Here is a 72089-nt window from a genome sequence, read left to right as displayed (position 1 = left end):
TACTTAGAAGCACCATGGATTTCGTGGCCAAACGAATGGCTTTTAGTTCGGTTAGATTTTTGTGATGCTCCATGTCTGCTAGGAGGCAAACACTCCTGGCAAGGTTGAATGCCATCATGTGATCCTTCTCAGCGACCACCGAGTCAGTGTCCTGAATAGCTCGGTTCTGAAAAGTGATTTTGGGCGCCCACTTGAAGGAGCCAACCCGGTCGGAATGCTTCAATTGCGGGCTCGGTAGAGGGCTTGGTGGAAGAAGGGTTTCGTCTTTATCAACAAAGCGTTGCTTGGTTTGGGTAGTCCGGGCACGCTTGCTTGGGCGTGATGAAGAGGGTTGTTGAGATGGAAGAGCCACCACGGTCTTTTGAGTCTGGGTGGTTGGTGTTACTTCGGTTGGGTGTGTTTCGGTTAGGAGGGCCCTCATTCTGTTCCTCTTTGCCATCTCTTGTTCAGCAGTAGTATGGACCAGGTTAATTTGTGACAAGGTTGGATTCGGTTCAGGCGATGCCTCCAACAAAAAGTCTGTTACTTTAGCTTTTCGTCGACTGCTATATCTGTATGTCGGTTCAAAATGAAGCAGCTTGGCCAACTCCTTTCAGGATACCGTAGTGCGGCGCGAAGTGTGTTTAGGTTAGGGTAACTGTACAGTGACTTGAAGTGGGCTGAGTCTGCATAAAGAAGACAACTGTCAGTTCGGTTCAGGAACAGGAAACTGAAATAAAAAGAGGCATGCAATAGAGCCGAGGTAATTATACCGGTGGTCCCTTTATTCCAGTTTATTCGATCACCAGGAATCTGGGCTTCTTGGTCTTCGAAGTTCCCAGAAACCCAGAAGAAATCATCATCGTTCAAGTCTTTATCCGGTTGTAGACACCCCATTTTTGACCGTCCTCAAGACTTGGATGTCACCGTTTGAACACTCGGTGATCATCCTTGTTTGTGTTCGTCTTGAGTTCCCGGAGGCCTCGGCTGCGCGCCTTGCCTTAGAATCTCTTAACTTCTCTGTTTTGTGCTTGGTTGCACCAAGAGCTTGTGGATGTGTTCCTGAGGGAAGGGGGTAGCCTGTCGACCAAGCCTCCTGCCCATCGGCCACCTTGATTTTCAATCGGCCAAATGTGACTGCCGGTCGACCAATTTGACTTCCGGTCGACCACTTTGATAGCCGACCGGCCAAGTGTGGTTTTCAACAGATATCTCTGTAGACAGCTGGCAGCTGTCATTCTAGGCCATACCCTAGCCCATGCCTGGACGTGGGAGTTCTAAGGAGCTACAGATTGACATATTTCTATATCAATCAAGCTCTCTAACAAAAAAAAGAAGAGATATACAACTTGGAGCAAAAAAATCTCTCTATCTCTCTCTACATTTTCTGCCTCTCTCTCTAAGGTTTAGGGCTTGTTTGTGCTCAAAAGAGCATTTTCTTTGCACTTTTGCATACAAACACCTAGTTCTCTACTTTCTTTATTGAGCTGAGGTCCTTGGAGGTGATTTTTGGGGTGATTTGAAGTCCTTTTTTGGTTCAAAAGTTGCTGATTTGCTGCTGTGCTTTAAGGGTGAGCTTTTACCTCTTTTAAGCCTTGTTTTCATAGCTTGTTTTGCCATATTTGCAACTATTTTTGAGCTTAACATATAACATAGAAAAGTCTTGTTTTTATCTGCCCTAAATAGTTTCTTAAGGGTGTTTTAAGCTTTGGGGTTGTTTGACCCCTCTTAAGGCTTGTTTGGACCTTGTTTTATGCCATTTCGGTTGAGCTCCGGGACCATTGTGTTTGGGCCTCCTCACCACTGAAATCTTGAGGGATTTCAGTGATGAGGATGGTGCCTTGAGGTCCTAAGAAGGAGAGGGCCACCCCCTCTCCTTGTTGTCCTTGAAAAGGGCCATTTTTGCCTCTTGAGGGAACATCTTGTTTAAGCATATGTTGGCCATGCTTTAACTGATTTTCGTGCTTATTATGTCATAATATAGCTCTATTTTCAGTTGGTTTGGACACACCTTGCATGCCTTGGATACATGTCTTGTAATGCCACATTTTTGCCTTAACATGCTTTAGGTGTAGACACTTGTTCTAGCATGATTTAGGCTTAGCTTTGTGAAGCTTACATGCATATTTTGATGTGTTAAGGGACTGTTTTAGGTCATTTGAGTCATTCATGTCTTGCTTTGTATAGCTACCATGCAATCCCTCTTGAATGCCTTAAGCTTTGGCCTCTCTAGCATGCATTACTTGCATTGTTTCAGTGGTTTGGAACCACTTACCATGTTATTTCAGTCCTTATAACATGCTTGTATGCTTGCCTTTGATGCCTCTTTGATGCCTTATGAGGTTGTGCCTTGTGCTCCATGTTTGGTCATTGTGCATGCCCTTGAATTTAAGTCATTTGGATGCCATCTAAGTGGTCTTTAGGCTTTGTTTTAATATGTTAAAACTCTGTTTTGATCATTTAATTCATGGCATGTTTGGTTTTGCTAAGGGTAGTTCAATACCTCCTAGCTTACTTTAAGTACTTGGACCATTATTGCATGCTTTGCTTGCTTTGATTACTTGGTTTGGCACCTCTCTTTCATGCAATTTCAGAGCTTATGATACATGCCATATGCCCATGTTTGTCTTCCTTTAAGTGTGCTTAAAGGTTGCTTATTTGATGTTCAAGTGTTAGCCCATTTGTTTGCATGTGTGTGTGTGTGTATTGGTTATCATTTCCATAGCATTAGCCACTGTTTTAGGCTTGTTTAAGGGCTGCCTAATTTAGTTTAAGTCCACCATTTGGCATGTTGTTGCATGCCTAGCTTATGACATGTTGTTGCATGTTGAAATGATGTTGCATTTGGCACGTATTCTCCTCCTTGTTTTGGTTGCTTAACATGCCATATGTTTTGCATGCTTGTGTGTTAACATTGTGCCTTGTATGCTCATTTAACTTGCATGCTTGTTATATGTCTTGCATGCTTCCCATATGCTCATGTTGCATGCCTAGTTAACATACTTAGGTGGCATCGCATTTGCATGCATCTTTCACCTCTTGATCAAGCCATAATAGAGGTTGAAAGCCCCTTTGTTTGCTTATTTGCATTGCATTTCATTTAAAATCAAAGTGCATACTTGGTTTCTTGGGCCATCATGCATTGAAATGCGCGATTGATGGTCCGAGAATCGAGAACCGTGTCCCTTTGAGTCATAAACATGATAAGGGATATGTTGGTGCATACATTTGCTTGAAATACATTGCCATGCCTTGCCTGCCCTTTGTTGCTGTCAAACAGGTTTTTGCAGGAAGTTTTGGCCGGCCGGCCATATATACTGTTGACCGACCAAATATATTTGGTCGAGAGCTCAATGGATGGTCGATGACCACTTCAAAATGGCCGGTGATGATCCCACTCAGCCAGTGGTGTTCCACAATACTCAGAGAAGCAACCTTGGGAGTTGTGCAATTTTCAGAGAAGTAGAACAGTCAAAGCAGAGGCAAACTTGTGCATGGCGTTGGATTTCCGAGCAAACCCGAGCACGCACGCATTGGATCCTCTTCCCGAGGCCTTTACTGCTTTCTTAGCTTAGTTAATTTGCTTAATTAATTAGGTGGTCTGTAATAATTAATTAGCTTGTAGGTTAATTAATTTGTATTATTCTTTTGGTCCCTCTGAGCGAGGGTGAATTTGTAATAAGTGTGGGTGCGTGTGTGCATGTCTTCCAACCCCCACTTCTTTCTCCCTTTTACTTACCTGCTTTGATGGTTAGTATTAGGACATGTTTACTTTAGCATACCTTATGCTATGCATGAGTGCATCATTCATTAGTCATGCATGCACCAGGCTCGGCGCATCATACTAACTGCATAAGTATTTCAAATCTAACTTGAATACGTGTTATTTATGCATTTTCACATGTCATTTATAGACTAGCCGAGCCTACTCTAGTGACATTCCGTATGTGTTGCATTAGGCATTTAAAACATGGACTTAGATCATGCATGATTGCTAACATGTTCTTGTTTTGGCACGGAGTACTAGGTGAGCTCTTTATGCTTTAGCATCTCACATGAGTGTGAACATTAACATGATAGCATGACTACCATGAGGCTAGATGCTTATGTGATATAAACTGCTTGAATGCCTGTGGATGAAGGTTGAATTACCTAAATTGGAATAATGCATTAAAACTGTGAGTTTTAAGCCCACTAGATAATGGCAAAACCATCTTTTCTAAAAGCCCACTCGAGGGTGGAAAAACATGCATTTTAGCCTACTTGCGAGTAGTAAACCACCTTCAAAACAAACATGCAATGTTTTGTTCCAATTTAGGCGATTTGGTCTATACTTGTTTACTGCGCGCATAACATAGTAATTCTAGGCTAATAAATGGAATAAGAACACATAACGTTTTCAAAATTAGATATCATGGTTAGTAGAGGCCGATCTTTAGATCGGGCGAGAGGGGGTGCTCATAGCTGACCTTCCCCAATCGTACCCAAGCTCCCGAGCCGAGGCAACTTTGGTAATGACGGACACGTGGCCTTTGGCACCGAGTCAGGGTTTCCTAAATTCCCCCATAAAAAACATTTAGGTGGCGACTCTGTATCTGGCAAAGCAGTCCATGTTTGGCACTTCTTTTCAAAAAATCTATTTCTCAAAACGATTTGCGAGATTTGGACTCTTTGGTTCAGATTAAGAACCGTGACAATTTGAGAGTCCTGAACTGTAGTGAACCCAAAACGAACAGAACCGGGGGGGGGGGGGGGGGACTCGTCCTCCCAGGGCATTCAGGGACGTCTACACCGGTGTATCCATTATTATTTTCTCTTGACGACGGCGTATTCTTAGATAATAGACCCAGCCATCTTCTTTTAATCCTATTGAATATTGATGAAAGAGTTCGGCTAAGCTGAGGTTAATGCCAGCTCGGCGGTTTAGCTCGGCTATACCGTTTATTATGCGGTATGAGTTTGTGGAAAGCTGAGTTGGGCATATCCTAGTTTGCCTAAGGAATTCACAAAGTAAGGGCTGAACAGGGAATCTTAGGCCGGTTTCTACAATGGAAATGAGGGTGAAGGGAACAAAACCAGGGTTTTCCCAAGGTATGATATCTTGTTCGGCCAAGGTGAGATGGATGTCGTCAGGAATGTTATACTCCCTTCGGAATTCGGCCAGGCCACTAGGTGTTTCTACTAAAAACCTATATTTACCCATTTTGTCTAAAGTTATGAATAAATTAAGCGTGTGATAGCTCGGTCGGAGAAAGGTGCTGAGTAGCTCGGTTGAGTGCTCAAAGGAGTGCCTGGGCAACCTAAAGTCTGCAAAGTGGAAAAACAAAGGTGTTAAGCAGACTGTTGGACCGTGCTAAAAAGAAATAAAGGCAAGATATATCAAATCTTAGCTCGGCTATGTGAAATGCTACGTGTCTTAGGCCGTTTTGTGCAAAGGTTAGTGTACGGGGAGCAAATATTCCGGCGTGCCCGTATTCCTTTCTTCCGAGCTCCGTCGATGTCCGATCACCTGCGAGTCAATAAGGATGAGCTACCCGGCGGTGTGTGGCCGGAAAAACCCTCCGACGGTCAAGTTAGCACACACCTTAGAGGGAATAGAGAGAAGGGAGAGAGTGTTTGAGTGTAAGGATTTTCTTACAGAGTGTTCGTCTGTCCTGTATGGGGGGCGCAGACAGGCTTATATACCTTCTGTGCCCCATATCCACTCCCTGTCATCTCCTGACACGTGGCTCTGCTATCCCATCTGTCAGCTTAAACCATGCCGTTCATCACCTGCTCTCAACTGCCTGACAGCATAGCTGGAGCTCGGCAGCCGAGCTGCCCTACCTCGGTCATACCATGCTTCATACCTTAAGCGCCCGACCAGATAACCGAATGAAGGACCGGGCTAGGCGGCATCTCGGCAAAGCTTAGCCCGGGATCCTCCTTTGGTCGGTCTTCTCGCCGGTCAGTCAACTACCTCGGCTGACCGCGCCTTTCCGAGCGCCGGCCTCTCGGTCTGTCTGATCTCGACAATCCTCAGACCGAGCATCCTGGTTTGACCGGTCACTCCCTAGCCGGGCACCTTCTGCACGGTTCGGGGCAGCACATAGTCCAAACTCTGCCCGGCCGAAGTTCTGGTACCCCATCTCCGGGTGAACAGTCGATCATCTCGGCCCACTGCTCTGCTGGGCCCCCAACCTGTTCGGTTTATACCTCGGCCCAACGCCGGAGCATAAATCACCCTCTCAATTGCCCCTTAATTCCGTCCGCGGAAGCGTGACTGGGATTATTCACCTTGTCCGAGATAACGTTTATCCGGTCGTCAGGATGCCAAGCTTCGACCGAGCTAGTTGACGCAATTGTCCGCAGATTTGACCGGTTGTATTCCTCGGCTGACCTTTTCTCGTTGAAAGCAGCTCGGTTGGCTCTTCGTCTTTTCAACCCGTCGCTTCAGTCCTGCCAAAGCCATAAATGGTGACACGTGGCGGTCTGCCATTGGTCATCGGGCAGCTAACCCGCCGTTTTTGCCAGAATTTGAATTTGGGCGGTCTCTAACGCCTATACAAATTTGCCCCCCCCCCAGTTCCATTTTTCCTCTACTGCTGCATCCATCTCTGTCGATTCTCAGACCCAAGCTCGACTGCCATCCTGCCATTCTTCGTGTTTGGGAAGAACACCTTCGGCCCTTCACATGTAAGATGTCCAATCTCTCTTATGTTGCTATTTACTCTTATTTTGCACACATTAGGACCCGAAAACATAGCTTTTAGGGCTTAGACCATAGAAAACGTCCTAAACCTCCCACTGTTCTTGGTGTTCTTCGTCTTCCTGAAGAACATCGAAAAACTGGGGTGAACCGGGCTCTGGGCCTTCTTTTGATCCGAAAAGTTAGCCAAACCGGGCAAACAACGTGTTTGTTCCAATCATGGCAAAAACCGAGATAACCAAAGGGCTTGGTCGCTTAACCGGGCTAACATCAGGTCTGCTTGGGCGACCGAGCTCCTTAATCAGACAACCGAGGTAGCTTGGCCCCCTTACCGACCGAGCTGAAGTCTAGCTCTCTTAGCGAAACCACACACTTACACTTACCATCCTTTTCCTGCAGAGTCCAAAGGGACCCCTGTCATTCCTGAACCTCTCAGGACCGAGCTGCAGCAATTTATCACCGTGCCCAACCCATCAACCGGGCTATAGTAAGTCGGCCACAAATGGGGAAGTTCCGCTTCCTTGTGGATACTCCGGCCGCGCTAGCCGCTTTCAGAGAGGACTACGGCGTCCCGGCCGACGTCCATCTCGAGCTGGCCGAAGAAGAGACCACGCCTTGGGGTAGGGAGGAATGCCCCTTCACCGTGCTATCCATCGTTGAAGGGGGTCTTCGTTTCCCACTCAACCCTCTCATAACCGAGTTCCTCCGCCGAACCGGGCTGGCACCCACACAGGTGTCCACCAACACATACAGAATAATCAACGGCGTACACGAATTGAACCAACGGCTGGGCGCCAATTTAGGCCTAGCCGAGATATTAAGGCAATACACTATGGGCCACACCGGTGACGGCCTGGCTTACTACCTGAAAATAAGACCGGGCAAGGAAAAAATCGTAACCGGCACCCCGGACAAAGATATGCACGATGATGATTTCTTCTGGGTGTCCGGCAACTACGAAACAGCCGAGGTGCCGGGTTGGTTCATAAGCAAGGACTTCGGTTCTTCATGTAAGCCACTCAAACTTGCTCGGTTAACATTATTCTTTAGTTTTACTAACCGGTTTCCCTGTTTCTTTTACAGCTATCCAAGCCTTGCAAGCCAACTACCAATTCCCCAACGTCGAGGCAATTCGGGCCGTGCTTAGGTACCGTCACCGAGACTGCAACGAATTGCTCGGCTACACACCGACTTACAGATATTCTGCTCCGCGCCGGAGTAGAGTAACTGACTTCCTTAGAGCTCCTTCGCCACCTCCAGATCCAACACTACCAGACGTCCCATTAATCCGGTTAACTGACGAGCAAGAAATGGCCAAAAGATCTCGGATCAAAAACCTTCTAACCGCGACCTCAGCCGAGATACCGAGCGTCACCACCCGTTCCCCGGCTGCCGGTCAATCGAGTGCAGCCGTCGTAGCCCTTGCTTCTCCGGCTCCAGCTGCCGTGCAATCCGCCAGAGAAGCGCGCCGGGCTGGAAAAAGACCAAGGGCAGATCCCTCCGCCGAGCTCGTCACCGAGCTGACAACCGAGCATCCTGTTGAAACTCCTGCTCCCGTGCCCGCTTGGCGTCCTCAGCTGAAGCACCGGGGACAGGACATCCCGGCGACTGCATCGATCAAGGCAGACAAAGAACATTTGCTCGCCTTCGATCTCTCCAAAGCATTTCTCCTACCGGGCGACGTGGTAGGCAGTGACCACGTCCCTGACACCCGGCTGGTAAAATCTTCTGTGAAGTCGATGGCCAGGGTAAGTCGGCGTTCTTTTTAACGTTTCACAGGTGTTTGCTCGGTCCTTCTTGCTCGGTCCCCTTTCTGATGTACTTTGCTTCTTTTTGCAGGCCATTCAAAAACAACATTTGGTCCTAGAGCGCATCCACCGGCTTAGGCAGAAAGCCAACGACACTGCGAGCCATGTTGAAAGCCTCCAAGCCGAGCTCGGCCGGGCTAAAGCTTCTCTCGAAATGGCCAACCATGACAACAATAGACTGCTCGGTCAGCTGGGCGCAGCCGAAAAAAAACAAAGTGAGCTTCAGGCCGAGGTTGACGCTTTGAAGAAGGCGAAGAAGAAGGCTTGCCGGGCTGCCAACAAGGCCGGGTTCAACGAGGCCGAGGAGAGCTATAAGAAGCAGGTGTTTGCAACACAAGACATCTACTTCAAGGCCGGTTGGAAGTCTGCCTGTGAACACCTCGGCCAGGGCTCTGACACCGACGTTTTTGCCAATCCTCCCAAAGCTTCACTACCGGTCCACCTCGTGCCATATGCCAATGATGTATTTACTGCGCTTCAAGCGGAGGCCGAGGAAGGACTTGAAGATGGAGAGGATGACACAGATTCTGAGGAAGAAGAGGCCGAGGTGCCTGAACAGCCCGGCAACGATGAGCCCGGCGCTCAAGAAGCAAGCCAAGCTGTTGACCTTGACGCTGATGCTGCCGAGGATGAGTTCGCCAATCTTTCCCCCTTAGTTTAGGTTTCTTTTCTCTGTATTTTTGCTTTCAATACACTTGATGTAACCGGGCTTTGTCCCCACCTTTTGTAATGAATTTCTTTATCAATGAAAAATTTTGAATTTTCGCCAAGTGTTTGCCCGGTAGTAATTAATTCCGTCTTCAGCAAACTATCTCGGTACGACTTATCATTTGAACACTTGGTCGACCGGAGTCCATAACATGGTCGACGCAGTTGAGCATAACAAAACAAATTCACGCACCGAAATATCCATCTCGGTTGTTGCTAAGTTTGGACAAGATACCATGTTGGACAAGACGCCAACTCTTCCAACCGGAGTACTTCATCACGGTTGGGAATCCCAAGTTGGACAGAACACCAACTCTTCCAACCGGAGTACTTCATCTCGGTTGGGAATCCAAAGTTGGATAAAACACCAACTCTTCCAACCGGAACAAATCATCTCGGTTGGGGATCCAAAGTTGGACAAAACACCAACTCTTCCAACCGGAGCAAATCATCTCGGTTGGGGATCCTAAGTTGGACAAAACACCAACTCTTCCAACCGGAGCAAATCATCTCGGTTGGGGATCCTAAGTTGGACAAAACACCAACTCTTCCAACCGGAGCAAATCATCTCGGTTGGGGATCCTAAGTTGGACAAAACACCAACTCTTCCAACCGGAGCAAATCATCTCGGTTGGGGATCCTAAGTTGGACAAAACACCAACTCTTCCAACCGGAGCAAATCATCTCTGTTGGGGATCCTAAGTTGGACAAAACACCAACTCTTCCAACCGGAGCAAATCATCTCGGTTGGGGATCCTAAGTTGGACAAAACACCAACTCTTCCAACCGGAGCAAATCATCTCGGTTGGGGATCCTAAGTTGGACAAAACACCAACTCTTCCAACCGGAACAAATCATCTCGGTTTTAGACATTAAAAGAACAATCCGAGTGCTAATGCAAAATGACTTCTATAATTTGACAAAAAGAATTACATTCTGCTTTGCAAGCCAAAAAATTGCTTTTACAAAAAAGAGGAAAGTAAAAAGCTTAAAAATAATACAATTTCAAGTTGGCCGCATTCCATGGCCGGGGTATGGCTCTTCCCTCTAGATCCTCCAAGTGGTAAGCCCCCTTGCCCGCCAGACCAGTGACCTTGTAAGGTCCTTCCCAATTTGCCCCTAGTTTGCCTTCTCCTGGCACCAGGGTGTTGCCCATAATTTTCCTCAAAACCCAATCCCCAACTTTGAACGGTCTGGGGTGCACTGACTTGTTATACTTCTTGGAGAGCTCTTGTTGGTAAGCGGCAACATGGATGAGGGCTTTCTCCCGGCGCTCTTCCGCTAAGTCCAACTCCAAGGCAATAGCCTCGGCATTTAGCTCGGGCTCAAAACTCTCAGTTCTGAGGGTGGGCATTTCAACTTCCAAGGGTATGACCGCCTCCATGCCATAAGCCAAAGCAAATGGAGTTTCCCCGGTCGAACGTCGCGGGGTTGTTCGATATGCCCAAAGGACGCTCGGTAATTCTTCAGCCCACTTGCCCTTAGCCTTTTCCAACCGTTTCTTCAACCCATCCAGTATAGTCTTGTTTGATGCTTCGGCTTGACCATTGGACTGCGGGTAGGCCGGGGTGGAGTTGTAGAATTCTATCTTTAGGTCATCACAGAATCCTCTGAATAGGCGACCGTCAAACTGGGTACCGTTGTCAGAGATCAAAATCTTGGGGACGCCAAACCGCGTGACAATGTTCTGCCAGACAAATCGCTTCACGTCTTTTTCTTTGATTGTGGCCAGGGGCTCAGCTTCAACCCACTTTGTGAAGTAATCCGTGGCCGCGATGAAGAATTTCCGGTTGCCCGGTGCTGTTGGCAACGGTCCCACTATATCTAGCCCCCACATGGCGAAAGGCCAAGGACTGGTGAGGGGAAGAAGTTCCCTGGCAGGCTGGTGGATCTGATGAGCGAATTTTTGGCATTTCTCGCACTTGCGGACATATTTTTGGGCGTCGGCCTGCATGCACGGCCACCAGTATCCCTGCGAAATAGCTCGGTAAGCCAAGGACCGTCCCCCGACGTGGCTGCCACAACTGCCTTCATGAATTTCAAACAAGAAGGCCTCCACACTGTTCGGGTGCACGCACTTGAGATAAGGACCGGTGAAGGACTTCTTATACAACGCGCCTGATGGAGAGAGCCAAAACCGCTCGGACTTCACCCGGATTTTGTGTGCTTCTTTCTTGTCCGCTGGAAGAGTCCGGTCTCTGAGGAACGAGATCAATGGGTCCATCCATGAAGGACCTAGCTCGGCGCAGAGTACATCCGTCTGCCCGGCGTTTTCAATGCTTGGCCGCGGAAGAAAGTCAATCAATAGGGGGTTTGGAGATGTGCTATCTACCATGGAAGCGAGGCCGGCGAGTTCATCAGCCCGGCTGTTTTCTTCCCGGCCAATCTGCTGGACTCTGATTGCCTCAAACTGCTTGATATGGTCCCTGACCAGAGCTTGGTACTTCGCCATCCTGTCGTCCTTCGCTTCATAAATCCCGGAAACTTGATTAACCACAAGCTGGGAATCACTATATACCAGAAGCTCGGCAGCCTTCATTTGGATTGCGCTCTTGAGCCCGGCAAGAAGCGCCTCGTACTCAGCCTCGTTGTTAGATGCCGGGTAGCCGAGTGTGATAGAATGCTCTATGGTTAGGCCGTCCGGGGATATAAGAACAATACCTAGGCCGGCACCATGGCGGTTGGACGCTCCATCAACAAAAAGCTTCCACATGTCCCCCACGAAAAGCTTCCAGCAGTCAGATGGGTCCTGAGAGTTGCGAAGGGCAATGGGATCACAACTGCTCGGCTGTGCGGTGTCAAGTTTGGTGTTGACCGGTTCAAAGTCAGTGCCCCTTGGTGATTCGACACCGGACTCAGCAAGTTGGTCCGTAATGCCCAAGTCCGTAGGCGAAACACCAGGTTGCGGTGTGAAGCCGGCCGCAGGTTCTGAGCTGCCTGGAACCATTCCTTCCCCCCTTGAGGATTCGGCACCGGACTCAGCAAGTTGGTTCAGAATGCCCAAGTCCGTAGGCGAATCATCAAGTTCTGAGCGGTGTGGAACCATTCCTTCCCCCCTTGGTGATGCGGTACCGGACAGAGTGGATGGGTTGGTGATACACAACTCCGTCAGCGCAACACCGGGAGGTATTACCGTGCAAACTGAGGGAATTTCGATGGTGCGCGCTAACTCCGCGGCGCGACCTTCTGCAGATAGTAGTTCCTCGGTTGGCATTGTGGGCGTCTCATCATCTGCCCCGGCAATGACGACCGGGCATACCGGATGAGTGCCAGGTGAGAACTCGGCAACAAAATCGGCCAAGGTTTGGGCTTTGATTGCGGTGCGCGGCTGGAACTTCACATCAAACTGTCCCAACTCGACCGCCCATTTTAATATTCGGCTGGAAAAGTCTGCGCGCTCAAACAAGGCCTTGAGAGGGAACTCGGTCAGTACGACGATGGTATGGGCGTGAAAATAATGTGCCAATTTCCTCGAAGCCATCATCAGTGCCAACGCTAGTTTTTCCAGCGGCAAGTACCGCGTCTCAGCCGGCAGAAGGGTCTTACTTACGTAAAAAATTGGGAGGTGCTTAATTCCTTCAGCCCGAACTAACACCGCACTTACTGCGTGCTGGGAGACGGCAAGGTAAAGGTAGAGTTCCTCACCGGGCTCTGGTGTAACCAACAGCGGCGGGGAAGACAAATAAGCCTTGAGCTCAGCCAAAGCTCGGTCACACTCGTCATCCCATGAGAATTTTGACTTCAATGCTTGAAAGAAAGGGCGGCAGCGATCTGATGACCGGCTTATAAATCGATTAAGCGCGGCGGCCATACCGGCCAGATGCTGTACGTCCTTAGCCGAGCTAGGTTGTTTCAATTCTTGCACGGCTTTGATCTGAGTAGGGTCTGCTTCGATGCCTCGGTTCGTGACTAAGAATCCCAAAAATTTCCCGGATCCCACGCCAAAGGTACACTTCGAGGCGTTCAAGCGCAGCTTGTGCTTCTTAAGAATGGCGAACATCTCGGCTAAGTCGGACAGATGGTGTGCCTCATGTCGGCTCTTTACCACCATATCATCGATGTAAGCCTCCATTGTCCGGCCGAGCAAAGGAGCGAACATTTTGGTCACCATCCTCTGAAAGGTTGCCCCGGCGTTTTTCAAACCAAAGGGCATAACTCGATAGCGGAAGAGTCCCCTTGGAGTCGTAAAAGAGGTGATTTCTTGGTCAGGCCCATGCATGGCAATCTGGTGATAGCCGCGGTATGCATCCAAGAAACTGAGCCGACTGTGTCCAGCCGTCAAATCCACTAGCTGGTCAATGCGCGGCAAAGGGAAGCTGTCTTTTGGACAAGCTCGGTTGACTGTCTTATAGTCGACACAAACTCGCCACTTTCCATTTTTCTTGGGCACCACTACCGTGTTGGAAATCCACCGAGGGTAGTGCACTTCCTGTATTGCTCGTGCCTCAAGCAAGTTCTTTACCTCCTCTGCTACTACCTCGGCGTGATGCAGCGCCGATCGCCTTGTTCGCTGGATGACTGGCTTTGCTCCAGGGAAGACATTGAGGTGATGGCAGATAAAGCTTGGGTCAAGACCAGGCATGTCATAGGGCGACCATGCAAAGACTTCGATGTTCGCCATTAAAAACTCGATCATCTCGGTTCTCTCCATGGCCGAGAGACTTGAACCGAGCAAGAAGAACCTGTCCGGCTGCTCAGCATCAATCTGCACCTCAACTAACTCTTCAACTGCCTTGTCTTCTACTTTGGTGCCAACATCATCCAAGACACTCTGGTCCTCCGGTCCCTCGATCATTTGAACGAATCCTTTGGCAGCCCGGCTCCCATTGACCGCCACGAAGCACTGCTTGGACATGACCTGATCACCCCAAATCTCCTCGATTGCCCCCATAGCCGAGGGGAATCTCATCACCTGGTGGTAGGTCGATGCTACGGCTTGCATGGCGTGAAGCCATCCTCTTCCAAGGATAAGGTTGTATGTTGAAGGCACTTGTAGCACCCAAAACTCCACTTGCTGGACCACGGATCCCGCTTTGACCGGCAGGATAATCTTTCCCAATGGCCACTCCGGCTGCGAGTTAAATCCAACCAGTGGCGAAGTGGCCGGTGCCAAGTCTGTCTCACGAAGTTTGAGCTGTTTGAACGCATCATAATACATGATCTCGACCGAGCTTCCCTGATCGATCAAGATCCGTCTAACATCAAATTCTTTGACGCGTAGTGTTACGACAAGAGCATCGTTGTGCGGCGTCTGGATACGCTCTAAATCCCTTGAGGTGAAACTGATCACGTCTTTCTCCTCTGTCTTCCCCCTTTTGATGGCAGGCTGTACTGACAAAACTTCCCTCATGTGCTCTGCCTTCTTGATCATGCCCCGGAGTTCGCAGACACGCTCCGGTTCCACGATGCCGTGGATGACATTGATGACTCCTTGTGGTGGTGCATCTCGGTCGTCCTGTCCCCTGGGATCAACCGGAGCCTGATTTGGTTTCACTCCGCCATCAATGTAAAGGTCCAGATGCCCGGCTGCAACCAATTCTTCCAAATGTTGTCGCAAAGGCAAACAATCCTCAGTCCGGTGGCCCCTCTCCCGGTGAAACGTACAACGATACCGCGGGTTGTACCCCTTTTGTCCATCGCCCAACTTAGCAGGAAACCGGACATACTCCTCGTCTCGGATTTCGCTAAGTATGCGATAGATTGGAATCTTAAAGACCGTGGTTATGCCAGTCCTTGCCTTCATTCTCCTGTTTGCGTCCTCAACGTCATCACGGGGGTAGTCATCCCGGTCATTCCGACGTCCTCTACCCCGGTTTTTTCGATTTGAACCTCGGTCTGATTCCTCTGCCCGGTCATTTGAGCGGCTGGACTCTTGCCCAACTGCGTGCACCTTGCCTGCTGTCTTCTTGTCTGTTCCGACCGGAGTGGCCTTCACGGTGGAAGCCGACGCATCATCCTCTACTCGGATGTGCTCGTTGATACGCTGCATGAGCTGGCCCATGGAAGTCGGTTGGTGCATGGTAAGCGAGTCCCGCAGTCTATGTCCGACCGGGAGACCGCGCTTGTACTGCGTGATAGCAAGGTTGACCGGGCAGTCTAAGATCTCGTTGAAGGTTTCCCAATACCTTGAATTGTACGCCTTCAGTGTGTCGCACGGTTCCATCTTGACACTCAGCAAGTGATCAACTTCCTTTGGTGTTTTTGTGTTGGTTTTGAAGCGCGTCACAAAGGCTTCGGCCAACTGATGCCACCGCTGTATGCTCCCTTCCGGCAACCTCTCGAACCACTTCAAGCCCAACTCACCTAAACTTGACGGGAAGATCAGGCACATAAGTCCGTCATTTCGCCGATGTCCGGCCATAACCTGTCGGAAGTGGCTCACATGCATGTATGGATCGGTTTTCCCGTCGTAAAGCGTGAACTTAGGCTGATGGAAGCCCGCTGGAAGCGGCGTTGTTTCTATTTCCAGGGAGAAAGGAGTGGCATTCAACCTTGCCAAGTCTGTATCTTCGAATATCGGCACTGCCTGGCGGGGTGGAGGCATTCCGACCTCCTCGCTGGCATGTACCCCGTAGGAGAGCCGCTGGAAAGCAGGTATTCTCTGAGCTTCGCGCCGGCGAGCCCGCTCCCTTAATACTGCCCGTAAGTCCTCTGACTGAGCCGAATAAGAATACCTCGACGTCGTCGCCGGACGTGAGGGTTTGTAGGTGCTGTCTTGCGCGCTGGACTTTTCTGCACGCACGTCGGAATCACCAACCTGGTAACTTCTGGTGATAGATATGGACTGAGTATGTCGTTGGCTCTGTCCGCCTGAACGGCGGGATAGGGTGCGCTCACTGTGGTCACCCACTCCAGCTACACCTTTCCCTTTGACATGCCGTTTAAGATCCTCCATCTCTGCCGCCATCCGCCTGATGACAGCGTCTTGGTCCCTTAACTTGCTTTCCAGTGGCCTGGCGTGTGAGTCTCTCCGCCGGTGACCGTCTGGACTCCGTGAATGCCCATGACTCCTTCCGCGCTTATCCCGCGCGTCCCCTGACTGTCCTCCAGTGGGCGTCCCCAACTCAGCCATTGGATGGACGGCAGGTGGTCCCTCTCTCCTTCGGGTATACTCCGGGGTGGCTCCATCGATGGCGGACAACGGGAACTCGTCGTTGTTCGCCATGGACGGCGATCAGATGAACCTGGAAGACAAGGTTTTGTCTGTCAAGTTTCCCACAGACGGCGCCAATTGTACGGGGAGCAAATATTCCGGCGTGCCCGTATTCCTTTCTTCCGAGCTCCGTCGATGTCCGATCACCTGCGAGTCAATAAGGATGAGCTACCCGGCGGTGTGTGGCCGGAAAAACCCTCCGACGGTCAAGTTAGCACACACCTTAGAGGGAATAGAGAGAAGGGAGAGAGTGTTTGAGTGTAAGGATTTTCTTACAGAGTGTTCGTCTGTCCTGTATGGGGGGCGCAGACAGGCTTATATACCTTCTGTGCCCCATATCCACTCCCTGTCATCTCCTGACACGTGGCTCTGCTATCCCATCTGTCAGCTTAAACCATGCCGTTCATCACCTGCTCTCAACTGCCTGACAGCATAGCTGGAGCTCGGCAGCCGAGCTGCCCTACCTCGGTCATACCATGCTTCATACCTTAAGCGCCCGACCAGATAACCGAATGAAGGACCGGGCTAGGCGGCATCTCGGCAAAGCTTAGCCCGGGATCCTCCTTTGGTCGGTCTTCTCGCCGGTCAGTCAACTACCTCGGCTGACCGCGCCTTTCCGAGCGCCGGCCTCTCGGTCTGTCTGATCTCGACAATCCTCAGACCGAGCATCCTGGTTTGACCGGTCACTCCCTAGCCGGGCACCTTCTGCACGGTTCGGGGCAGCACATAGTCCAAACTCTGCCCGGCCGAAGTTCTGGTACCCCATCTCCGGGTGAACAGTCGATCATCTCGGCCCACTGCTCTGCTGGGCCCCCAACCTGTTCGGTTTATACCTCGGCCCAACGCCGGAGCATAAATCACCCTCTCAGTTAGTGTTAGCCCGGTTGAACCTCTAGGGGTAGCGCTCTTAGTTCAGTTTTAACTACGAAGGCTGGGTTAGCCCCAAGTTATAGCTCGGCCGTGGTTGAGACTAACAGACGCACTATTACGCAGACTTAGTGCGGTTGGCTAGCTCGGTTGAGTTAAAACAAAAGGTGGTTTGACTTGTTGAAACTATTGTTATAACGTAAAGTGTTAGTTCGGTTGAATGGCCTGGCAAGAGTGACATCAACTACAAACTACTTTTTAGTTCGGTTATACAGTGATTTTGGATCAAAATCAGTGTTTCAGTTTATTCGTGAAAAGCCAGAGGTTCTATTACACGAAAGGAAGGTATGTGTTTTGAAAAAACACACAAAATACATGTATTGTAAAAGCAAATGCGAAAACAACAAAAACAAGGCAGATTTGAGTAAACTTACCAGGTCAAGAGGAAGAAATCAGAGATGGAAGCAACGGCAATGAAGAACATGAACTCAGCAAGTTCAAGGTTGAAGAAGCTCAGGAACGAGAGAGAGAGAGATGAGGAAATGAATAGTGTGGTGAGTGATCCAAAAAACAAAGAGTTTTGTTTTGATGCAAGGACCAGAGGCAGGAACTCTTCAAAATTCACGGAGTACAAAGACGGCGTGACAGCTGCATTGGGCCAATCAGAGGGGGCCACGTGTCCTTGGAATGAGAAACGATTCAGTTGCTGTGATTGAAGAGACGTTTTGACCGGACAGGTAGAGCCAGCGTGAATTTAGCTCAGTTGGAGAGGCTAAGAGAGTCTTTTAGCTCGGTCGGAAAGGCTAAAGAGTTTTTTAGCTCGGCTGGTAGACAAGGTAATCCCTATCATGCTGTGCAGATAGAATTAAGAGGCAATTGAGAGGGTAATTAATATGAAAATTGGGCCGAGCTGGGTAATGGGCCGTTATGGGCCACAGTGCGAAGGGCTGAGTAAAAAGGCCATGAAGTTACTCCGGCTCAAAAGAGGTGTAAAGTTACTCCGGTCCGCGAGAGACCTGAAGTTGCTCCGGTCCCAAAGAGTTTACGGTAAGTTCGGTCGTCACTCATAAAGTTATCCCGGTTTGGACCGGAGTATTGATTATTTCGGTCTAGATATACCGTGGTTAGCATTAAGAAGAGCCAAGGTAAGAGCAGTGAATGGAAGAGCCGAGCTAATGTTATCTCGGTCTAGTCTGCGACTTAGCATAGCCATGCTTACCTCGGTCGTGTTAAAGTCTGACCATGGTAGAACCATCTCACTTGGTTTATGCAGTGAGGGGGGGTGTTGAAGGATAAGCATTATCTTTCAGGAGTATGAATCCTAGGAGGACTCTACATGTAGGAGTAAAAGTCCTACTAGGATTGTGCCACGCGGAACCTATAAAAGCTTACAACATCACCTATGGAGAGGTAACACACAACTTTGATTTTCTAATACACAAAGCTTTTTGTCTTTGTCTATTTTGCTGACTTAGGCATCGGAGAGGTATCCGGCATACATCCGCCAGCCAGCTCACGTTTGTGTTTTCAGGGAGTAAAGCGACGACGTACGGAGGAGCGCAGACTTGATCAACAAGATTATACGAGAAGGTTTATTTCGTTCCCGTACATATATCTATAGCTATATGTGTATATATAGAAATATATGCATACATGTTCTCCACAATACGTACATATCTATATGTATATGTGTATATATCTTGTTACTCATACATAAAACCTAACTTTTTGTCACATCTATGGAATTGAACCAAACAATCAAAATACACAGGCAGAGAGAGATTGATCTGATTCAGAGGGGGAAAAAAGAAGAACTTAACTAATTAAAATACCTGTTTCGTATCTCCTTGAATATTGATGACAACCGAGTACCGATCTCCCTGGAGACGGTGGTGGTCCAGTGAAATCTCCCTTTTTGTAGTGGCTCATTTCGAAATCTCCCCATATGAATGAAATAGGAAGTTTGGGGCCACCACTGTTGATGAAGATTGGGATGGTGGAGAGAGGGAGTGAGGAAGAGAGAAAATGAAGACAGAAATAGGGGGTTCGGGGTTGGGTCTGCAACAGGGAATTGAGGAGAGAGAGAGAGAGAGATAATCGGAGGAGGGTAGATGCGAGAGAGACAGAGTCACAGAGTGACATTTTGTTTATGAGCCCTAACTCATTTGTGTGTTTGAAATCCCTCTAAAATCCCTTTAGAGTTCCTCACCAAATTAATTTAAAAATCCCTCCAAAATTTGAAGTCCAGCCTCCAAAATTTTTAATTATAATTAGCGACCAAAATTTAATAGCTAAAAATTAAATAAATATCGATTAAATTATTTTTAATAGTTAAAGATTGCACATTTAGGGACCAATTTTATTTTTTGTAGTCCAAAACATTATTTTTGACGACTAAAACTCAATTAGTCGTCAAACATAAAATAAATATTGACTAAATGTGTTTTGGTCACCACAAATGTCACCACGAGCTCTTCGAAGATGTCAATGGCGTCGCAAGAGCATCTGGACAAGATGCAGCTCTGCCAGAACTACTGTAACCTTTGGCACACAGATCTCATGGGCACCATTCAGGTCGACATTCCATGTACTCTCTCTCTCTCTCACTTTTGTACTCTAATATGGTATTATTTTTGGTTTGTTTTCTTTGATGCAGATTGTTGCCTTGCGTTTTGATGGCCACCAACAGTGAGGTGGGGGTGAAGGAGAATTTGTGTGAGAGAGAGAACAATCTGATTTGTTTAAACAGAGAACAGGCGGGGACAATTGGTTTCCCTCTAAAAGTTTCACACCTTTGGCGACAAAAGTAGTTTTGGTCGGCAAATGTTAATAATTGGTGACTACAATTTTGTTGTAGCCAAATCTTAATTAACGACGACTAAAACATTAGTCACCTAAAGTATTAATTTGGCGACTAACTTTTTTGGGTCAGAAAAAATAAATATACGACGACCAAATTTTTTTTGGTTGCTGAAAAAAAGTTTTTGGTGACCAAAATTTGGTCGCCCAAGATAAAAAATAATTTTTTACTTTCCATTCGGCGACTAAATAGTTTTAGTAGCCGAAACTCAATATACGGCGATTAAAATATTTTTAGTCGTTGAAAATAAGTTTTTGGCGACCAAAATTTTGGTCGTCAAAGATAAAAAAATAATTTTTTATTTTCCATTCGGCGACTAAATAGTTTTAGTAGCCAAAACTCAATATACGGTGACTAAAATATCTTTAGTCACTCAAAATAAGTTTTTTGGCGACCAAATTTTGGTCGCCAAAAGATAAAAAATAATTTTTTATTTTGCATTCGGCGACTAAATAGTTTTAGTAGCCAAAACTTAATATAAGGCGACTAAAATATTTTGTTGCTAAAAATAAGTTTTTTGGCAACCAAAATTTTGGTCGCCAAAAGATAAAAAATAATTTTTTATTTTCCATTCAACGAATACATTGTTTTAGTATCTAAAACTCAATATACGATGACTAAAATATTTTTAGTCACTAAAAATAAGTTTTTTGGCGACCAAAATTTTGGTCTCCAGAAGATAAAAAAATAATTTTTTATTTTCCATTCGGCGACTACATTGTTTTAGTAGCCAAAACTCAATATACGGCGACAAAAATATTTGTAGTCGCTAAAAATAAGTTTTTTGGTGACCAAAATTTTGGTCGCCAAAAGATTAAAAAAAAAAAATTATTTTCCATTCGGCGACTAGATTGTTTTAGTAGCCAAAACAAACACTTTTATACGGTGACTAAAATATTTTTTGTCGCTAAAAATAAGTTTTTGGGGACCAAACTTTTGGTCGCCAATTCCACAACCCGCTTATTTTTGGGTCGCCAAAATGTGACATTTCGCGACCAAATTTGTAGTTGGTCGCCAAAACCATACCACTTTCTGCGACCAACTCATTTTTTGGTCACCAAAATATGACCTTCTACGACCAACTCATATTTGATCGCCAAAAAAAAAAAAATGGTCATTCGCGACTAATTAATATTTGGTCACCAAAAGGTAACTTTTAGCTACCAACTTTTATATTGGTCGCGGAAAGTGGTCGCTAAAAGTGCAGATTCTTGTAGTGTATGTACTTCAACATTACTATTTATTTTTCCTATTTATACGCACAAACTGTTTAAAAAGTCTTCTAAAGCTCTTCAAATATTGCTAGAGTTGAAGAATTTTGTTAAAATAATTATGGTAAATAATTATGGTAATAGCTAGCCCATTACAGCTAATAAGCCTCATTTAAAAAATCATTTGGAGATAATCTTATGATCGTTAAATTATAGCTAGCCCATTACAGCTAATAAGCCCATTACAGCTAACTAGCTCAGAACACCTTAAACCAACAAGGTTGTGATCGATGTCTTATTTCCCTAAAAGTCTTATTTCATGGAATTCTATTTTTTACAAGGATATCACCTATCCAAAACTTCTCCTGTTCAAATTAGGATCAACTCTCTCAAGAGTCAAACCTTACCCAAACAAGTAGTTGATATCAACTAGGACTCTTATCCTCTATCTAAATATCTTAGAGTCCGATATAATCGTATCTTATCTCGGCAATGTGGATCACTGTAGACGTCCCCGAACGCCCCGGGAGGAACGAGCCCCCGTTTTGTTCATTTGGGGGTCACTACAGCTCAGGACTCTCAAATTTGTCACGGTTCTAAATCTGAACCAAAGAGTCCAAATCTGACAAATCGTTTTGAGAAAACAGATTTTTGAAAGAAGTGCCAAACATGGACTGCTTTGCCAGATACAGAGTCGCCACCTAAATGTTTTTTAATGGGAAATTTAGGAAACCCTGACTCGGTGCCAAAGGCCACGTGTCCGTCATCACCAAAGTTGCCTCGGCTCGGGAACTTGGGTACGATTGGGGAAGGTCACTTCGTGAGCACCCCCGCTCGCCCGATCAAAGATCAGCCTCTACTAACCATGATATCTATTTTTGAAAACTTTGTGTGTCCTAATTCCGGTTATTAGCCTAGGTTACTATGTGATGCACATAGCATATAAGTATAGACTGGGTCGCCCGAATTGGAACAAAACATTTCATGCTTGTTTATTTGAAAGATGGTTTGCTACTCGCAAGTAGGCTTTAAAATGCAGATTTTGCCACCCTCGGGTGGGCTTAAGAAAAGATGGTTTTGCCACTATCTAGTGGGCTTAAAACAAACAGTCGATGATTTATTCCAATCCAAGTAACCCAACCTTCACCCACAGGCATTCAGGCAGTTATATCACATAAGCATATTGCCTCATGGTAAGCATGCTATCATTGCAGCCACTTACATGCATGCAAGGATGCTAAAGCATAAAACTTACCGAGTACTCCAAGCCAAAATAGAAACTACATTAGAAATCATGCATGATCCTAAGTATACAAAAATGCCTAATGCAACACATGCAAAATGCAACTATAGCAGGCTCGGCTATTCTAAATATGGCATATGAAATGCTACAACTAACATATATTCAATTTGGAATTGAAAGTACAATGCAGTTAGTATGGTGCGCCGAGCCCGGTGCATGCAAAACAGATGAATGAATGCAAACATGCTATCATACTGTATGCTAATTGAAATATGCCCTAATCTAACCATCATGAGCTGGTAAATAAAAGGGAGAAAGACGTGGGGTTGGAAGACATACAATACACACACGCACACTTATTACAGTTATGCCCTTGCACAGAGGGTCCGAATAAATATACAGTCCCGAATAAAAGAATATTACAGTCCGAATAATATACGAATTCCTAATTAATTAACAAATTAACTAAGAAAACTGTAAAACTGGCGTGCAAGCCAGGGACTGCTTTGCTTCTGATGAATGATGTATGTCTGGGCTGCCTTGCGCGGAAATCCACTGGGATGCCCCGATTAGCCTCTGTTTTGTGATTTTTCTTGGAAAGCGTGCCAAACTCTGGAAGTTTGCTGATTCTTTATTTTGCTGCAACAGAGAGGAGGAAAGGGGCATGGCAATGTATTTTCATGGATATATGCGTGCCTCGATCCTCGTGCCACCAATCACGCATATCTATGCATGATGACAGAGGGGTCGAAATGTGCAACTCAATATAGAATAAATGCACGTGTAAACACAACAAGAGCCTAACTCCATCATGGGTAATCCGGAGTGTCGGTGACTGGGAATTGAGACACGTTCCGTCACTCGGAGTACGAAACGCACCTCGTTTCCCGTGCCCGGTCTAACTTCTATCCTGAACACGATGCAATATGCATGACATGCATGAATGCAACTAAGATACAACCTAGCATGCACAATGTTATGAAAATGAGATGCCTCGAAATGCGTGCACATGAGCACGCAAACCGAGAAAATGCATGAATGCGATCTAAGATACAATCTAGTATGCACTATGCTGTGAAAATGAGATGCCTCGAAATGCGTGCACACGGGCGCGCAAACCGAGAAAATGACATACGCAATGTAAATGACATGGAAATGTGATATGGGCTTACACTAACATGAGAGAGCCTCAGCCACACTCACATAAGAGGCCGATGGATGAAAATGAAGTGCCTCGAAATGCGTGCACACGGGCACGCAAACCGAGGCAATGGCATACGCAATGCAATATGGCTAAAATGGCATATAGAATGCAACTTGGACTTACACTAACATGAGAGAGCCTCAGCCACACTCACATAAGAGGCCGATGGATGAAAATGAAGTGCCTCGAAACGCGTGCACACGGGCACGCAAACCGAGGCAATGGCATACGCAATGCAATAGCATGGAAAATGATATGCAAACATGCTAATGGAATTTCAGCACTGAAATGTGGGGGGAAAACAGCCCCGAAATGAGGCGAAAGTACACCCGATGCATGGAATCTCTCCCGAAATGCAAAATTAAGTACGTGAAATGACTTACAGCTATACAAAGCATGCATAATTGGTACATGGAATGAAAAGACAGAAGCAAGGAAGCCTTAAAATAAGCATTTTTACAGTTCAAAGCATGGCCAAACAGCTAACCGGAACAGGGCAAAACTAGCATGCAAAAATGGCCCTAAATGTGAGGTTATGAAGCAACTCACAGCTGCTGACCTCAAACAGGTTAGGGACCTTCAACAACATTGAAGAGGGGCCCAAAATAAGCCACTTTACAGAACTGCAAAAACCCCAAAAACAAATATAGATATGGCTAAGCTCTTATGCAAGAAATGGGCCAAAAGATGGCCAAAGCACAAAGTATACTAAATATCCATCAAACAGCCAAAGGCCCTTAATGAAACATGAAGAATGGGCCAAAATAAGACTATTTTCAGTTCTGTAAAATGACCAAAAATGAAAGCATAATGGGCTGCCAAAGCATGCAAAAATGGGGACCAAAGAGGGGATATAACATGAAGTGGCATATGGAGGTCCCGAACCATGAAAGGCCCTAAATGAAACATGAATAATGGGCCAAAAGAAGACTATTTTCAGTTCTGTAAAATGACCAAAAATGAAAGCATAATGGGTTTCCAAAACATGCAAAAATGGGACCCAAAAGAGAATATAAAGGCAAGTATATCATGGAGGTCCCAAACAGTGTTGAGCCCTTCTTCAATGTTGAAGAGGGGCTCAAAATAAGCCTATTTTTAGTTCTGTGAAATGCCCAAAAATGGAAGCATAATGGGCTTCCAAAGCATGCAAGAAAATAGCATTCAAGGAAGGTATTGAAGCAAGTGCAAGGTGGGGGGCTCAAACAGGGTTGAGCCCTTAAGAAAAAGTGAAAAAGAGCTCAAAAGAAGGCCACTTTCAGTTAGGGCCGGAGCTCAAAACAGTAAGCATATATGGTTAAGAAATGTTGCAAAAATAAGCTCCAAAAAGGGGGAAATGGCAACTCACCCTTGTAGACCAATCTTTGGTTGCTTCTTGGGCCAAGTTGCAGCACCTTTAGCCTCTGAGAAGCCCTCCTTGCTGCTGGAAATGGAGTGGTGGTGGTGGTGCTTGGTGGTGATGAAGGAATGGGGTAGAACTTAGGAGTTTTTGAGAAAATGAGAGAGATAGAGGGAGATTTGGATCCCTCTCCTTGAAGCAATTTTTTCTAACCCCTAATACAAGTGTTGGAGGCTAGTTATATGGACCAAGGAGAGGGAGTAAAGGTGGGGGAAAAGGAGGCAAGTTTTCCCCAAAAGGTGTCCCCCGGAATTAGATATTTCTGGGGGACAACAGCTATACAGCTGTAAAGTTCACATTGAGAGAAACATGACCGGCCACCTTTTGGAGTTGCAGGTGGCCGGCCGGCCACCCCCCCTAGCCGGCCGGCTAGGGGTCAAAAAGGTCAACTTGCTTTAGTGGCCGGCCACCACCAAAAGGTGGCCTCCCAGGTCCCCTCATCACAACCTTGTGGTTCGAATTTGGAAACTCTAAAACAGGAGAGAGAGCAAGCCATTTTTAAGAGGGGTTCGAAAGGGTCAAATGGAGTTTCTGGCCGGCCAAATAATATTAGGATCCTTCCATGTGTGTACAACACAAATATGTGGTTTGGAGTTGAAGAAAGTGGCCCTAAGGTGTTCAACATTGGCTCGGAAGTGCGAAAAACGGGTGTCGGAGGGCGAAAATGGAATATAACTGGTTGCCAAGATAATTGCTGGCCTCCCACCCTCCAGTGACCTTCCTGGTGATGAAACAGAGGCACCTAACGAAAACTGATGCAAAACGAATGCTCGGGGGCCAAAACACGCAGTTCGGGGTCCCGAAAATGGGCTGCCAAGCACCGAAAGTGGCGTTCGGCCACGAAGTGGGTTTCTCAGACCCCAGTGTCCCTTGAAAGGGAGAAAATAAGATGTATGCCAAAATTTAGAGCAAACGGAGATGGTTAAGCGGTCCCGAACCGAGGCACACGGCCAACGGTTCCGAAAAACCGGAAACCGGGCTCTGAAATGGGCAAAATGGCCTATGGCCACAAAATGTAGCCCACGGCCACTAAGAGATGGTCTACAGGACTGCTCCCTCCCCTCAGGAAAAGAAACAGAGAAAAACCGAGTCTGGTTCGCAAACCTAGGCAAGGCACAGAAGAGGGTTCGGGAGTCCGGAGGCGGGGCTCACGGCCGCGACTCTGAGGCTTCTGAATGAGCACAATATGCAACATCACCAAGTGCCCAATTGGTAACGTCTGAGTCTTAAGGTCGGTCAAAAATGGGGTGTCTACAATCACCCACGTGGACAACCCCAAAATTATGTCTCCATACATCCTTAATTTGTCTTTCCTAGTGTACATAAGCCTTGTTTGGGAAGTTGGCTATTTTAGTTAGTTATTTAGTTTTTTGGCTATTTTAGCTTGGCTAAAATAGTTGTATTTCGAAAGTTGGTTGATTTTTTTTTTTTTTTTTTGATATGATGGTTGTGAGAGAAAAAACAAAATGATTATGAATTGGCTGTAACATTTGGTCTTATTAGTTATTTTAACTTATTTTATTTGTTAATGAACTATTTTAGCCCAATCTTCCTCCTAAACAACCCCATAATCTTAAGAATAAAGATTGAGAGCATTAATTTTGAAACTCTAAAGAGAGCTCCAGTGATGTGGCAATGAGTGGGGTCCACATATGAGGTGATGTGTGCGCTTTGTTTTTGTTTGTTTTTTTTTCATGTTGTCACATCGTTAGAACTCTCTTTAAAGTTCTAAAATTAAAACTTTTTATCATTATTGTCATCTTAAACAATCAAGATAAATTTTGAAGTGTTGGGAAATGTCCCATGACCATTACGTTTGACTTTCCAATCAATCATTATTGCATGTCAAAAGAGGAATGAAACTATTCCAGCTATGAGTCTAACCAGCTATGTGGTCATTTTTGAGTTCCAGAATTTAACTTGGTTAGCAAACTAACTGATATTCTTTTGATTTCTTCATCTTCAATATTGAAAAATTCAAAATTTAAATGTTGATATTGCTTCTAAAATCAAGTCTTCAGAGGAAGAGCTACATGTTTGGATATCACTGCAAAGGAAAGGGCACTGATTTCTTTAGAAAAGGCTAGAAGAAGAGAGGCTAAAGGTGAGCTGTGGAAACTTTACAGAATGGTAGAGTGGACTTGGCACCAAAAATCCAGATTGAATTGGACTCTCAATGGGGATAAAAATACTAGATTTTTTCATGTTGTTGCAAGTCTAGGGAGAGTAGAAATCTGATCAATTCTATTTCAGTAAGTGGAGTGTCCTTTGAGGATCCTAGTACAGTTAGGCACCAAATTGTACTTCACTTTAAGTCTCAATTCATTGAAACATGGGTTAAGAGGCCTTCTTTGGCAGGGGTGTTCAATACCATTGAGTCAAATTATGTTTCTCAACATCTGATAGCTGAGTTCAGTGCAGCTGAGGTATTAGCAGCAATCAAAGATTGTAATAATAGCAAAGCTCCAGGCCCTGATGGGTTCAATCTACTGTGTTATCAGAAATTTTGGAAGGTTATGAAGCCGGACATAATGCAATTCTTTAAGGAGTTCCACTCCAACAGCAGGCTTACTTATGGCATTAATAGCTCATTCATCACCCTTATTTCCAAGTTCGATAATCCTATTGGTCTATCTGATTATAGACCTATTAGCCTCGAGGGATCTATTTATAAAATCTTGGCCAAAGTTTTGTCATTCAGATTGAAAGCAGTGCTTCCCTCAATCATTGGTGAAACTCAGACAGCATTCTTGGGAGGGAGAAATATTCTTGATGGGGTGTTTATTGCTAATGAAGTAGTGGATGGTTGGAAGAAGGCCAAAAAGCAAGGGTTGATTCTTAAATTAGATTTTGAGAAAGCTTTTGATTCTGTCAATTGGGAATTCTTATTTTCTTTGATGATCACTTTTGGCTTTGGGGATAAATGGATCTCTTGGATGAAGACTTGTGTCTCTACAGCAAGAATTTCCATTTTAGTGAATGGATCACCTACCGAGGAATTTTCATCCCAATGGGGTCTTAGGTAGGGCGATCCGCTCTCACCTTTCCTCTTTAACATAGTGGCCAAAGGCCTTAACATTCTTCTAGTCAGAGCCCTTAATCTTGGTATCCTTAAAGGGGTGTCTTTAATCTGTCATCTGATAAGGAAGGCTCTATTCATCATTACTTTGCTAGGAAATCAAGTCCAACCGCTTGGAACCTTCCCCACAGAAGAGAGCTTTATTCATAGGAATTGGCTGAAGAAGTGAGACTGAATGTTTTTTATCCTCAGCTTCCACTTTGTGTTTGGATTGTGATGACTATCAAGTCTGGAACTCTGATTCTATGTTTGGGTTTTCTGTTTCTACCCTCTATTCTCACAATTCATCTCTTCTTGGCCCTCAGCTTAAGGTATGCAAATGTGTTTGGAACTCTTTACTGCCCCCTAGAGTTTCTTTTTTTTTCTTGGCTGGCCTGGAAAAATAGGATCAAATGTTTAGATTTTCTGCTCAAGATTGGTATCCTGGACAACAATACTTCACCCCCTGTTACTTTTACAGCTCCGAGTTGGAGTCTGATTCTTATGTCCTGCTACATTGCCCCATTTCTTGGTTAATCTGGTCTGCAATTGTTTGGTCAATCTGGTCTGCAATTGTTGAGGAATGGGGATTATATTGGTGTATTCCTAAATCAGTTAATGGTCTGTTTTTTTGGTGGATGGGTGGAAAATTTCATAAGTTTGACAGATTAATTTGGAGAGCAATCCCTTTAATTGTCCTTTGGTCTATTTGGAAACTTAGAAATGAATGTGTGTTTTCTAATGCACAACCCATCTCTTCTGATCTTCCAGAATTCATCAAGTTCAAATTTGCAGTTTGGCTCAAAGCTTCCATTAAGGATTTCCCCTACACAGTTGATGATCTTGTCTTCAACTAGAGACAGATCAGGGTTGGAGCTTGGTGTTTTTCTTTTTGGGAGTCTTCAGCTCTCTGGGAGACTTCTGCTATCTGTTGGAAACTGCTATGCAGCTATCTGGATTGAAGTCTGTTTGTTCTATTGTAATCTGCCTTGTAATCTACTCTGGCTCTATTGAAGTCTGCCTCTCTGCCCTGGGTTTGTTTCTGAGTGTTTGATCTGCTTTTGTTGAAGTCTTGTACAGTGCATTGCAGTGTTTTGTTTGCTATTTTTGGTTTTGTTATGTAGTTCTTTGATTGTTCTTTGCTGCTGTTTTTTGTTTTCTTTTTCTCTCTTTTTGTTGGTTTCTCACCAACTAGGAGGTTTGAGCTCGGTTTGGCTCCTAACTCCTCTTTATTGATGTTTTCCATTATACTATGTACGCGCTTCATCAATAAAGTTTTGTTTGCCGATCAAAAAAAAAAAAAAAAAACTTGTAGATGAGAGCAATGAAACTATTCCAAACATATTTTGTCTTTGTTTTGTTTTGTGGCCTTTTTTATGTGGAAAAAGAAATTTTTTTTTTGTTGGATTTCCAATTTTTCACAATGGAAAATTTGTTAGAAAGACCGAAAGAGCTTGATTTGAATAAGGCGTTTGTTTACGAATTTTAAAAATTAATTTGACGCTTACTTTTGAAAATGCGGTCGAATGTGCGAAAATTTGGGCCAACCGGTCGTCCCAATGGTCGTCCGGCCGGTTGACCAGAACAATACAATTTTTTTTTTTTTGCTTTTATGTTAATTTTTATATTTCGATAAAAACATATTTTCCGAAATTTTTAAAATTTTTTATGAGCTTTAATAGAATTTTAAATTGTGTGTTTGATTATGAGTTGTAAGTTTTTGCATCAAATATCATATGTCACATCAAAAATTTCCCACTTAATGCAAAACTTGTTTCAAAACTTATTCACCAAACAAATTTTTCACACTCAAATCATAATTTCAAAACTCAAAAACTCAAAATACAACTCTATTCTCGAATCACATTTGGAAAACTCTACCAAATGCAATCTTTTCTTCTGCTCTATATTTGAATTTCAGTTGTCATTTTCAACTCACGTTTCAAATGAAAGGTGCAGAGGATAAGTTGAATTTAGTAGAGCCTTCTTTTCTTGTTTACGGCAAATAATGCATCCAAATAATGACAAGAGACAAATTTGTACAAAATTCAATCTCTAATTTGAATGAAATGATAAGGTCAATATCATATTCTTTTGCATTTTTCTAAATTTAGAGTTTTTTCATGTGTCTATGACTTTTATTAAGTTGAAAGCTATAAAAATAAACTAGTGGGAGAAAAGTTTGTAACTTGCTGAGAACGACACCAGGAAGTTTTTACTGTGGAAACATCAAATTTAAATTGGATCCACATATTTGCTTTGAAGCAAATCTGCTGTTGTTTTTTTTTTTAATTTTTTTTTTGAAAAAAACTTGTTTGTAACTAAGTTGTTATGATTTTTTAAGTAATTAAATGTTGTTAGTTTCCTTGCAACTAAGGTGTTATGAATTCTTAAGAAAATTAATTTTTTCATCAGATATAAATTTTATGATATTTTTAAAAAGAAAGAGTCGTTACTGCAAGCAATTAATTATAGCCTTGTCCATTTTCTCAAAAATTGCTTAACACATTTTCCAATCTCAAGACAATTTTACTCCATCTTATAGATAGTTTGGCTCCTTTAATGACATGGCTCCTTATGTGTTATTGTACTTATTTGATATATTTTTTTCTTATATTGGTTGAACTTTTTTTCATCACTAAATGTCCGCTTTCATGTAATTTTCATTATATTTACAATTTATCATATATTGGTTGATAAATGAAAAATTAAAATAAAAAAATATACTTATGGGAATTTGAAAACTGTACTTGAGATTGACATATTGCCAAAGAAATGCACTTAATTAATTGCAGTGAATTTGTGACTTTTAGTCATGAATTTTTTTCTTCTTCATCATGGATATCATAAAACTAGGGTTTTAATTTTACTAATTATTATTTAAATTTTATAAAATTAGAGAAACAATTTACATTGAGTTGGGTTTTTTTTTTTTTTGAAGGACCTATTAGATAAAAATTCTTGAGCCGCCACTAACAACCTTAAATGTGTAATGAAAGAGCTTCAATACAATTATATAATCTTTTATATTACTTTATAAAGCAAACTTTAAGTGTCGATGTTATGAAAATTTTATATCTAAAAATGTCCTCTAAGTGCAATTATTAAATTTAAGGAGTACTTACGTGTAAATCTTAATAAGTGAACTTATTATTTAATAAGTCTTATGAAAAAAATTTATCATGAAAAAACGTCACTAATTGTAAATTTTAAAGACAATTTATAAAAATTATGATAAAAAAATATTACTAATTATCAATTTTTAGCGACATATATAAAAAATTGTCATAAAAAAATTATTTTTAATAACAATTTTATCAAAACTTATTTTCAATATGACTTAATAAAATTTAAGTCGAACTATTAGAATCTATAGATAATTTTTACGCTCAAAATTATGTACGGATCTTTGCCTCCCACGGTTAAAAGTCTGTCGGTTCTCAAAAAAATTAAATAAAAAAAATAATTCAAGTCTGTCTCAGTTGTCCTTCTGAATCTGGGCTACGTGTAACACTGTAAAAACTCCTACGACAAATGTGGCAAAAGTTTGCCTAGTCAAAACTCAAATATGATGATGTCCAACAAAATAATAGTCAAAATTGCCAAATAAAGAAATACTTGACCAACATTAAATATGCAATGTAGAAAATCTCTTCCTTGCACGTCATAACCACACACAAAAATCATATAAAAATACACAAAATAACATCAATTATATCTAAAATTCGATCACAGATAAAAACATTTAATATAAGATGAGACCCACATATTCAATAAGTCTCATATTATCTAAGAAGATTGTATTCAGCTTTATAATTAAAATTATGTGCTCTAAATTTTTTTTCAAATGAAACACACATGCAAGAGAAGGAGATGAGTAAATATTAAATGAAACGATAATAACATCTAATAAATTTTTTTGATTTGTGATAGAGATTACAATATTGTTGGTTTAATAGAAAACAAGAATTGTTCACTTAATCTATTTACATCTTTTTATTGACTTATAACATACTTAAATGGTGACACAATAACACTCCATAGGGAAATATATGTATGTGTTATGGGAGAAGACCTATTTGTTGGGACAGTGAATGGAATATTTTGACTTTGCTAATTTCTATAAATTATTTTAGTAGATGAGAACTGAATTTCAAACCTAGTTTATGCATTCCAAAACGATTTATAGACACTAACTGTCGAAGATCATGGTTGATATCTTCAATTATGACAATCCATAAAACAATATGGTTAAGCACCCCTTAACTAATGGCCTTTTATTTTAGACATGTCAAAAGATATTAATTTTTCCCCCTCTTATCAGATGAGTCCAACCCTCATGGGATCCATTCGAGTCATAGAAATCATTCTTTTAAAAATTGAAATAAAATTATGCATATATATGTAACTATAATATATAAGGATTTTAGGGTTAATTTTTTTTTTTATAATTCTTAAAAATAAAAGCTTTGTTACAAAAAATATTTGGGAACTATTTCTTTTCGTCTTGAGGATTGTTGCTAAAAGATCGTCTTAAAAAGTCAAAAAAATAAAACTTTTAACGACAAATTTTAAAAATGTCAGGAATTTGGTGCAAAGTTTTTTGGGCAAACTGGATTTTGTCCCTTGTGTTATTTTGGTTCTTTCACTTTCAATTAGCATAATTTTGATCCTTACTTTTAAATTTTGTGTCAATTTGGTCCGATTAATAATATTCTTAGTGTTTTTTACTGAAATAATCACTGAATTTATTAAGGTTAACTCACAGAGGTTAGTAAATTTATTAAATCATGACACATGTCACTTGTATGCATATTTTTTATAAAAATAAAAAATAAAAAAATGCTAAGAGTTGTAATCAATTGGACCAAATTAAAACAAATCATAAATTTAAGTTCAAAATCAAGCCAATTGAAATTACAGAGAGCAAAATGACAAGAACCAAAGTACAAGGACTACTGTTGCAATTTGTCCATTTTTTTTTTTTTTTTATAGTTTTTGAGACAAAAATTTTGGTTCTAAAATCATAGTAATTCATCAATAAATATCCATTTTCGTGGCTAAAATTATAAAAGTGACACTTTCGGCAACTAAACTATTTAGTTCCTAATTTTTTGTTTGTAAAATCTTAATTTATTGTAGTGTATATAAAATAATATGGTTAACACCCCTTAACTAATGACATTTTAATGAGTCCAACCCTGATGGTATGGATTCGAGTAAGAAAAGCCTTTCTTTTAAAAATTGAGATGAAATTGCATATTTCTTATTGTTTTTAAACGTGAGTTCAACAATAAGGAGTTCATAGTTTCTTAACTATTTTAAGTTCAGGATGCTCAAGTTCAGTACCCCCCAAAAAATAAAAAAATAAAAAAGAAGAAGAAAAGAGGAATAGCAATATAGTTAACCCTACTTGAAACAATAATTCTAGGAACTATGAAAAATTATCTATAATTGTATCATGAAAGTGCATAGGGAGTAGATTTAAAATTAGTGTATTGTGAGCTATAAATAGAATAAATCTTATTCACATGTTTAAATTTTGAATATTTTTTTCTGGATATGTAGCACAACTATTCATAAAATAATGAATTTTTTTAATTCAAACATGTGACAAATATGAAATATTCTTTTAATGATTTCAACCTTAAGTAGGCCAATTCTTAAGCATGGGTAATATTCAATAGTTTTGGAGTATGTGGTGTTCGAAATGAATCACGTAATGAACGAATACAAAAGTTAAGAGATAAAGAATGACCATAGATTTTAAAAAAAAAAGAAAAGAAAAAAAAAGGAAGATAAATAATGACTTATTTAATGTGTTGGATTTTTTTATTAGCCGAGAAATATCACGTAAATAATATCACATAATACTCTCAAGTATCTAATTGCCTAAGCCTTCGTTTGGGATGTGGGTTGACTTTTTGATTTTTTGATTATTTTAGCTTGGGACTAAAAAGTCTCGTTTGTGATAGGTTTTTTAATTTTTTTGACTTTTGTAAGAGAAAAAATGAAATGATTATGATTTGAATGTAATATTTTATCTTATTAACTAAAAAAATTTATTTTGTCTTTTTATAACTAAAATAGTCCAAACCTAACCCAACCCAAGCCTTCATACCAAACATAACCTAAAACATTCAGTTTGGATTGGAGATCTATTGAAGAAAAGAATCCAAGAACAACCTCATGTTAACCAAAATAAGCCTACTTCAAATTCCCGTATAACTTTTGAATTTAAAAATAAAAATAAAATTAGTATATAATTTTTCCATGTGATGAATGGCGATGTGGGGCTGAAAATGGTAGGAAGGAATGACATTAAATTGGGGGTGGTGCAAATTAAGCAGGTTAGCATCATATATACTTTGCATCATATACACTGTCAACGTTTATCTCGAGTCTACATTTTTTTCAAGAAAGACTAATAATTGTAAATTACCACCATATAAATGTTCGTTATGCAAATCATCAACATCGTGAAATGTGGAGTGGTGGATTAGGCCGCTTCATTTGGTTTACATTGAAACTTAACCACTAATCATTTGAAGTTTCAATGATTTTTTAAGGAAAAATAAACACAGCAGCGACTGTGATGTCTCCATTTAAAATGTATTATGACCTTATTTTTATAATCTAAACTGTCATTTTGTAGGGTTTGTTAAGCATTTCATGCCTACCAAAAATTATACTAATCAGATATCAACTACCATATGATCGATAACTAAAAAAATAAATAATAAGTTTTTCTATTGAGAAATAACATAAACAATATGCAATTCGATCATATAGTTATTAATATCCGATTAATATGATTTTTGGTAGGCATGAAGTACTTAACAAATTCTACAAAATGAACTGTTTGGATTATAAAAATAAGACTATAATACACCTCAAATAGAGGCACCACAGTTACTGCTGTGCTACCCCTTTTCCTTTTTTTTACCGCATTTGGCTCTGATTTTTAAGTTGCAGTGAAAAACTAAAATCATTGTACTACTATGAAAATTTCTTTAACACTCTAATACATCCTCCTAACTCAGATTACATAAACTTATCACTTGTCACTTATCAAAAAAAAAAAAATTTAACACGAAAAAAGACACTCCGTGGAGATATCGTAATTTCTGTGGATCTTGGCACTAGATAATTAGTTAGTGGTTAGATTTAACTCAATTCAATGAAAAGGACAAACCACTGGGGCAAGAGAGGAATGCACCAACTCCCAGTACAGAAGACAGTCTCGATCAAAGTACATCGCAGTCAATTTTACCATTTGAAAAATGGGCCGCTAGTCACGTCCCTAGAAATCGAGCGCTGGTCAATTATGTAGAAGGAATGTACATTTCCACTCCACCATCACCTCGGCAATATTAGTTATCAAAACTTGATGAGATACTTTTCTTGATATTTAAATATTAGATCTAAATATGAATCTCAACCATTGCTACCTACATTTTCTCACAAACTACACTTTATTCACGTTCATGTAAATTCAATTCATCTCATAATTTGTTCATCATAATCACATTAATCACATTCATTGCCTAGAACAATTTTCTACACATTATTATAATATTCTTGAAAATTTTCAATACAATACAATGGATAAACATTGTTACCATTTTTTGAAAGTTTCGCATTCCTTCCTATATACAACAGACAGAGTACACCTCCATGACTCGTATATGATCATTGAGCTATGCTAAGCCCAACATTGGGTGAAGAGACAATGGCGAAAACAACGGGGCGTTAAAGATACTGTTCGCATTTTGATCCCATACGGCGCTCCAATTTGACGGCGTTAATGGACAACTGGCTTCACTACTAATCACCGCCGACGCGTCAGATTCCGGTAACTTCTCCTTCTTCACCGACCTTTCCTCTGTTTGTTCTTCAGCCTCTCTCTGCCTCTTCGCGCCGCCGTTCTCCTCCGTGGCAGCGGCGGAGACGGAGGCGGAGGAGCGACGCCATTTTCCTACTTCGAGAGGGAAGTTGAGAATGGCTTTGCTCCCGCGCATCTTGAATGCGGCTCGATCGTAGGCCTTGGCAGCATCAATGGCGGTGTCGAATGTCCCTAACCAAACCCTAGACCCCCGCCGCTTCGGATCTCTGATCTCCGCCGCGGACTTCCCCCACGGCCTCTGCCGGACTCCCCTGTAGTGCCTAGTAAACGGTTTCTCTACGGAAACTGCTAACTTAGTCGGCTGCCCGAACTCCAACCACTCGAATTTCTTCACCGGAGCTAGGTCGATCTTCAACGACGGCTTGCGCTCGCTGAAACTCAACCTAGAACTGGACTGAATGTTCAAATTCACTGGTTTCGGCGTTGTAAGATCGATTATTTGAGGCTTCGACTCAAATCCAAAGAAATTTATTTGGTTTTGGTCAAAATTAATCGAATTATGGACAAAATCAAAACATTGAGTGTTGTTAACTTCGTTGGAATCCAGGTAATCAGAGATTACGATGGTAGAGTCACAGCTTGCAGTCTGTGAACAGAAGGAATAAGATTGAGAGCTTGAACCCTCAGTTTGAACACTGGTTGTAGAATCAAATGCTGTGAAAATCGAGTTGGTGTTGCGGAGGCTATTGACATCAAAGCTGTCAAGAGGAAAGAACTCGCCGACGAGGTGTTGTTCGATGAGTTCGAGAGTCGAGATTTCTACTGGTGTCGCCATTAATAAGTAATTAAGAGAGAAAAATGGATGAGTTTGTTTGAATTGAGAGGCACGCTTAATTAGGGTTGATGAGATGAGCGTGGAAGAGGAGAGTGTAAAGGTATTTATAGACGAAACGAATAATAATTAATGGCTACTCCAAAAGCGACCCCCTAACGTAAATTCTAGGATGGAAGAAAGAAGCGACCTTTTCCCAATTCAAAGGCAAAATGGGCGATGACTTGTAATTCAGGTGTGCTTTTTTTTATTTGGTCTTTCGCCGTTGATTCAATCGCCTTGGAGATATATTCCTCATCAAAGAGGACTATTCATAGTGCGTCTTCCATATTAAATACCTTTTAAAAAAAAAAAAAAAAAAAACATACTTACAATAATTTGTGTTTTCTAAATATATGTAGATAATTTGATATTTGATTTAATGGACGGACTAATTTAAGAAACCAAACCTTTGGAAGATTTGAAATTTGAAATCATTGAGTGAATACATATCAGACTCTAAGTCTTAACCAACAAACACAACAAGAAAATAGTTTAAATAACACGGAACTTTTTGCGACGGTATAGCCGTCGCAAAAAATGGTCTTTTGCGACAGCGTTTTCAAACCGTCTAAAAAAATAGTCTTTTTTGATAGCATTTTCAAACCGTCTCAAAAAATAGTCTTTTGCGACGGTGGTGACCCCGTCACTAATGCATATATCACAAAAAAAACATAAAACATTTGCGACGCCTGATGTACCGTCGCAAAATATTTTTTTTTGAGACTGGAACATTTACTGTCGCAAAAGCCTTGTTAAAACGACGTCGTTTTATTTGATAGGATTCATAATTTGTGACGGTTTAAGTACGCCGTCGCAAAAAGTAATGAAATTTTTCAATCGCGCTCATTTTAGCCTATTCGCGGTCATGTGTTTCTCCAAAATCCCCAAACCTTTTTGAACCAACCCAAAATCCCTAAAATCTCTAAAACCAAAATCCTCAAAAGCATCTGAACAAAAAACAAAAAATCCCCAAATCCATTTTGAAGCAAAATCCCCAAAGCCCTTGAGCCAAAATTCAACAACGGTGACGGATGACAACGGTGATCGACGACGGCTAGCAGCGAGGGAGCAGGGAAGCAGAGTCACGAAGCAGAGTTAGATGACCTAGGGTGAATCATGAACCAACCAGAGGCCTAGGATCAAAAGCGACAAAGATCATATTATATACATATATAATATGTATGTATAGTGATATACAGGGAGAGAAAGTGAAGAAACACGTAAACTAATATGGTTCGTGTATGCAACTGAAGAACACGATTCTTTTTCTTCTTCTTCTTCTTCTTCTTCTTCTTCTTCTTCTTCACTCTCCTCATTCCATTCACCATCGTTTTTCTTCGATTCGCAAATCGCTTCTATTCCGATCGAGTCTCTCTTCGTCTCTGCAAATGAAGAAAGAAGCTTCATCGATTTTATTGACCTCGGAAGGGCTCGAAGACGTTGATGAGTTCGTCGGGGTGAGCCTTTCTTTTCGCTTGTTTGGTTAGTGAGAAAATGTATATGATGAAACAAAATCAAATTTTTTGAATTTTTGTTTTTTTGAGTATTCGGCAGAGTTTCGTAAAAAAGCTGTGTTTTCATATTGTCAGACAAAGTGAGGGTTTATGTATTTTTTTTTTCATAGAGGAATTTGTGAATCTCTGTGTGATTTTTTTTGATTGAGAGTGTGTGGATTGAAATGCAGGCGAGCGAAGTCGGTTCATCCGTGACGTTTGAACGGTTTTGTCATGTGAATAGATCTCATGCAGATTGGGAACCTAGCTTTCCGAGAAAATCGCTTCGAAGAGGTGAAATTCTTACTCCTTTGGTTGTTTTTCCCTCATATTCCTGGTAGTTTTAGTTGTTATTTTTATTTTTGTTTTTTTGTCATTTTTTTGTACTTGAAAACTGAGTGGACAAGAGGAACTAGCTAGAAATTTACGGGTTTAATTTGGTTGTTTTAACAAGTTGTTGAATGTACTCTGCTTTTTTCCCCTTTTTTTTTCTTTTTTTGGTTTTTTCTTTTTTTTTTTTCTCAAAGAATCCTAATTAAGTTAAATTGGGAAGTATAATGGTCATTGTGAATTGACCGGGAAACTAGTGATAAGCATATACATAACAATTGAATTCTATATACATAATGTTGCCAGTCCAAATGGTGTAGAAAAAAGTTTAATTTGATGCATTGCTTCAATTTTTGGTTACAAGCCTATCAAATGCATCCAAATGGCTAGGATTCATGGGATGTGTCAAATTAAGCCTCCTTATGCCATTTGACGCCCTAGTATCCAACCGCAAATAATGTACATCAACATTGCCCTTTTCGCTACTTGCCCTTATGCAACTCAACGCCCTGTGATGGTCAACATATTGTCCACCTATACCTATCAAAAGTAAAATTTTCAGGACAAAAAGAAATGATGGTAGTTAGTACACTTGTTGTCTGATTCAACTAGCTTTGTAATGCACTCGTGATTCTAATTATTTGTCTTTTTATTTCCTATAATGAAAAAGCAACCAAACTCTGCTCATGAAGATTGTGATTTTTCTACTTGGATTAGATGCAGTTAGCGTAAGTGAAATAGAGGCTCTTTATGAACTATTTAAGAAGATTAGCAGTGTAGTAATTGATGACAGTTTAATCAACAAGGTTTGTCTATATCTTTGTGGAAAATTATTGTTGCATTTTTTAACATGTTAAGATGGTATGCCATTATAGTACTGCTCTTAATAACCATGAATTTGATGCTATTCTTTATATTTTCTAGTGTCAATGTGTTGTTACCCCTCCATAATCTAACTCTTGTTTCTTGAATGCTTTCTTTCTATATAATATTGCAGGAAGAGTTTCAATTGGCGTTATTTAAGACGAACAAAAAAGAGAGCCTGTTTGCTGATCGGGTATTTTATTTTTGACTACTGTGTGGGTGATTTTCCGACCACACTGCCCGCTTAGTAACCAGCTGGAGAGCACTGGCAGAATAGATGGCACCTGACTGACCTGTAACAGAAATATAAGAATCCCGCGGTGGTTTCGACCACCCGGGGGCACTCCGACGATCAAGTCAGTATATCTCTCAAAGATAAATCAAGTACTAAACTCACAAGCTTGAGTATCAAAAGCATACCTTAGACCCATGGGGGTGCCTCTCTTTTATAGCCAATACAATCCTAGTCCCAAAAGGAGCCTGGCCCTAATGGACTTAGGATTACTGCTAATCTGGGACTCCTAGTGGGATTAGGATAAACTCTCTAAGAGTCTTATCTTTACCCAAACTGAAGTCTTCTCCCAATCTAGGACTCTTGTCCATATCCAAGTTGAGTTCCATCTTCATTCTAGGACTCTTGTCCCTTATCCGCTTATCTCGGTTTTCGATATCTTCGGAGATAACCTCGGCCTTGCCGAGATCACTTCGGCATCACGACCAGGACACGTGGCACCTCGGCTGACACGTCGGCGTCACCTTGCCACGTGTTGGTATTCAGAAAATATATCCTCACAACTGCCCCCTAGGTTCTATTACCTCGGCATTCTGAGGTGATGGAACCTACACTGTTCGTTCACCTGTGCCTCTCTGTCCGAGATCAAACTCGCCGACCTCAAAGTTCCCTGGACTTTACTGTCCACTGGTGTCAAGAGTCAAGTTTCATGCTTTCCAAGCTGCTTGAAATCGTACCTTCTAGCCGAGATTCTGGTTCCATTAATTCGTAAACTCCAAGAGTTTTGCAACTGCTCCACTCACATTCTCTGGTGAGTTCCCGATTTCCAGTCACCTATTTGACTCCGACGATTTTCATATCGACGTTTATTTCACTTTGTAGGTTCATAAACTCTTTACTTGCTATTAAGCTCAATCTTTCATAACTCTTCTGATTTACTTTGAATCTGTTTATTTGCCATCTATGGCTTTCTGTTCTCGTCTGTCTTCAAGTTTTTGATTTCTTATTTGCTAAAATGCCTGGAACTGTTCTTTGTCATATTCGCTTTCTGTTGCGAGCATCATGTCTGGTTCATTACTTTTTTGTTCTTCACATACTTACTTAGTGCCTGTGCACTTGGCTTTATTCTTGAACTTTGTCATCTTCTTGACTATTTTTCTCTTTTTTCATTTAATCCTCTGGCTTCTTCTCTTTCTAGCTCTTTTGCTTAAATCCGTCATTTGTTCCAAGCTTTTAAGCTTCTGCAACTGTCTTCGTTTCTCTCCTCCGGTGAAGTTTTACGTCATTCTGTCAATGTCGTCAGACTTCGGCAATTCTCATCCCGGCCTCCCTTTTTCTGGTAAGTCACCGTTCCTCCTGTTTTTATTTCTTGTTGCTTTCCAAGAAGCTCTGCTTCATTGTTAATCACCATTGCTTGTTTTACCCATTATTTCCAAATCATCTTCTTGGCTACACACTGTTCACATATCTGTTGATTTCTGTCACTGTTCTTGGCTTGACACACCTGTGCAATCCTTTTGTCTTAATTTCCTGATAGCTTCATCACCATTTTTGATTTACGAATTACATTCTTGTTTCTGTTTTCTGTGTCTTTTCCCAGATTTTTTGCTTTCAATCGTTGCTTTCAAAACTTCGAGGTGCCAATCGCCAAGAAGAGCTTTGATCAAACTCTTCAGGAGGTTGATGCTGAGCTCGTGGCTGAGAAGGCTGCTGAGAAGTTCTTTCCAACTGTCTTCTGGGGGTGAGACATAACCTACCGCTGATGCCGAGTAGTTTGCTTCCTTCTTAAAATTGATGCCGAGGTAGCGGTAGAGAAGCTCCTCCAACTGACTGCCGAGGCTGAACCATTGTCGTCCGTCGAAGTAGATTAGTCCGACGTTCTTGCTTTCAGTCCCTAGTTTTTTAAGGTCTTCATTTTTGTACTTGCCAACTTTCTCAGCTCTTAACAAGCTAGTTGGTCATCTCGGTTGATCATATCTTGGAAACGTCTTTCAGTGTTATCTCGACTATACCAAACTTGTAAATTGCTACAAATTTCAACAAGTGGTAGACTTCATAATCTTCGGTTAACTCATTTTGTAATTTGTTCAAAAATTTCAACAAGTGTTAACATTCCTTGCTCCTTAATTATCATTCCTTCCCCCTACACCTTCTCCCTGGCCCCTAATGTGAACGCAAGTTGTACTTAGGATCACATTAGGGAAGTGGGCTTCATGTTGTAGTCACAGACCTGATGTGTTCTTCTTTCGCCGATGTACTAAAACTTCTGGTATTTAATTCACCCCCTTTAGACCCTCTTTCTCTTGGCCTTTGCAAACTATCATCGTTATTTCTTGAAGCATTTATTCCTTTTCACAATTCTGGTCACCATTTCTGGCGTGCACTTTAGTGGTTCTAATCAAAACGACGTTTGACTCCGGCGAATCTTTTGCCGACATTTAACTTTGCGCACTCTTTAACTTGTAAATTCGCTCAGAATTTCAACAAGTGTTAAGCATCATTCCGGTTTAACTTCGGTTAAGTATCATCTCAGTTTAACTTCAGTTAAACATCTCCTCAGTTTAACTTCGGTTAAACATCATCTCGGCTTAACTTCGGTTAAGCATCATCTCAGTTTTTGAAGTTTTTCTTCTTTTTTTTTTGTCGCTTGTACTCTTGTACCTTTTTGTTCTTTAGATAATGTAAACTCTGCATATGGCCGATGTGCCTCCTTGTTCTTCAATGTCTAATTCAACTTTCCTTCTCTGAATGAAGCGCTCTTCGTCGCCCTCCTAGACGAGGATTTTCTTCAGTGTCTCTTCACTCTTTTTGGCTGGCTCCTTGCCGACATCATCTAGGACCTCCATGTCCTCGTCTTCAATCTCTGCCTTCCCTGGTTCCCGAATGTTGCACGTAGTTTTCATTGCTGCCATGGAGCAATTCTTCGCCTGCAGTTGATCTCCTCTGACTTCTTCAATCCCATGTTCTGTGGGGAACCGCAATAGTTGATGCAACGTTGAGGGAACTGCCCCCATTGCATGCAACCATGGCCTTCCCAAGATGATGTTGTAAGGTGAAGGCGTGTCAATCACGACGAATTCTGTTTTGATCTTCTTCTAACTGCTCTTGCAAGATTCTATACTTAGAATATTGTGCATGCCTTTCATACTTTGCCTCCTTTGTGCAATCTTCTCGGGGTTACATACCTCGGGTATAATAGCTACAAAACTTTTACTTCGGCAAGATACTGACCTGCAAACTTTTCATAAATTCTAACAAGTGTGAAACATATACTACTCAATGTTAACTTTGCAAACTTTTTCTCAAGTTTCAACAAGTGTTTAAACGGTGATCTCGGTCTAGCCTACTTGTAAATTGCTACAAATTTCAACAAGGATTAACATAACAAGTGTTAAACAATAATCTATTTGTAAATTGCTACGAATTTCAACAAGTGTTTAAACAATATACTTAGCTTTTACCTCAACCTGTAAATTGCTGCAAATTTCAACAGATGATCACATGTCGGCTTAACATTATCTTGTAAATTGCTACAAATTTCAACAAGTGTTAAGCATCTTCTCTGGTTTAACCAACCTGTAGATTGCTACAAGTGTGCAGACTATAACCTCGGCTTCACTTCGACTTGTAAATTGCTACAAATTTCAACAAGTGAAGAGAAACAGTAATCTCGGCTTAACTCCAACTTGTAAATTGCTACAAATTTCAACAAGTGAAGATAAGGAATCAGCTTAATTCCAACTTGTAAATTGCTACAAATTTCAACAAGTGAATTAAGGAATCAGCTTGACTCCAACTTGTAAATTGCTACAAATTTCAACAAGTGAAGACAAGGAATCAGCTTGACTCCAACTTGTAAATTGCTACAAATTTCAACAAGTGGAGACAAGGAATCATCTCGGCTTAATTTCAATTAAGCATCATCTCAGCTTAACTTCGGTTAAGCATCGTCTCGGCTTAACTTCGGTTAAGCATTATCTCGGTTTAACTTCGGTTAAACATCATCTTCGGCTTAACTTCGGTTAAGCATTATCTCGGCTTAACTTCGGTTAAGCATCGTCTCGGTTTAACTTCGGTTAAACATCATCTGGGCTTAACTTCGGCTAAGCATCATATTGGTTTAACCAACTTGTAAATTGCTACAAATTTCAACAAGTGGTAACCGCATTCTTCTTCTCTTTGCCCCCAATGTGAACTTAAAATCCACTTGGGTTCTCATCATGTAGCTTCGACCTTGTCGCCGAGGTTGATTCAGGCCGAGGTTGTCGGCCTTGGTTTCTCTATTGATCTTACTTGGCTCCAACCTGAGTTTGATTTTCGGCCTCGCATCGGCGAGCCGTTTCTCTTTTCTTGTTCCGATGCCTTTGTTCCCGACATGTTCTCCTCGGCCCTAGCATACTTCTCAATTCTGGCCAACTTTAGTCTGATCTTGTGTGTTTCCTTTTTATCTTCTGGGATCTGAGATCTGCTCATTGTGCTCTTCTCTTCTCGGACTCAGGTGCCGAGATCTTATCTTCTAGAATCTTGGATTTGCTCACTTAGGTTGAACTCTCGTCTTCTCGAGCCTACTTATCTAGGCTGAGATCATGTCTTCTGGGATCCGGGATCCAGGATCTGGAATCCGGGATTTGTTCACTCAGGATGAGTTCTTCTATACTTGAATGTTATCTTCTTGGGAGCGCTCATGCCCCCTGTCTTTGCATCCCTTCTAGAAGGGTCTTCGTTCCTCCGCAGGTATCTATCCTTTCATACCTGGAGGTCGTCTTCGTTGCTTCGATCTGTTGTCTTTGGTGCGTCACCTTCCTGGCCGGCTTCTTTCACTCCGTGACTCTAGTCACGAGTGTCTATGTTGCTATTGTCCCCTTCAACGTCGAGATCAATAGGTCTTCTACTCCCAGCAGGAGCGTAGTCTCTAATCTAGTCATTCTGTTCGTCATTGGCCATCTATTCTTCTTTCTTTCCCACAGACGGCGCCAAATTGTGTGGGTGATTTTCCGACCACACTGCCCGCTTAGTAACCAGCTGGAGAGCACTGGCAGAATAGATGGCACCTGACTGACCTGTAACAGAAATATAAGAATCCCGCGGTGGTTTCGACCACCCGGGGGCACTCCGACGATCAAGTCAGTATATCTCTCAAAGATAAATCAAGTACTAAACTCACAAGCTTGAGTATCAAAAGCATACCTTAAACCCATGGGGGTGCCTCTCTTTTATAGCCAATACAATCCTAGTCCCAAAAGGAGCCTGGCCCTAATGGACTTAGGATTACTGCTAATCTGGGACTCCTAGTGGGATTAGGATAAACTCTCTAAGAGTCTTATCTTTACCCAAACTGAAGTCTTCTCCCAATCTAGGACTCTTGTCCATATCCAAGTTGAGTTCCATCTTCACTCTAGGACTCTTGTCCCTTATCCGCTTATCTCGGTTTTCGATATCTTCGGAGATAACCTCGGCCTTGCCGAGATCACTTCGGCATCACGACCAGGACACGTGGCACCTCGGCTGACACGTCGGCGTCACCTTGCCACGTGTTGGTATTCAGAAAATATATCCTCACAACTGCCCCCTAGGTTCTATTACCTCGGCATTCTGAGGTGATGGAACCTACACTGTTCGTTCACCTGTGCCTCTCTGTCCGAGATCAAACTCGCCGACCTCAAAGTTCCCTGGACTTTACTGTCCACTGGTGTCAAGAGTCAAGTTTCATGCTTTCCAAGCTGCTTGAAATCGCACCTCCTAGCCGAGGTTCTGGTTCCATTAATTCGTAAACTCCAAGAGCTTTGCAACTGCTCCACTCACACTCTCTGGTGAGTTCCCGATTTTCAGTCATCTATTTGACTCCGGCGATTTTCATATCGGCGTTCATTTCACTTGGTAAGTTCATAAACTCTTTACTTGCTATTAAGCTCAATCTTTCATAACTCTTCTGATTTACTTTGAATCTGTTTATTTGCCATCTGTGGCCTTCTGTTCTCATCTGTCTTTTTGATTTCTTATTGCTAAAATGCCTGAAACTGTTCTTTGTCATATCCGCTTTCTGTTGCTAGCATCATGTCTGGTTCATTACTTTCTTGTTCTTCACATACTTACTTAGTGCCTGTGCACTTGGCTTTATTCTTGAACTTTGCCGTCTTCTTGACTATTTTTCTCTTTTCTCATTTAATCCTCTGGCTTCTTCTCTTTCTAGCTCTTTTGCTTAAATCCGTCATTTGTTCCAAGCTTTCAAGCTTCTTCAACTGTCTTCGTTTCTCTCCTCCGGTGAAGCTTTACGTCATTCTGTCATTGTCGTCAGACTTCGGCAATTCTCATTTCGGCTTCCCTCTTTCTGGTAAGCCACTGTTTCTCTCCTCCGGTGAAGCTTTACGTCATTCTGTCTTGTTTCTTGAATGCTTTCTTTCTATATAATATTGCAGGAAGAGTTTCAATTGGCGTTATTTAAGACGAACAAAAAAGAGAGCCTGTTTGCTGATCGGGTATTTTATTTTTGACTACTATTATTCTTGTTGCTCTTGTTAATGCTCACCTTAACTAGACATTCTCTTAAACTAGTTTTCATGTGTTCTTTTTCTTGCACTGCATTTTTTAGAGCACCATGAATTATGAACTTTTCCATACACAGACTTTGTTAGTGATAAAAAAAACAAAAGCATGCATATTATATATGTAGGTATAAGCACAGTCATATATAGATGCATGTTTATTTGTGTGTTTGTGCCTATTTTAAAAGCTGCAGACTAGGAATATAGAAATATTTGTGTATTTCTGTGTTGAAAGTGAATTATGTTGGAATCACTCATCATTATGTTGATATATAGTTTATAGATGCTTCAAAACAAATATGCTAAATCTTCTAAAGCTATTCTCATCCTAATTTTTTAATAATTTCAGGTATTTGACTTGTTTGACACAAAACATAATGGCATCCTAGGCTTTGAAGAATTTGCCCGCGCACTCTCTGTATTTCATCCGAATGCCCCTATTGATGATAAGATTGAGTGTATGCTAGAATGCTCTATAATATTGCTATGATGGTGGGAATTTTTGTTATAGTTGATGTTAGGTTTTTATTCTTGGCAACCCCGTTTGACAAAATTCCTTTGAGTTATAATTTTATTCGCTCTTTTTTATTTCAGTGAGGCTATGAGTTTATTAGATGCGAATCCAATCCGAATTGTGACGTTCAGAGAAGTTTGTGATGTTAATGCTTTCGAGATTGCCACTTCGCTGATTATTACGAGGGTCGAGTTGCCCGGTCAGCTCGCGGCCGAAGCAAAATGCAAAATTGCATTCAAAATTGCATGTCCGTCGTTGCTCGCTCGAGCCAAGGAATTCTCGCTCGAGCTAGGGCTTGCTCGCTCGAGCCAAGGAATGCGCGCTCGAGCCAAGATTGCGTCCATACAAAAACCTGAAAGAGTGTATTACTCGCTCGAGCCAAGGATCCGTCGCTCGAGCCAAGGCACTAGTAGAAATCATGAAAAATACACTCCTCGCTCGAGCCAGCAAATCTTCGCTCGAGCGAGCCTCAGAATCCGGATTTCTCAAGGAGTTTGTTTTCTTCCCAATCTTGGATTACTTTTGGTTCTCTATAAATACTTGGTTTTCTCCCAAAACTAGGTGATTGATTGAAGTCCTCCAGATCTTCTTTTTGGTTCTTAAGGTTTATATCTGGGGATATTTTGTTTGTTTTCTTTGATGTTTTTATTGAGTCTTCAACTCATGATTTAAAGAGAGTACATCAAAGGTTTGTTTGTTATACACAAAAGAGAGAGTTATTCTTCAGTTGTAGATTCTGAAGAATTCGAGCCTGAAGCTTTGTTGGAATCCGGAGTGGCTCATCAGAAAGACAATTCCGTGGTGAATATGGGGTTGGAAGAGGCACATAGAGGTTGGTTCAATTAGGCGTTGTGGATTCGCTAGGTAATTGAGAGTATACCTGTGTAATTCCTTTAAATCTTCTTAGTGGATTGTTCTTGTGGCTGTTGCCCGTGGTTTTTTGATCATAGTTGGAGGTGTCCAATTGTGGTTTTTTCCACGTTAAATCGTTGTGTCTCTTTGTCTTGATTGTTTGATTGGGATTGTTATATTCTGCTTAAAATTGATACATAATCACAAATCAACATCTAGGGGATTTCTAGATTTTTCAGTTGATTTAGTCTGAAATTTCTACTTTGCATTTTCATTACACCAATAATTTTGTGTTGCAGTTTCGTTTCAATTGTACGATCTCAAGCAGCAAGGTTTTATTGAGAGGCAAGAGGTAACTACTTGCATTTTCATGAACTGTTTTGAGACCTAAATTAATTAAATTTGGACTTTCCATAGGCTGTGATGGCTTCCATTATTTTCACTTTTCTGTTTTTCACTGGTCTTAATTAATACTCTATGATCACTGAAATCTACTCTATTGTTTTCTTATTTGGTCTAGTGAATTATATAAATTGCTAATAGATACCAATATCTTATCCCATGAAAAATCCATAAACCGTGACTTGACTTGAGAGGCGTTGCAGAAAAAAGTTTGTTTTGCTGTTTAAGTTTCAGTAACTTTTCCATGTGCTAAGACACAATGTGTTTTTTTTCCACGGAGCACAATTCACATAGGGACAATACGTACACAGAAAAATATCAACCAAGGTAAGAAACTATAAAGCCAAAATATGAACTACCATTGTTGGGTGGGAACATATTCTCAAACGTTCTTCTAAGCTGTATTTCTTTATTATTGGGTTGGAACCTTAAAAACAATGTAGGAACTGTAGGTTGAATGGATAAAATGATCGTTGTATTTTTACTAGTTGTTTTGTTGAAAGTTTACTTTGCAACAAAGATTAAATGAAATAGAAAAGGTGTACAAGAGGAAAATAATTCAGAGAAGGCATCAGACCATTATGGACCTAGTGGGTGTCGACTTTTTATGTTGGCCAATAATTTGAGTGACATAGAATAAACATACGTCACTCTCATGTGAGTGATTTTGCGCTAGAGCAATTCTTGTTTGAGCTAAGCCAATGGAAAGGAATTATAGTTCGCCAATATACTTCGGTGTTGGGCATACTATGGTTGAATACTAGATGTTAAGGCATTTGGTTTAATGATTTTCCTCTTTGTTCCCTTTTCGTAGATTTAGCCTTCAATAAGAAAGATGTGACACAGTATAGTTCATGTTATTTGTCTTTAATATCTGTCATATTTTTTTCAGTGTTTTAGATTTTTAATCGACTTCCGAAATGTAAGTGAAGCAAATGGTAGTGGTAACTCTTGCAGAATCTGGTATGAACCTTTCAGATGATGTTATAAAGAGCATCATTGACAAGGTGCTCCCTCAACCTGAGTTAATTAAAGTAACATCTATTTATCATATATATGACTTTAATTAGCTCTAGGCATCCATATCTAATGTAATAGTATGTGCCTTGTTTTCCTCATCCTTATCCTTTTCATTTTTAATTTAATTTAATTTTTTCTATCTTGGTTCTTTTCTCCTACGAGTCATACGAATTCAAATTTATTTTGTTACGCTCTTTGTACACTCTGTTTCTAAAATCAAGCAGTTAAACTAGGGTGTAATGTTCTATAAGGAGGTAGTTTACTCTAAAAGTGCTTTATTCATCTTCTATCATTCTTTCTTTTTTGTTGTTTTGTTTGTTTGTTTGGTTTCCCCAACCCCCCCCCCCCAAACAAAAAGCCAACTAGTAGTTAATAGAAATATTTTATGTTGCATTTCTCTTGTTAAACCTACTTTTTGAGGATTAAATTGCCAATTGAAGCTCCCATGGTTTTACAATCATCACCTTACATAACTAGATGTGGCATTTTTCAAGCAACCTACCAATGGCAATATGAATAGTCAAATATGAGTCATGCATAAAATAACGAGTGCTAGTTTCTGATATTTAATTTCGGGGAAATTGCATTTTAGTGGGAACAACTCAAAATTGGGGTAACCACTGGTTCAGTCCAGTGGTTTTTACCTTGGCCTACTAACCTTAAGGTTATGGGTTCAAGTCTGAGGACAAAAACTTTGTGCATTTATGCCAAATGTTAGGCGTACACCCAATCTAACTACTCCCAAACACCCATTCATGTTTTTGTTTTGTAGGAAACTGTAGACGTCCCCGAACGTCCCGGGAGGGAATCCCCCCCCCCCCCCGGTTTTGTTCATTTGGGCTCGCTACAATTTGGACTCAAAAGTCACGGTCCTGTATCTAATCTCGCAGAGTGCAATGCAAGACCGATGAATAATCAAAGAGTCCATATCCGGTAAATCGTTTTTTGAAATTTTTTTTTTTTTTTTTAAAGAAGTGCCAAACATGGACTGCTTTGCCAGATATAGAGTCGCCACCTAAATATTTTGTTTTGGGGAATTTAGGAAACCCTGACTCGTTTGCCTAAGGCCACGTGTCCGTCATCACCAAAGTTGCCTCGGCTCGGGAACTTGGGTACGATTGAGGAAGGTCACTTCGTAAGCACCCCCACTCGCCCGATCAAAGATCGGCCTCTACTAACCATGATATCTAGTTTTGAAAACATTATGCGTTCTTATTACGGGTATTAGCCTAGATTTACTATGTGATGCGCACAACATTCAAGTATAGATTTGATCGCCCGAATTGGAGCAAAACATTTTATGTTTGTTTTTGAAAGCGGTTTGCTACTCGCAAGTAGGCTTAAAATGCAGATTTTGCCACCATCGGGTGGGCTTAGAAGACATGATGATTTGCCACTCTCAAGTGGGCTTTAAACTCGCAGTCAACGCATTATTCCAATTCAGATAATCCAACTTTCACCCACAGGTATTCAGACAGTTATATCACATAAGCAGTTAGCCTCATGGTAAACATGCTATCATGGCAGTCACTCACACACATGCAAGGATGCTAAAGCATAAAACTTACCGAGTACTCCAAGCCAAAACAAAAGCTATGTTAGAAATCCATGCATTATCCTAGCTATACAAAAATGCCTAATGCAACACATGCAAAATGCAACTAAAATAGGCTCGGCTATTCTACAATGACATATGAAATGTAGCAACTGACACACGTATTCAACTCGAAATTGAAAAACAGTGCAGTTAGTATGATGCGCCGAGGCCGGTGCATGCAAGACAGATGAATGAATGCAAACATGCTATCATAAGTATGCTAATTGAAATGTGCCCTAAACTGACCATCATAAGCTGGTAAATAAAAGGGAGAAAGACGTGGGGTTGGAAGACATACATCACACACACGCACACTTATTACAATTGTGCCCTCGCTCGGAGGGTCCGAATGAATATTACATAACCAAAATAAATAACGAATTATTACACAACACTAATTACTTAACAAATGAACTAGGTAAGCAGAGTAAACTAGCATACAAACTAAATACAATGGACTGCCTCAGCTCTGTTTCGGATGGCAAAGGGTGTATGCATGCTCGAGTCGCATTGTCGGTAAATTCCATCGCGATGCCTCGCCTCGCCTTTGTTTGCAATTGATTTCAGAAACTTGCACAAAGCTCCAGAAGGCTGAAACTCCACTCTGGGAAGCTGTGGGAGGGCCACCGACTAGCTATTGGGCTTGGAGACCACCCATCGACCAGTTTATATGGGAAAAACCCGAAGGGGTAGTCGGCCTGCCAGAAAAGCTGGTCGGCCGACCAGTTCCTGCCTCCAGTTTCTGGTTTTTCTGCAACAAAGGCAAGAGAAAGAGAAAGCAAGGCATTAGCAACACATGTGTGCACGACCACTCTCCCTGTCATTGCACAAGCTCTAGGGAGTGTGGTCCTCGATCCTCATGCCACCAATCACGCTTCTCGAGACATGATGGCCGAGGAATCGAATTGCACAACTCGATGTGAAATGAATGCACATATGAACGCAACAAGGCCTAAACTCCATCATGGATAACCCGGAGCATCGGCGACCGGGAATCGAGGCACGTTGCGTCACTTAGTGTACGAAACGTCCCTCATTTCCCGTGTTTGGACTAAACCTTACTTCAAACACAATGCAATATGCATGATATGCACGAATGCAATTCTAACATGCAATCCTAGATGCAATGCCACTAAATGACATAAACATGCAAGGGATGAAAATGCAAACATACACCTAGCATATACAATGCTAACACTACATGGCATGCATAATGCTCATGAACTAAATGCGACTAACAACCTATGGCATACCCAATGCTACTAACAACCTAGCATACACAATGCGAGGAATGACATGGCATACACAATGCTAACAACATAACATGCACAACACATTGCAACATGGCATACACAATGCAAGGTGGACTTAAACCAATATGAGTGGACCTCAGCCACACTCCAATCAGTGGCCATATGATGGAAATGAGACAGCCGAAACACATGCAAACATGCACGATGCAAGGGACCGATCCTAAGGCATCAAATGTCACTCTACCAAAGCATAGCAAGGGATGAAACATGACATGGAATAGCATAAATTACAGCTCTAAAACAGCATGAAATATGGTCCTGAAACATGCAAATATGGCACACAATGCAAGCTAGGGGGCCTGGGTACCGAAATTAGTGAAGTGCGTTACACTAGAGGTACCCAAAGCAATGCACCAAAGGCAAAACCAACCCCAAAAAGACCCTAGGCAGGTCTGAAATAGTGGGAAATTGACCTAAAATGATGACTCGGAATGCAACGAAATGGAGTTTATTCAATGGTCGGTAAATGGGGTATACAAGCCCGACTCTCAAGCGCATTTAAAGAGATAAAAACATGGCAACATGGTATTCAAACAAGCTTTGAAATGTGATGAATAATAGGCTCAAAACATGAACACACCTCAGTATATGCATGGAATAGATCTCAAAACTCAAAGCTAAGCATGGACCTTGAACTACAAGCATGCAAAACTAACATCGTTCAACCACAAGACCCAAAAACAGAGCTAGGGTAGTCCAAAATAAGCACATTATCAGTCTAAGGCATGGCCAAAATATGCTAGAATCAATAACCTATAAAGCATGAAAAGAAAGCTAGTGAACCATGAGTTGTTCTACAATTATATGAAACATATGAAGGCTCACCCAACCAGCCAAAAACAGAAGTATTTCATGCCAAAATATGCCCAAATAACCACTGAAACTCAGTCAACACATGCAAGAATGATGAGCCCCTTTGGAAAGCCATGCAAGGGGTTGTTCTACACATACATGGTAGACAAACAAAAGGGAAAAACCACCTCTGGAAATAAGTTATGACAGCCCTAAAACTCACCAAAAAAGCCCTGAAATGAGTCAATGAAGCATGTAATGAAAGGCCCCTTTGAAAGGCCTTGAATGGAATTGTTCTACACATGCATTATAGACACAAAATATGGCCAAAAGGGCTCCAAATAGAGTCAATGCAGACCTTAAAACTCACCAAATAGGGCCTGAAATATGACTTTGCAACATGCAAAATGGAGCTCCTTTGGAAGGCCAAAAGGGCCAACTAACAAGACAAGGAGAGAGAGGGTCGCCCCCCTCTGATTTTAGGGCTCAAAGACATATCTAAGCCACTAAAAATCCACTGGATTTCAGTGGCTAAAAGGCCAAACCAAGACCAATGTAAATGCTCTAATGCATAGCCCTAAACATGAGGGAATGAAGCATACAAAGGGGAAGGTGACCCCAAACAAAAAAGTGATCTTAAGTAAACATGTTTATAAGCTCAAAAGGAAACTTTTTTAAGTTTATGATAAATCTCAAAAATTCTCACAAGTAGGGCTAAACAATGAAGCAAAATAATGCTCAAAAAGGGGAAAAGTGGCTACCCTTGAAGACCAGCAGAAACCAACAGCCTCTGGACCCAAAAACCCAACCTTGAACCTCTAAAAATACCCTCCAAGGACCTTAGGTTGATGATGGAGGTGTTAAGCTATGAGAGGTGGTGTAAAGGGACCAAGAACCAAGCAATTTAGAGCTCAAAAGAGAGAGATATAAAGAGAGATATATTGTTTAGCCTTAGCAATTTTCTGAACCAGCACAAAAGAGGGAGAGGCTCTCCTATATAGACAAAGAGGTCTAAAGCTTCTCTTGGAAGCTAAAAACAACTTTGAAGATCCTCCATACACGTGGTGTATGGAGGATGCTGCAAATGGCTCCCAACTGGCACAACTGGAACACACTCAGACAGACAAAACAGAGGGTAGCTGGACGACCAGTTCAAAAGGGTCAAGGTCGTCGGCCACCCCCAAGGATGAAGCCCCAGAAGTTAGCTTTCCAATTCCGCAAACCTTGCATTAAAATTCCTCCTGTGCAAAAAGTTATGCCAGTTTTGGTGAAGCTACGCAGATTCGGTCCAATCGGATTGATGCCCTACTTCAACCAACCATGTCTCCCCCACCCGGACTTGGCTTTAGGAGATTCTTGAGTACAAAATGAAGCCCCGGAAGTAATCTTTCCAACGGTGGTGGCTTCATATCTTAAATCCAATTACGCAAATGAATAAGCCCGATTTAACGATGACCGCTCGACTCTCTCTTAGCGATTCATGTCCACCTCTTTCTTCAACTTGGTTCTTTCCCTCTTCTCCAATTTTCCTCAAATCCAATCCCCTAAACAAGGTGTTTTGAAAGATTTTTCAAAGATTTCATCTCTTGTTCATTCATTTCCACTTTGTCCTCGCTCGGTTTATCGAAAAGCACAACATTTAACGAAATGCGAACGTCGGAACATCGTAGGAACTTTATTTTCAAAATATTTTGAAAGAGAGGGTTTTAAGGTCTAAATACTATTCAAAATAGCTTTGGTCCAAAATGGGGTGTAAGGTTGGGATTTGATTCTCCTCTTGCCGAAGAAATGTGAACCTTTGCCCTGCACAACTTTCTCCACCAAGTAAACCATCAGTAGTGCCCAAGTCTTAAAGGCTATCAAAAATGGGGTGTCTACAGAAACCAAAATAAAACTTTAGTGGAATACTGAAATCCCAATCAATTTTTTGATACCGGTTAAGAATATTCTACAATGCTTATTTCTATTTGTTTCTTTCTTTGTTACCGCAAATTTGTTCATAGACCTCAATTATTTAATTATTGAGAATATATTAACATTTATATCGGTTTTTATTTTTGTTTCCAAACATTTTACAAATATTTTTCCATGTATATTTTGAAATGAAACAGAGTCCAAACATAATTATTATATTTTTTTATAAATAAATAAAAAACACTAGTATGAAACGTAATGTTCAAGTTTCAAACACCAGAAACAAAACTTTGGCTCTTCATAAATTTGTTGTGTTGTTGACAGTTAAGAATTCAGGAATAGGCATATGAATGCTTTTGAAATTAATATGTTGTTGTCATGTGAATAGCAATACTGTACAAAATGTACAAATTACAGTGCAATGGATCAGTTGTCATAAGATGAGAAAACAAATCAAATAAGGTGAACTTTCAGGATCTATATCAATGTAAGAGATTTAGCCTAATAATCCACCAGATAAGAAAATCCAAACCTGAAGAAGATAGACAGAGATGGGAAGCAATCTATTCATGATCTAATTTTTGCCAACCCATATCTCACTTTGTTAAAAGAAATTATTATAAATTGTGACATGTAAGGACATAATGTTCTTTCTTCAAAACAATCAGTTTTAATGCCATCAGAGTCGTGAGTCAAAAATAAATAAATAAATATTCTTAGAACCTTTGGCTGCAACAAAAGTATGAATCCTTATTCTGCCAATTTTGTATATATATAGTAGTTAATTTTTTATGTTTTTCTGTAATTAAAATATTAACACAATTATATTGTCATTAATTATTTTTATTTGTTATTTTCAGATATTTCCGGAGTAGCAGTTTGCTTCTTGTGGAATGCAGGCGTGTAAAGATTAAAATATTAACCCACGGAAGAATCATGACGAAAACTTTTGTTTTTAATTTACGTTATTTAGATTTGTGAACAACATTATGTATGTATTATGCAACATTATGTATTGAGATAATTTGCTGATGTATTGTTATGAATGGAAGAATATTATAATTATGGATGAATTTTTATTTATATACTGGACTTTTTATATTATTAAGTAATTATTGATTTTTTTTTTAGTTATTTTTCATTTAATACAGGTCATTTTCATATTTTTAATAATTTTATTACAGTTTTTTTTTTTTTTTTTTTTTGAGACGGCAGCACACACACCGTCCCAAAAAGAAAAATAGAACCATGGTTTTTTGCGACGACAGTAATGCTGTCGCAAAAGATAGGGCATTTGGTTGAAAATGAAGATTTTTAGCGACGGTGTTATTTGTCGTCGCCAATAGTACTTTTAGCGACGGTATTTGTGCCGTCGCAAATAAACCTTTAGCGACGGTATTTGTGCCGTCGCAAATAACTCTTTTAGTGACGACAACACAGTGCCGTCTCAAAAAAACTCAGATTTTCACGCGTTAATGACGACAACATTTTTCCGTCGTCAAAAGGCATCTTTGCCGTCGCCTTTTTTTTGCGACGGCGTTATACCGTTGCAAAAACCCTTTTGCAACCCCCTTTGTTGCGACCCCCCACTTGCCGTCGCAAAAGGCCAGTTACCGTCACAAAAAACCTTTTGAGACGGCGTTTTGGCTATTTGCGACAGCATTTTACCGTCGCAAAAAAGTAATTTTCTTGCAGTGAGACCAATTTTTTGTGATTTGTGATTCAAAAATATGTTATGTATCTTTATAATAATGTTACATATTTTGTGGTTCAAATATGTTTCAATGAAAGAATGTATAACATTATCTCAAAATGCATAATTCAATTTTAAATTATAAATTCATGTAATTCTATTAAAAAATTACGTAATATTATCACCAAAATGTATAATATGTACTATACAAATGTATAGCTAGGTACATATGATATATCACTGTGTACCAAAGATTTTTCGTTTCTGTGATAGAATTATGACACTGAGTTATACTATTGATTTGATAAGAAGAAAGATTCAATGTATAATATAATTAGTATGAGAATGAATTATATCATGCAATAACTAGATAAGATAAATGGTTGGATAGATAGAGTGAGATTATGAGGTTTGGTCAAGATATGATAAAAATATATGATTATTTTTTAAAGTTGGATAAAGGAAATTGGTGACTTTTATCACAAAAGTGACATGATACACACATCAAAAAATTTGTAATTTTCATCACAAAAAACTTATTTTTGTTAAATATGTCATTTTTATGGGTGCATGTAGTCTTTTCTTACAAATAAAATAAAATATAATGAAATAAAATAAAATAAATACATAAAATGAAGCACACAGATGCAAGAGGAAAAGGAGAGAGGAAGATATGAATAAGTCAGGTAGAGTGAAGAAAAATAGTTCTTGACTTTGACCTTTAGGGTTGGGAGATTTAAAATTTGGTCAACTTGTCTCGTGTTTGAGATCAAGATAAGACCGTTTAGTCTGACTCATGGGCCCATTTTTGGGCTCTATTTTGATAATCCAATCTGTTTAATATGTACAACTCGTCGAATACTATATTCCCGTAAAATATAACGTTGATCGGATATTGATAACTATTTGATCGGATTAGATTTGAATAAAACAATGGACGGTGAAAAAATAAACGATTAACAGAAATCTGATCTGATGAAATAGTTATTGATATCCGATTTACGTGATTTTTTATACGGATATAGTACTCAACGAGTTCTATACATTGAACAGTTCGAATTATCGAAACGGGATCCAAAATTGAGTCTATGGGCCGGGCTAGACGGTCCAATCTTGTTCTTAAAACATGAGACAAGATGGACCCTCAAAACTTCTATAATTTATTAGAGATTTTCAAACTGATTTTATGCATTCAATTTTGACAAACAATTAAACAGTATGGTTCAGCACTCCTAAAGTAAAAAAAGGTTGATCTCTTCAATTTGGACAAACAATTAAACTATATGGTTAGCACTCCTAAAGTAAGACCAAGGGCTTAATTTTGTATATAATGCATTCCCTTATCAAAAGCGATGTGAATTAATTTTGGAGTGCTTTGACATTCGCTTTTTAAGTGGTTTATTGAATTTTTTTTTTTTAATTTTTAAAAGAACGAATGCATTGGAAAAGTTTCTTACAAATTTATTTTTTTTAAGTGCAAAAGTTGAGTAAATTTTTAATCTTCTTCTTTTTATGACAAACATCCTCTTGACTTTTTTATTTATTTAGATAAATAAACCAAAAAACCTACCTTATTTTGCTCACTCAAACAACCTCTCACTTAAAAAAAAGATATGGAACTTTCTTTAATTTTTGAAATTAATCAAAACCCTAGTGGCACCAATTTGTGACAAAAATATATTTTCTATCAAGAGGGAGATAAAATGCTTGTCCTTTTCTGACCCCATTTTAACAATAGTCTGATTCAGTTGTGTTTAGTTCATAAATTTAGATAGAGATTGGCCTGCATTTCTTGGTCAAGTTCTCTTTGCTCTGTAGAGCGTTGGCAGAGCTTTTAGTTGCTACTGTTGTGGTTTCTTCTAGTTTTTTTTCTTCTTCTCTATTTTCCTTTTTTTTTGGTGGTTTCTCACTAACTCTCTTGGCTTGAGCTAGCATATAATTGGAAGTTCTTCATGATGCCAACCTAGTGGATTCGGAACTTACTCTATGATGCTCTTTGCTTTTGCTCCCTTTTTATTGATGTGATTTCATATGTGATGTATGTTTCATTTCATCAATAAAGTTATTTTCTTTTGGCAAAAAAAAAAAAAAAAATTCGGATAGAGATTTGGAAATGAAGGGGGAAAGAGTGTGTACAAAGTATGTGAAATATAATTATATTTCATTAGCATTTTGCCTACTTTTTTTTCTTTCTTTTGTCAAAATCTTACTCAAATCCATAATCCAAACACATGTTAGTTTCTTGTTTTTTGATCAACAAAAGAAAAAATTTTATTGATGAAAGAAGCAGATTACAAGCATAACTTACATCAATAAAAGAGGAAAGTACAAAAAGTATCATAGCTAACACTCTACGATCCAACTAAATTGGCATCGAGAAGTCAATTGGCATCATAGCTAAACCTTGTTGGGATGGTATAGGTTACTGTGATGCTTATTGCACCTCTCCTTCTTGTTGATGTATATTTTGTAATAGCCGGTTTATTCATCAATAAAATACTCTTTTTTGGCTGATAAAAAAAATAAAATAAAATACAATCATTCACTAGCACTTGACCCATGGACTGGTGAGGGACCAATCCAACAGAGCAAGAAAACTGTATCAAGCAACAAGAAAATAAAAAGACACTAGATAGCCCCTCTACACTACAAGTTAACAAATGAGGCTGAAAACACAGCCTAATCACTCTCCTCTGCTTATAAACAACACCTAACCTTCATCGCTAGCACATGATAGTTTCTTGTTGTGGTGACATAGCTCTTTTAAATTAATTAGTCACCAGAATAGTTTCTTGTTGTGGTGACATTATAGGTTGATATCTTCAAAATTGACTCTCTCTATTCTTTTTAATTTTTAATTTTGTTAAAAGTAATATGGCTAATAAACACCCTAATGGAGTTTTAATTCAGACATATCAAAGAAATGAAACTTATTTCAATGAGCCCAGCCCTTAGGAATTCCTCAAAACTTCTAAATCATTCAGTTTTGAGATCAATTGAAGAAAAGAATCCCAAGAACAATCTCATGTTGACATATCATATAGTCATACTAATATAAATTTAATGAAGTCCAGAAAAATGTTGTAGTGATATGCTTTTTCCGTAATTATTTGAAATAAATCATAATTTTGATTGCAAAGTGATAACCATATCAGTTATGAAACATAATTAGCTTTAGACAAGGGTTCGTTTGTCTTTTAGGAAGTTCATTCCAGCACTGGAAGACACTTGTGAAACTACTAAGAAGTCAAGATCGATCTTAACCAAAATGAGTATAACCTACCTCAAATTATTGTATGAGTTTTGATTTAAAAAAAATAGAATAAAAATTCTTGTATAACTATTCAAAGCAATAATGAAAATGCAGTGGAGATGGTGGCATCATGTATATATTTAATTGTTTTTTTTTAAAAAAAGACTGTAATAAAATGGTATATGATTAAATCAATGTTCGTTAAATTAATCCTTTATACCCATAACAAATAGCATGAAAAGTAAAACTATTTGTTTGAAAATGTTGTGAACTATCATTGATTAACTTTGCTTTGATACTTTAAGTTTATGTAGTTGCATTTTCTTTATTAATTTTGTCTAGTGTTATATACATATCAATTTTTATTAATAAAGTTACTTTTTTTGGCTTGTAAAAAAAAAAAAAAAAAAAACTGAACCACTGAGCCTACTAACATAATTTTTGCCAAACGCCCACTAGTACTGCTAATGAAGTTTCAATGACATACCACCAAAAAAAACAAATCAATGCGTTTCCCTTTAGTTTTCTGAATTCAGTTTTACAAAAATTAAATTTTTTGTTTTTTGTAATTTTATGTTTTTAATAAATATTTTTAAAATTTTAAACATTTTTTTATTTTTTTAAATACACCTTACTTAAATATATTTAAAAAGTAAAATATTTGTGAAAAAATATTTCAAAAAGTTAATAAATACACAAAAATACAAAAAATATATTGAATTTTTGTTTTTTTTTATATTTTTGGTATTTAATGAATTTTTTAAAGATTTTTTTTTACAAAAATTATATTTTTTAAGTATATTTATGTTAGGTGCATATAAAAATTAAAAAAATTACTTAAAATATTTAAAAAATTTTAGTAAAAACAACAAATGCGAAAAAAAGAAATAAAGAAAATAAATTTTTTTAAAAAATATTTTTAGAAAACCCAAACCAAACAAAGTTTCAATGACATTTTACAAAATAAAATGTTAGAACTCTCAAATATTTTATCAATATTTTTATCAAATATCTTACATAAATGTAAAAACTGCACCATATAAATTTCATATAAATCTCATATTTATATGACATATTTAATAAAATATTTAAAATTCCTAATATTACTCTTTTATAAAATGCATTAACTTCTAATTTTTAAGTTGCCCTGGCATTATAATAAAATGTCAAGATCAGTGCAGCACAGTAATATAGACATGCCGTAGAAAAATGAAGGGAGAAGGACGACGCCTTGTCTGCGGAGGAGGACAGAGAGGAGGGACCAGGCCAGGGGGTAAGCGAGGGTTCAGGAGGGCTGATTACCGAAGAAGTTGAACCGGCCTTGCTTCGACCGGCTGCCGGAGTGACTGAGCCTATTCGGCGACAGGAGCGGCGACTGCTGCGGCGACGGGCTGTTGTGTCCGCTGCCTGGCAGCCTGTTGTGTACCATCCCCCCCTCTCTCTCTCTCTCTCTCTTCTGTGTGTAATGCGTCAATTTAGAGAGAGAAAGTGAGAGAAAAACAGTGAGAGCCAAAGAGGGGTTACGTTATGATCAGAATACAGATGAGACGGGATGAGAGAAGAGAGAGGATGCACGTGCTCTTGGGGGCATGTGTGTAAATGTTGTGGATGGAGGTGGAGGTGGTGGTGGTGGCGGAGAGAGGGCGGGGATTGTGGTGGGTCTTCCTCTGTGGAGGTGTTTGGAAGAAAAGGAAAATGAAAAATAATATTTTAGTATTCAACAATGATTCATCCCATTAAAAACATCATCACTAATAGCACTAATGCATTAAAAAAGTAAAAAAAAAAAAAAAAAACACAACTTCAAGACCAAAATATCACATCATTAATGGCGAAACTCACTGCCACCTAATTAGTGGGAGCACTAGTGCTCCCAAGCATTTTTCTTTAGTATTTAGGAGTGTATTTCGGGAATCATTAAATCAATGGAGTAGGCTACCTTTAGTCCAAATTTTGGACTAGAATGTGTTGTTTGGTCCGTGACATCCATTATGGGGTATCGTTTTAATAATTTGAACCGTTTATTTTGTCAAATATTTTGTATATTTTGTTTACGAAAAAAAATTAAATTGATCAAATAATTATAATTTGTTCAATTTATTACATTTGTAACTAAAAAATATATTATTTATTTTTTAGTAAAAAATTAAACAATTTATACTTATCAAATCAACATAATTTTAAAAACAAAATCATGTTCAAGTTCATATAAATTCAAATCAACTAATAATACAAAAAAAATTTTTCTCATAATCAAAGCATTGCTGTTTCAAACCACGTGGACAATTTTCTCTACAAACATGGTTTGTCATTTGTAAAACGTTTCCGATTCCTCACGGCATTCCCTATATACATCCAAAACTAGTACAACTCGCGAAAAAACTACTCCTTTAAATGACCATGACTTGTGAATAGCCCAACAAAGGCTGAAGAGATAACGGCGATAACAGCGCGGCGTCAAAGATACCATCTGCATTTTGATCCCATAGGGCTGTCCAACTAGACGGCGTTAAAGAACAACTCGCTTCACTGCTAACCACCGATGCTTCAGATTCCAGTAACCTCTCCTTCTTCACCGACCTTTCCTCTGTTTGTTCTTCAACCTCTCTCCGCCTCTTCGTGCCGGCGGAGGAGGAGTGACGCCAATTTCCTACTTCGAGTGGGAAGTTGAGAATGGCTTTGCTCCCACGCATCTTGAATGCGGCTCGATCGTAGGCCTTGGCGGCATCAATGGCAGTGTCGAATGTCCCTAGCCAAACCCTAGACCCTCGCCGCTTCGAATCTCTGATCTCCGCCGCGAACTTCCCCCACCTCCTTTGCCGGACGCCTCTGTAGTGCCTACTAAACGGTTTCTCTTCGGAAACTGCTGCTGGCTTAGTTGGCTGGCTGAAATCCAACCACTCGAATTTCTTGACCGGAGCTAGGTCGATCTTGAACAACGGCTTACGCTCGCTGAAGCTCGACCTAGAACTTGTCTGAGTGTTGAAGTTCACTGGTTTCGGTGTGGTAAGATCGATTATTTGAGGTTTAGACTCAATTCCAAAGTAATTAAATTGATTTTGCCCGAAATTGATCGAATTATGGACAAAATCAAAATTTCCAGTATTGTTAACTTGGTTCGAGTCCAGGTAATCAGAGATTGCGATGGTAGAGTCAGAGCTTAAAGTCTGTGAACAGAAGGAATAAGATTGAGAGCTTGAACCCTCGGTTTGAACACTGGTTGCAGAATCGAATGCTGTGAAAATCGAGCTGGTGTTGCTGAGGCTATTGATATGGAAGCTGTCAACAGGAGAGAAGTCGCCGAGGAGGTGTTGTTCGATGAGTTCGAGAGTTGAGATTTCTACTGGTGTCGCCATTGGTCAGTAAGTAAGCTCGCTCTCTCTCTTCCAAAGCTAGGGAGAGAAAGAAGATGAGTTTGTTTGAATTGAGGAGAGCTTAGGGTTGATGAGCGTGGAAGAGGCGAGTGGAAAGCTATTTATAGACGAAACCAAAATATGTCTCCCCCAAAAAGCGACCTCCTAACGTAAATTCTAGGATGGAAGAAAGAAGCGACCTCTTCCGTGTTCAAAGCCAAAAGCTGCGATGACTTGTACTTCTAGTGTTATTACTTGATGGGTTTGGTTATTTTCATCTTCGGGATTCCAGAGAGCGTGTGGATTTAGACAAATGATGGAACGTCTAATTAGAAGCGTCATTAGTGATGTAATTTATTGTTATTGTCAGTGTTGTGTCTGTTTTTATTATTATTTTTTTTCTCCTTTTCTTCTCTTCTACCTCATTAGAGGTGTCTTTAGAGTCTTAGAGGTCTCTAGTATCACTGGTGGATTTAATAGGTCTGTTGTAAGTCAAATTTTGATTATTTTAATTATTTATTTTTTAAAATTTATTATGCAATAATGTTTTGTTTCCTTAATCTTTCTTCTTCGAATCCCCGACTGCTCAAAACGACATTATTTTGGATTCTCTTACTGGTAATATATATTAAAATTCTCTTACTAATAAAATAAATTTCATTAAATAACTCTCTCGTTAAACGAAACTACCGTTTAAAACAACGTCGTTTTGGATTCGGGATAAATTCGAGCTTAGAAATTTTCGAGCTACGTATCATTACTCTTTATTGTGAAGAATATTTATGTAAAAAATTAAAATGATTAGATTTCGGTAGGTATATGTTTAAAAAGTATTCGTTTTTAAAAAATAAACAATTATTTTTAAAATTATAATTGTGATATAAATATATAGCTAATGAAATTCAATTATTTTAAATTTTTTTACATATATTCTGGTCCACCAATATTAAAAAAAAGAACGATTTAAATTATCAAAATTGAACTCACAATATGTCTACTGACTCCAAATACTCTCAAGTTAAATTGTGAATCTAAGAAAAATCAAACTCTTATTTGATCTTCACCGTTAAATTGAACCGTCATGGAGCTTTAATCTTCATCATAGAGGACATCGACGGCTAGAATTCGAGTAAAGCTATTGTTCTCCCTTTATACACTATGAGGGCATGGGATTGTTTTTAATTTAATTTGGATATGAATGAGAATTTTGATAGAATAATAAGAATAACTATAAAAATTAGATTACATTAAAGATTGGATATATAATAAATTTATAAGGATAAGTAAATCTTAATTTCATAAATACATGAAATAAATAATTAAATAGAGGGAATAGAATGATATGTTTAATTAGGATGTGACAAAAAAAAATTATTATTTATTACTTTTGGATGAGAAAAAGAAATAATTGGGAGATAATATATCTTTTTTTTTTTCTTTTTTCTATTTCATTTTTCAAATCAATATTAGATTTTTTAAGAATTTTCATATGGTGCTAACCGACTTCGAACTAAAAAAAATGAGGGACTTAGATGTTTTCCATCCATAATTTCTCTCACATCTCATAATTAAACGCTTGATTATAATTAAAATGAGGCCCACATGTTTGTCACATTAACTAACTAAAATACTCTTCATTTTTTACTAATTAAAATAGAAAAAAGATAATTCTTTATTTTGTCTAATTCTTTTGTTATTTATGTACTCTAACATTACTATTTATTTTATCTATTCATACACACAAACTGTTAAAAAAGTCTTCCAAGGCTCTTCAAATATTGCTAGAGTTGAAGAATTTTGTTAAAATAATTATGGTAATAGCCAACCCATTAGAGCTAATAAGCCTCATTTAAAGAGTCATTTGGAGATACTCTTATGATCGTTAAATTATGTAAAAATATCAAAATATAAAAATCTTGACACATTGTTTAACAATTGTGAATGTTTTGAGGTACAAAAATAAAAGGAAGAGGCTTCAGCATACTGTTGGGCTTCTTGAGGCCATCACAAGTCCCATTTTAATAATCTTTAATGGTTTGGATTATTGAAATGGGACGTGTAGTAGATCCCACAGGCCTAACAGTATGCTAGAGAAGCCGTCTCCAAAATAGAAATATTTATTGATTTTGTTTTGTTGGGGTTTCACTTGTTTTGATTATTCTGGAAAGATAGTTAAAAGTTAATTTCTGACTTTTTTTTAAAAAATTTGTAAAAAATGTAAGAGATGATATGATTTAAAATGGGTGAAAAGTTAAAAAATCACTTTTAACCTTCTTCCAAAAGTCAAAAAAAAAAAAAAAAAGAACTAACAGCTTTCAATAAAGCAAAATTGTACGTAATTTTGAGTACAACATTATAACTCATACAAACATACAAAACATGAAACACACATTAAAGAGGAGGAGAAGAGAGAAAGCTATGAATAAGTCATAGAGAGTGAAGATGATGCTTTTGACTTTGAACTTTAGGGTTTGGATGTTCAAACTATTACAATTTATTAATAGATGAGAACTTGCTTTTCAAACCTAAGATTATGGACTGAAAAAGGATTTATCAAGGTTGATTTCTTCAATATTGACAAACAATATAATTAAGCACTATGCACAGGAACGGATCTAGAATTATGTCTTTGGGGAATTATTCTATAGTTTAAAAAATTTGGGATTACTCTATATAATTTTGAAATTATCTACAAAAAAATTGGGGATACGAACTCTTATAATTTTAAGTTATTTTAAAATTTTTAATATAATACATGATATTTTTCAAATTTTTAAGGGTACGGCCGCCTCCTACCCCCTCGATCCGTCATTGGTTATGCAGGTTGATGTTTTCTAAATTGACATTTTTTTTATTCTTTTTTTTTTCCGCAAAAGAAAAGTTATATGGTCAAGTGCCCTTGATGTCATGGCATTTTGATTCAGAAATGTCAAACCCTGAGGAGTTCCACAAAACTTCCATATCATTCAGTTTGGAGGTCAACAGAAGAAAAGAATCGCAAAAACAATCCCTTGTTTCGTATGATTGTATAATATATATTTAATGAACTCCAGAAAAATGTTGTAGATGATTTGTTTTCTCTGTTGTTGTTTGAAATAAATTCATTATTTTGATTTTAGAGAGATAACCATATCAGTTATTATTATGTAATTGTTACTGCTTTTCAAAAAACTATTATTGTAGATTTTTTTTTGAGCAGCTTATTGTAGATTGTTGTGAAACATAATTAAACATTTAAATTCATTTTATCCCCATGTAGTTTGGGGTAAGAGCACTTTAACTCTCTATCATTCAAATATAGTCACAAAGTTCCAATGTGATTTTGGATTAAAGAGCTTCAGTTAGTTTTTCCATCTAAATTAAAGAAAGGTGTATTACACAAACCATTTTTAAGAGTTGGGTTTTGTTTTCTTAAAAATTGTAATAAAATTAATACAACAAAAAGACAATTTTACTCCTATTTTTTCCAAATCTAAATTCAGATTAATATGTTAATTAAAATATAATTAAGAATTGATCTAAAATATAAAGATAATTAATAACAGATTTAAAATATAATTAAATAAAATATAAAATAAATAAGAATTAAGAATTGATCTAAAATGTAATTAAATTAAAATTAGATTAACATGTTAGAAATGATAATAAATAGCTAAGAATTGAGGATTAGTTGTGATCTAAAATATAATTAAATTAAAATTAGATTAAAAAGTTAATAATTACATCAAATAATTAAATATTTAGGGTTAATTTTGAACTAAAATATCATTAAATTAGAATTAGAATCAAAGTTTAAGAATTACAATAAATGATTAAGAATTTATAATTAATTGTGATTTAATTGAATTAATACTAGACATTATAAATTATGTGTATGAGAAATAAGAAAGAAAGAAAATAACAAAAACTATAGAATTTGAGGGTATTATAGTCATTTCACTTCTATAATTAATGGTGGACGTGTGATTATTTTTAAAAGATAGGGGGTATAGTACTATTACACCATACTATAAGGAGGTAAATGAATTTTGCCCCATAATTAAATTGAGGCCATGTATGGGAGCATGCAAAATTAGTCCCCCCCAAAAAAAAAAAAAAAAAAAGCCAACTTTGTAAATGTGTTTTTGTATAAAATTAAAAAATTACTAAACAATTTAGTTTCCAAACCAACGCTGAGACAAAATTATGTTGTCTTTTAATATAATAATATCCTAACTCGTTAGGATGTTTTTGGAAGTCTTAGGTGTGGTTTGGAGTTAATGTGGATAGAAATAAAAATTTCAATTGTATATATAAAAAAAAAAAAAAAAATGGTGAATGACTAATGTGCAAAACTTATTTTTTTAGTGGCCAGTTATCTTTTTTTATTTTTTTAGTGACTTATTTTTCTTTTGTGGCTTTTTTAAGGCAAAAAGCTAACTTTCCAAACAACCAATAACCTTACAATTGTAAATGAGATGTGATAAATCTATGGCATGGTATGCACAGCAAAAACAGGACACATCATAACAAAATTATTATCATTTTAGGTGTTAGTTATGCAAGTTTGGATTCATTTGGGAATAACTTTTTAGCTTAATTTATTTTTTTTAGTTAATTTAGTCTAACTAAATTGGCTCTGTTTAAGTAGATTTTTTTGACTTTTTGTGACAGAAAAAATAAAATGAGCATGATTTAAATATGATATTTTGTTATTAACTTGTTTAACTTATTTTATCTTTTTGTGTTCTTTTAGTCCCAACCTACTTGCCAAACAAAAACTTTGTGTTAAAAAGCTAGGAATAAATGAATTTATGTTGTGTATTCTTAAAATGATAATTTTGAGCCATTGTCAATACGTTATGAAGAGTATAATATAAATGTTATATGTATCATTTGTACTTGAAATTGTTTTGAATCATTTTAATTAAAAAAAAAAAAAAAACAAATGACATATTGGCGTGTTTGTTATAGAACGTTATATATATATTACATGCACTATTAGGGTACATAGACGTATTCCTTTTTTAAGATAACCATCGTAACAACTAAACAATATTATCTGTCATGTTCGTTGCCGTTTTTTCTTCCTCTTCTTCTAACTACTCCAGAACTCATTCAAATTTACAAGGCTGACTTGAACAAAACCAACAATAGGTCCAAACATGGTGGTGAAGAACTCGAACATGCTATAGCTGCTACATCTTTTTTATCTGCAACCTGTTATCACCATATATGTCTGGAAAAAAATTGACAGAAATCCCAACATATTCTTACCTGATCATAAATCAATAATGCTACAGACCTTCAAAAAATACATCTCTTACTCACCTGTGATTGGTTCAAAAAAGAAAAAAATAAATAAAAAAACAAGAACACATGATTGATTCACATCATTTTGAGATCATGAGAATCTCCAACTTTGAGGTCTCAAACATTTTTTTATCGGAAATATATATATACATTCCAGAAGCAAGTAATTGTTTCCCTATCAATGAAAAGAAATTTAGTAATTTTTAATTTTTTTTTTTTCTTTGGGTGCACAATTATGAGAAAACATATAAAAAATGAACACAACATAATTAAACACTATCAACACAAATTGTCATTGAAAGCACTCTATTCATTATCCGAATGTGAAGCACATCTTATCACATCAAATATGTAGAAACAAAAACAAATGTGAAAACTGATGATAAAGTGATAAGAATCATTTGTTATTCATGTTCCTCTAAATTGAAATCGCCTCTTAATTTTTTTTCCCCTCGTAATCACAAGCATTGCCGTTTGGAACGACACTTTTTCCACATTAACTGTCTAAGATTTTTATGAATATTTTGAAAATTCAAAGAAATGTTATCAACATAATATTTCTAAAAATTATCAATATAATGGATAAACATGGTTTCCATTTTTAGAAAGTTTACAATTCGTCATGACATTCCTATATACAACTAACAAAAAAGTACATCTTGAATGGAAAAATTATTAACTTTCATGAAAAAAATGGTGAAAATTTTGTGATCCTTAGATTACACTTAAAATAAAGCACCACACACTAATCAAGATAATACAAGGATTATAAATTTTTCATGATCATTTTCATGACAAAATTTTTATGATCCCTAACTTTTTCCTTATTCTAGGGTACTACATGCCATTCTTGTTATCGATCAAAATTCATCATACTTTCTATATTTCTTAATTTTTTTATTTTTATTTTTATTTTTTATTTTTTTATTGACAAATATTAATTGTTAATTGTTAAATTAACACCTATGAAAAAAAATCTCTCCAACCATGACAAAAAAAACCTAAAGGCTTACACCGCCTTCATAATTTCTTAATTACCTAATACAAATTTATAAAATCTCATCCCTCCACCATTTACAATACATCCGGGTGCCCCAACACAAACCTTCTCGCCTAAATGACCGTGAGTTGTGCATAGCCCAACAATGGGTGAAGAGATAAAGGGGATAACATCAGGTCGTTAAAGATACCGTTCGCATTTTGATCCCATAAGGCGGTCCAACTTGACGGCGTTAACGGACTACTCGCTTCACTACTAACCACCGATGCATCAGATTCCGGTAACCTCTCTTTCTTCACCGACCTTTCTTCTGTTTGTTCTTCAACCTCTCTCTGCCTCTTCGCGCCGCCGTTCTCCGCCTTAGAGGCGGTGGAGGAGGGTGCGGAGGCGGAGGTGGGTGAGCGACGCCATTTTCCAACTTCGAGAGGGAAGTTGAGAATAGCTTTGCTCCCACGCATCTTGAATGCGGCTCGATCGTAGGCTTTGGCGGCCTCCATGGCGGTGTCGAATGTTCCCAACCAAACCCTACACCCCCGCCGCTTCGGATCTCTGATCTCCGCCGCGAATTTCCCCCACGGCCTTTGTCGCACGCCTCTGTAGTGCTTCCTCTCCTCCGTATTCGACGATTTCTCTATTGAAAATGCAGGTTTACTCGGCTCCCCGAACTCCAACCACTCGAATTTCTTCACCGGAGCCAGGTCGATCTTCAACGACGGCTTTCGCTCGCTGAAGCTCGACCTAGAACTCGATTGATTGCTCGAATTCATTTCTTCCGGCCTCCTAAGATCGATTATTTGAGGCTTCGACTCAAATCCAAAGAAATCATTTTGATCGAAAGTGATTGAATCGGTTACAAAATCAATGATTTCCGTGCTTTCAACTTTGTTGGAGTTCAGGTAATCGGAGATTGTGATGGTAGAGTCACAGCTCAATGTCTGTGAACAGAAGGAATCAGATTGAGAGCTTGAACCCTCAGTCTGAACACTGACGAAGCTCTCAACAGGAGAGACCTCGCCGAGGAGGTGTTGTTCGATGAGCTCGAGATCCCAGATTTCTACTGGTGTCGCCATGGTTTAGCTCAACCAAAAGTTCTTGAAGCTCCGATGAGTTGAAAAGCTTAAATGTGTACTGAACTTTAGAGAGAGAAAGTTGAAGAAATCTAGAGAGAGAGAAAAACGATGGGGTTTGAATTGGATGAGAGTAGACGAGATTGGAAAGCTATATATAACCGAAAAAAAAAATTGACTTCCTTACAAAAGCGACTTCTGACATCAGCTTTGCGATTAATGAACAGAGCAGGACTCTTCCAAAATTCAAAGGAATAAGATATGATGCAGTGAAAGTCAGGAGTATGTGTTCGTATTTCATCTTAGTCGTTGGATTCTTCTAGGTACTTCAGTCGTCATCAGAGCATCATCCGACGGCTAGCATGCGAGTCGTTCGTTTTTGTCCCGTTGTGATTTAAAACTACCGACAAAATCCAGCATAACAGCAACTTTGCTTGGTTCTCAATTTTTTAAAAACAGTTTTCAAAAAATTTTATATTTTTATTTTTTGTGTTTTTTTGTTTTTATTAAATTTTTTAAATATTTTATGTAAATTTTTTACTTTTTAGACATACTTAACATAAATACAGCTAAAAAGTAAAAAATTGTAAAAAAAATCTTTTAAAAATTCACTAAATACCAAAAACACAAAAAAAATATACAAGAATTTAGTATATTTTTTATATTTTTATGTATTTCTTAATTTTTTAAAATATTTTTTCACAATTTTTTTTTACTTTTTAGACACATCTAAGTAAGGTACATCTAAAAAAGTAAAAAAAATGTTTAAAATTTTAAAAATATTCACTAAAAACAAAAAAAATACGAAAATCAAAAAGCTCTATTTTCAAAAAACTTAATTCAGAAAACTTAAACCAAATACAGTGAATATCATTATTGAATAACCGGCTGCTATATGCAATAATTAATACACACATCAATGTATTAATTAATATTATGTTATTATTATGAGAAATGTTTGGAATCTTTTTTTTGGGGGTTTCATGATTTTAAATTTGATATTGGCCCTTGATATGTGTGTACGGTCCATTTATGTATATGTAAGCCCCACATTATAAGTAGTTAGGATGAGAGTAGGGGTTGTGGGGTCATGTATGTGAGGAGGTCTCTATCACAATTATATTTATAATTTGTATAATAGGTGAAATCAATAATTATACAATTGTGATAGATGAATGGACCCCACACACACATTAAGGGCTAACAGAAATGATGCTCTATTAATATAGGGCAATGCTAGGGAGCTCGAAAATGAGCTCCCCCGAATCCCCTAATTTTGTTTTTTTTTTTTTTTCCAGAAGCAGAAAAGGAAGAGGAGGAAGAGGAAGGAGGAGGAGGAGGAGAGGAACTGGAGAGGGCCATAATCATAAGGGAGGAGGAGGAGGAGGAGGCGGAGGCGAGGCTGGGCAACGATCGGGCTGGGCTGGACGATGACGGGGACGACGATCGGGCTGGACGAAGACGACAACGACGGGGACCTCTCTTCTCTCTCTCTCTCTCTCTCTCTCTCTCTCTCCCTCTCCCTCTTCCTCTCTGCGACTGAACATGGAAGAAGACGAAGAAAAAAAATAAAAATAAAAATAATGCCCAAAACGACGTCGTTTTGGGCATTAGGGAGGGAGATTTTCGAGCTCTCAAACATTATTCATTAATATATTAGTTAGTTCATTC

The 72089-nt window shown here is 39.3% G+C and overlaps 4 protein-coding genes across 5 annotated transcripts; 1 reads left to right on the top strand and 3 right to left on the bottom strand.

Moving 5' to 3' along the window:
* Nucleotides 1-35665: 35665 nt before the first annotated feature.
* On the bottom strand, nt 35666-37204 carry LOC114271716 (ethylene-responsive transcription factor 5). Its single transcript, XM_028213334.2, has one exon. It carries the CDS (start codon nt 36854-36856, stop codon nt 35876-35878), a length of 981 nt encoding a protein of 326 aa, XP_028069135.2. The 5' UTR covers nt 36857-37204; the 3' UTR covers nt 35666-35875.
* A 551-nt stretch (nt 37205-37755) lies between these two features.
* Nucleotides 37756-55825, top strand: LOC114271687 (calcineurin B-like protein 2). 2 transcript variants are annotated; one of them, XM_082902276.1, is made up of 7 exons: nt 37756-38352; nt 38580-38682; nt 39442-39524; nt 46231-46290; nt 46706-46814; nt 48022-48074; nt 55621-55825. In XM_082902276.1, the coding sequence occupies exons 1-7, from the start codon at nt 38137-38139 to the stop codon at nt 55633-55635; spliced, it is 639 nt and encodes a 212-aa protein (XP_082758402.1). In that variant the 5' UTR covers nt 37756-38136; the 3' UTR covers nt 55636-55825. The 2 variants fall into 2 exon arrangements, with proteins under 2 accessions (XP_082758402.1, XP_082758401.1); XM_082902275.1 differs by having other exon boundaries at nt 39436-39524.
* Nucleotides 55826-61884: 6059 nt separating this feature from the next.
* LOC114323727 (ethylene-responsive transcription factor 5) lies at nt 61885-63282 on the bottom strand. Its single transcript, XM_028271379.2, has one exon. It carries the CDS (start codon nt 63060-63062, stop codon nt 62097-62099), a length of 966 nt encoding a protein of 321 aa, XP_028127180.2. The 5' UTR covers nt 63063-63282; the 3' UTR covers nt 61885-62096.
* A 5953-nt stretch (nt 63283-69235) lies between these two features.
* On the bottom strand, nt 69236-70554 carry LOC114323728 (ethylene-responsive transcription factor 5). Its single transcript, XM_028271380.2, has one exon. The coding sequence runs from the start codon at nt 70419-70421 to the stop codon at nt 69465-69467; it is 957 nt and encodes a 318-aa protein (XP_028127181.2). The 5' UTR covers nt 70422-70554; the 3' UTR covers nt 69236-69464.
* Nucleotides 70555-72089: the final 1535 nt, after the last annotated feature.

This window comes from Camellia sinensis, chromosome 13 (genome assembly GCF_055761805.1).
Source record: "Camellia sinensis isolate YWXY chromosome 13, ASM5576180v1, whole genome shotgun sequence".
In the NCBI taxonomy this organism is placed as follows: Eukaryota; Viridiplantae; Streptophyta; class Magnoliopsida; order Ericales; family Theaceae; genus Camellia; species Camellia sinensis.
The sequence above is the reverse complement of the archived record's forward strand: the minus strand, read 5'-3'. Positions and strand labels throughout refer to the sequence as shown.

Excerpts from the sequence above, each read along its gene's own strand:
- LOC114271716 (XM_028213334.2), bottom strand. The coding sequence starts at position 36,856 with ATGGCGACACCAGTAGAAATCTCGACTCTCGAACTCATCGAACAACAC.
- LOC114271687 (XM_082902275.1), top strand. The coding sequence starts at position 38,137 with ATGCAACTGAAGAACACGATTCTTTTTCTTCTTCTTCTTCTTCTTCTT. Across the intron at positions 39,525-46,230 it reads ATGACAGTTTAATCAACAAG|GAAGAGTTTCAATTGGCGTT; the intron begins GTTTGTCTATAT and ends ATAATATTGCAG. Across the intron at positions 46,815-48,021 it reads TATTGATGATAAGATTGAGT|TTTCGTTTCAATTGTACGAT; the intron begins GTATGCTAGAAT and ends TTTGTGTTGCAG.
- LOC114323727 (XM_028271379.2), bottom strand. The coding sequence starts at position 63,062 with ATGGCGACACCAGTAGAAATCTCAACTCTCGAACTCATCGAACAACAC.
- LOC114323728 (XM_028271380.2), bottom strand. The coding sequence starts at position 70,421 with ATGGCGACACCAGTAGAAATCTGGGATCTCGAGCTCATCGAACAACAC.